This window comes from Panicum hallii, chromosome 3, assembly GCF_002211085.1.
Source record: "Panicum hallii strain FIL2 chromosome 3, PHallii_v3.1, whole genome shotgun sequence".
Classification (NCBI taxonomy): domain Eukaryota; kingdom Viridiplantae; phylum Streptophyta; class Magnoliopsida; order Poales; family Poaceae; genus Panicum; species Panicum hallii.
In genome coordinates this window covers 55,769,896-55,841,984 of record NC_038044.1, presented here as the reverse complement: position 1 = coordinate 55,841,984, position 72,089 = coordinate 55,769,896, and the positions used below count along the sequence as shown (strand labels likewise).

The window sequence follows — 72,089 nt, the reverse complement described above, 5'->3', positions numbered from 1 at the left end:
GAGGGGTGAAGTCTTGGCTAAGCGAATAGTTTCAATTCCGCATAAGTTTCGGTTAGCCGGCGCAATTAGTTTTAGAAAGGACTATTCATCCCCCATCTAGTCCGCCATCTCGATCCTACAATGGTGCTCCTTGACTCTGAGGCCACCAACAACATGGTGGAATACGAGGCCCTGATCTTCGGACTGACTGCGGCGCTATCCCTGGGGGTCCCGCAACTCCTGGTCAAGGGAGACTCCTAGCTCGTCATCAAGCAGGTCCGGGGGGAGTGCAGTTGCAACAAACCCCAGCTCGCAGGATACCTCGTCCATGTGAGGAAGCTGGAGAAGGACTTCGAGATACTGGAACTGCAACACGTTCCACGTGAAGACAACTCGGCAGCAGATGCACTCTCCACGAGGGCATCAACTTAGGCATCCGTGCCGGAGGGTGTCCTTCAAAGACGGCTGCTGAAGCCATCCGCCCAGCCTGCCGAACTGGGCGAAGGGGGTCAGCCTAGCACCTCGAAACTAGCGGTCCCGGTGGCGCTCCATCCGTGGGGCCCACCAAGGATTGTGTGCACCTTTGAAGGTCCCGAAGACCTCGAGGAGCAGCATCCAAACTCTTAGCGGGGTCCCGATGCATGGATCTCCGAGATCCAGGTCTACCTGAAAGACAACTTCCTTCCTGAAGACCAAGCATCCGCTGAGCGTATAGTGCGATTGGCTAAGCGGTACGCAGTGGTAGAGGGGGATCTCTATCGCCGTGGCGCCAATGGCATCCTCATGCGGTGCATCACCCAGGAAGAGAGCTGCGACTTGTTCGCAGAGATCCATGGAGGCGAGTGTGGAAGTCATTCTTCATCCCGCACACTGGTCGGTAAGGCCTTCCGGTATGGCTTTTACTGGCCGACAGTGCTCTAGGATGCAGCTGAGCTGGTAAAGTCCTGTAAAGCATGCCAGTTCCATGCAAAGCAGATACACACTCCAGCTCAGGCTCTGCAAATGATTCCGCCCTCTTGGCCTTTCGTTGTTTGGGGGTTGGATATCTTGGGACCTTTCCCCAGGGCCATCGGCGGGTACCGGTACCTCTATGTCGCTATCGACAAGTTCACCAAGTGGCCGGAAACTACCACTGTGGTCAACATGACCAAGGCATCTGCTGTTGCGTTCCTCAAGTCAATTGTGTGCAGGTTCGAGGTCCCGAATCGAATCATCACCGACAACGGGACCCAGTTCAAGAGCCAGCACTTTCAAGAATACTACAAGGATATCGGCATCCATCTCTATTTCGCCTCTGTGGCACATCCTAGAAGCAATGGCCAAGTGGAGCGGGCTAATGCTGAGATACTCAGGGGGCTCAAGATTCGCACCTACAATGATCTTGAGAGGCATGGTGCGAAATGGGTTGGCCAGCTTCCGAGCGTACTATGGGGGAACTGGACCACACCCAGCCGAGCGACCGGGGAGACCCCCTTCTTCCTGGTCTACGGGGCCGAAGCATACCTTCCCTCGGAGATCACTATGGGCTCACTACGAGTCCAAGCTTTCGATGAGGAATTATAGGAGCAGCAGCGCCGTCAAGATGTAGACCTCGTTAACGAGCGAAGATGGTGAGCAGCGATCCGAGCATAGTAGGGAGCTCCGGGTCGGGGATCTAGTCCTGCAGCGAATCCTAAACCGAGAGGGCTCCACAAGCTCTCCCCCAGCTGGGAGGGCCCCTTCAAGGTGTCAAAGGTGTGCTGACCCGGTTCTGTTCGCTTAGCTACGGAGGAGGGCGTGCAACTACCCAACCGTGGAACATTGAGCACCTCCGTAAGTTTTATCCTTAGGGGCTTAGCCGAGAATGAATTTTTTCCTTTTTAATATGGTGGCACCTCCGTGCAGACCAGGGCGATGGAGTTCCGCCCCCGTAAACCCAACCCCTGGCGTTCATCGCACATTCTATCTGTACCAATTTATTAAGGAAAAATTTATTCTCAGTCTGTCTTTGAGGTTAATGCAATTCAGTTCTTTTTTGTCTCCCGCTCACCCTAACCCCCATGTGGTCCCTTATTCCTGTGCTGTGCTTGATGCCCGAATTGAGTTGTTGGGTCGTGTTTCTGCCCGGGATCCCTCCTTCACAGGGAGGAGGGGTCCGGTCTTCTAGGGACCAGCTTCGGGGAAGCGTACTTATCCTCGAGGGAGGTCTGGAGTCGTGTAGCCGCTTAGCCTCGTTTCGTACCCTAAGCTTGCACGCTCTACCTCTCTAGGATAAGTACCGTAGTACCTAGAACTGCGGATCCGGAAGCCCGGACCCCCTCAATCCTAAAGGTTGGGTTCTGGCGCTCTGACCTAGTCTTACATCTCAAATGACTCTTGCTACAGCGAGATCGGGACCCCGTGGTAAAGTTGCTAAGCACCGATCCTAAGTCATGTGCAGGACTAAGCCTCGTTTACATGGTAGCTAGCCCCAATCACTTGTGACTACCTCTCGAGGGGCCAAGGGACCTCGGTAGTCCAGAAAGCACACGACAAAAGGAGAACAAGCAAATGGAAAAACAGCTAAGTTTTTTACAAAACAGCCAAGTTTTTATTGCTTGCCATCCACAGAATATTACATTACTTATCATGTGTACAAAAACAATTTGTATTACATATCCTTGTATTACATATCGTATACAAAACTTTATATAACTTACAATATGTACAAAAAATAACAAAAAACTACTCCTATTTTTCAGCAGTCTGGGGAGGCCTTTTCCTTCTATAGGTCCGGCTCCACATTGCGCTTGAAGCGGGCGGCCACGATCTCCACCGCCTCTTGACTTCCTCCTGGTCGGCGGCCTCTTCTTCTGGTATGGGGCCCTCTAGGACTGGAGCTAAGGAGATGGCGGGGTCGTGGCTCCGGAAGTAGGTCAGGACGTGGTCTACCACCATCCGAGCAAGCACCCGCCCTTCGGCCTCGAGGCACGCAACAAGAGTGGACTCCAGGCGCTGCAGACGCTCGGCAGTGGAGTCCAGAGCTGGAAGAATGGCGCCGATTGAAGAAGGGGCCTCTGCAACCTGGATCGGGCATAGCCCAAGGGGTTCCAAGGTGGCACTTGCTTCACCGACCCACTTCGCGATCCGCTGGGTCCTGGCCCGCTGCTCTGCTAGGAGCCCCTCCACCTCGGCCTCCTGGTGCTTGAGGACCTCGAGCCGATGGGCGAGGGATCGGTTTCGCTCTTCCAGGTATGCCCGGAGGGTGGAGAGGCGGTCCTCCTCCTCCTTGACGGCCGTCTCCCGGTGGGATAGGTCCTGCTCTTGATGGTTGAGGGTAGCCTGCTTGTCATCAATCGCCTTTGCCATTGCCTTGGCAGTGTCGATTGTGTGACGAGCTGACCGCTCCTTCAGCTCCACCTCCATCTCCTTCCGGATCGCCGCCTGCTCTCGGGAGATGACTGCAATCTCCCGGTCGATGACCCTGCGCATCTTCTCGCGTTGGACTTCGCGCTCCCGCTCGAGCTGGGCCCATTCCTTGACGGCGCGGGAGGCCACCACCTGGATGCGGTCCCCCAGACAGCGCTCCCAGTCGGAGAGCCGAAGACGCTCCGCCTCCAGCTTCTCGCACTCCCGCCGGAAGCCCACTTCCGCCTCCTCCATCACCCGCTGGGCCTTGACCAGGAGGCGGGGAAGAGGGACCTCCACCGGGCTTGGGAGGAGGTGCCTCCCGTGCACCACCTTTGGCTCTTCCTACTGCGCAGGCTGGGGGCAGGAGCTGGAGGCCCTTGCGACTTCTACTGCCACTGTCCCCGCAGTTGCCGCCTCCGCTGGTGTCTCCGCCGCATCCTCCTCCGCTGCCGGCTCTGCAGAGGGTGACCCCGTTGTGGCACCCGCTGCGGCCGCCGGAGCAGCCTCTCTGCCCGCGGCTGGGGGGGGGGGAGTCGACTCCATCCGGGGTGCGGCTTCGGCCACCGGAGCCCCGTCCTGAACCTCCGCGGCCGTGGGCGGGGCAGGCGGTGCTGTCGGTGATGCTGCCGGTCCCCCTGCAGTGGTGGAAGAAGCCTGCTGGGGGTCAGACCTCCCGGCTGAGGAGTCGCCGGAGGGAGCGGAAGTTGTGGCAGGGTGAACAGTCCTGGCGACCATAAACAAGATAAGGATACAAAAATAAATAAATAAGGAGGACAAGGGGAGTTAACCACTCACGTGGAGCTCCGCATCCCCCATCCTGCCTGGAAGACCAGGGATTGCCTCCTCCCTGAGGCTGGTGCTCCGGGCGACCGGCGGGGCTGCTCTGCCGTTGGCGTCTCCGGCGGCGATGGCGGGGCCTGCTGCTGCTGTGGTGGTGGTGGCGGTGGGACCTGCTGCTGCCGCTGGGGCGGTGGCGGCGGGGGCGCCTGGCGCTGCTATGAAAGTGGAGGCGGCGGCGGCAGTCACTGCTGTGGCGGAGACCGCCGCGGCTCCTCTATCCTCCCCTACGGCTGTTGCTGGCGACGGGGCGGCGGCGGCGGAGCCCGGGAGCTACTCTGCCCCTTGACTCTGACGTGCTCTAGCGCTTGGGGGCCGGCTCCCCCACGAAGGATCCGTCGCCGCGGCGGAGCCTCCGCGACCTGTCCTCCTCACGGTCCCAGTTGCTCCGCGAGCTTGCCGTCTTCGGCTCCTTCTCCTTGCCGGAGGGTGCCGGGCCTCCGTGGCTGGATCCGCCGGGGATTGGTTCGGTGCGCCGGTGGCTGTCGTGCGAGGTGCCAGGGATTCGGATCCCGCGATTGGGGTTGCCCCTCACCTGCCGGACCGCCAGGCCACCACCGTCGAGGGTTGATAGCGACGCCAGGACCGCCGTCCGTATTGCCTGATCCTCACACAGGGCCTTGATTCCCCTCGGGAACACCAGCAGCTTCGGGGCGAACGCCTCGCCGGTCATCCCCCGGATCAGGACCTCCAGCTCCGCGTCGGTCAGGTCCGTGCCGGCCCCGCGCACGATCCTGCTGTAGTCGTTCACTCCGGTGAACATGCAGGCCATCCTGGATCGCTGTTGCAGGGGAACGATGCGATGCCTCAGGAAGTCGCCCAGCACCATCATGGATGTCAGGCCTTCCAGCTACTGCAGTCGAGGAGGGGCCCTTTGGTCAGCAGCTCGAGGCGGTCATTGGCGTCGGTCTCGGTGATGACCCAGTCTATGCGCCAGTCCTCCCACTTGGCACTGGAGAAGGTGCTGATGTAGGAACTGGACATCCCGTGCCGCAGCTGGAAGTAGTAAGTGCCGACAGCGCATTTGCTCCTCCTAGAGCCAACCAGGGCGTAGAAGTGCCTGAAGATGGAGACGCAGGGCCGCACCCCCACGAACATCTCCATGAAGTGGACGAAGACGGACACAAGGAGGATGGAGTGGGGGGTGAGATGCTGGAGCTGAAAACTGAACTCCTCTAGGAGCAAATGGAAGAAGGAGGAGATCGGAGGGGCTAGCCCGCAGGAGATGTACGTATTGAAGAGGACGAACTCCCCCACGATCAGGTCGTTGAGGGAGCTCGAACCTGCCCGGATCTTCCTAGCGAGCTCCGGCGTGGTCCATCCCAAGAGGCGGCGCACCGAGTCGAGCTGATCCTGACGCTGGAAGTGGCGGGGATGGCTAAGAGGAGACATGGTGGAGATTGCCGCATATGCGAGGGGAAAGACCATGCGGAAGCAGAAAGAAGAAAGGCGTCGGGCGCAGAGAGCAAATCGCAAAAGTGCGAAAGGAAGACGAAAGGGCGCTGCAGCGTCTGGAGAAGGCAAGTGCGGAAAGGTAGCTAATCCCTGCGGCACATGCCTTTAAATAAGGCTGTTCCCCCTTTAGCCTCCACGGCGACCGAGGGGAATCCGAAGAGTCGTTCGCACCAAGCGCCCGCCTCTCACCCTCTATGACCGGTGGGCCCTGGCCCGCCAGTCAAAGGCGTGGTCGCTGGAGGCGGGGGGAAAAGGTGGAATCTGAACCACCAGTACTACGGGTCGTGCGCGAATAAGATGGAAACTGAACCGTCAGACGCGCAGAACGCGAGCAGAGGACGACGCCTTGGAGACCTCGCCGGAGGGGAATGTCCTTCTTACCCCTTTGCAATGGGAGCAAGCTGTCTACCCAGCGCAACACTAGATTATGGCCCCACCTGCGGGTTCGTACCTCACCCGAGGTGGGCCCGGGGGCCTCTGTCGGTACATACAAACAGGGGTACCTCCTACTGGAGTGTCCAGCCCGAGGAATGCGAGGTTATCCGTAACCAAGCGCTAAGCTTGTGGGCCTTATTTACTGGGCAAAGTGATAAATTTACAGGGGTACCTCCTACAGACAAAGTGATAAATTTTTTTACCCCTGTGATAGGCCAAGCTGCCGTGCTTTATTTACTGGGCCTTAATTCATTAGCATGAGGTCTAAGCGTCTTTCATTTCCGTTTTCCTTTTCCCTACTGATCTCCTATCCTCTCCCAGAATACTTTGGTTCATCCTTTGCAATTTACGACTAAAATAAAGGCTAGCTAAATATTTTGGTATGGTACTACTTGTGTAAAAGAATATCATTTTTAATATTTGCCTTTGTGTAATCATATTATCATTTTCTATATTACCGAGAGCAGTGCATGTACAAGTAGCGAATATGGTTAAATATATATTCAATTAATAAATTTGTTGACAACCTGATTATAACTATAGGCCTACTTGGATGGCTACGAAGACGATGACATGCTAAAATGTGGGCATGCCGGTCCTTTTTATCAAAATTTTGGTAATTCTAAAAGGTATGCTACTTTTTGGATTCCAACCAAACAAGTGCCAAAATTTATAGTCTTGCCCACATTTTGGCATGACAAATTTTGGTAGCGACTAAACTGAACCTATATGTCGAGTCATGCCCCCCCCCCCCCCCCCCCCCCCACCTAACCAAAATTTCTGGCTCCGCCCCTGCTTGTGGAACAATTCACGGAAAAACATTACATTTGCGGAGTGTAAGCTCCGATCAGCTATGAATGGCTTAAAAAGAAATCCGCGTTGCAGCCTAGCCCAAGAGTAATGCACACCAAGTTGTAACCTCATGTGGTCATATCAACATGGAGCTACTCTTGTTCACCCATGGAAATTTCTGTTGCTCTACTGTAAAATATGAAGACCGCGTTGATGCCATATTATGAGCTACTCCTAGACAATAGATGTTCTTAAATATCAAAGAGAGAAAATAGACACATTGCAAATCAACGTGAGAGATACGAAGAGGCAAAGGGTAATAAGCAGGCCTCTGCAAGGATACGTGTTAATCATCACCGAGCAGAGCACAGAGCACTCCAGCCGTCGATCGCCTGATCTTAACTTCTGTGTCTGCATCATGCTTGAACCACCCACGCTGCTGCGCATTCTATTTGTCGCGTGCGCGGCTGCGCGTTGCGCCGTCGCAGAAGCGGCTCGCCTGCTACACCGTTTCGTCTTCATGGTTTCAGTTTCGGAGGCCCATTAAGGAAAGGTGGCCCACGTTAGCGCCATCTTCGTTTTTTTTCCGGTTCGTCCCACTCCCATCGCTGGTTCACGTCTCCACACCAACGACAATCGACGACTCGACAAGGCGCTAGCTTCTTTGCTGATGAGGCCATTGGACGATTAGGATTTCTGCGTTAGAGTTAGAGGCAATTTGGCAAGTCAGTGGATATTGGACGATTAGGATTTCTGCGTTAGAGTTAGCTTCTCATCACACTCTCATTTTGATGATGATCCTGCTCTAATCGGTAGGTATTGTTCATCAATCCTTTTTCATTCCCCCTCTTAGTTTTGTTGATTCATTCCCCCAATCCTTAGCGTCGAGACATTTAAATCACAGATCGAACTAGGTTATACAGATTTGATTGGTGATTCCTTTTGATTTCATGGTCTCTTTGGTTGTTTTTGTCATAGCAATATCTCTAGAGCATCTAGCTAAAACAATTATGATTTTTTAAAATAACGATAAATCCCGAGCGTACAATATTACATTATCTTGATATCCTAAACAATATATATCTTGAGAACAATATACAATATTCTAAATATTTATAAGTGTTCTAAAAAAATATCCATAGAAGATTATAAAAGAGGCTGAATTATATTAGACCAATTATAATATTCTAAACATTTTGCAATGTTCACCGCAAGAAATATTGTAATCTATGACAGTCAAATTTCATAATAGATCACTGCAAAACCGTCACAAGATGATATCTATGACTTTTTCAATAACATCATGTATTGAGCGTCATAGATTACACCTCGTGATGTTTCCAACGAAAACGTCACAGATTGAAACAATCCATGATATTTTTTAACCGTGAAGCCCACTCAGCCCAACCCAAGCCTAGTTTTAGTAATAAAAACAAATATCATAGAAATCATCATAGATTGTATAACCATGTGACGTGGCTGTTGACATGGCTGCTGATGTGGCTACAAACGCTGATATGGCCGCTGACATAGATGATGATATGGCTGCTGACGTGGATGATGACATCACCATCGCAGCCCATTTTATTAATGACCCAATATCAAAAGGGGGCCATAAATTTGGGCCAAATAATTTCCAGCCACTGGCCCACTAAATTCAGCCATTTTTATGGAGATCAAAAAAATCTAGCCCACCAAAATTTACACATGTCAGCCTATATAAACAGAATGATCATTTCAGCCCAACCCAAGATATATCAACAGCAAATTAACATCTCATCACATAAATAAAGTTTGAGCCAGCATCTCATCACATACAACATCAAATCACATAAAAATTTTCATGCAGCATTGCAATGAGCATATTTGAAAGCTAACTTGCAATGGCAACCTGTAAATAAGAGGTGTATCATTTCTTTTTCTTTCTGTAGAGGCACTGAAACAAATTAGGTGCACTTGGTTCTTGATCTTTATACTTCTCTCCCTGAAAATTACAAGTATGCAGCAAACTTAATCTTTCTGAAAAGGAAAAACAGAGAAACCATTTGCAAAGTTAGACTAACTGAGATAGAAGAAATTAGATTCGGCAGGAAGCAAAATTGTCTGCATATGTTAAACCATGTTTTACAGGCAAGAAAGGTGTATTATTAATTTAATCAGCTGAACTCATTGTGTCAAAAAAAATAGAAACATTTGTTAACAATTACTTAATATATGAGCAATATCTCTAGCCGTAACAATTAAAAATGGTCTAAATAATTTATCCTGGAACAATTTCTAATGTTCTAAACATTTGTCATTGTTCTATAATTTTTTATAAATAGTTCTTGAAACAATTACAAAAGTTCTAAAAATGGTGTATATTTTAAATATTTTCTTGTTTTACTTTCAATTTGCTAGATTATAAATGGTTTGTTCGAACAGTCTGCAACTCATCACCCTCTCATAAATTAAACTGGCAATAAAGCATTTCAAATATCTGTTCCGGTTTGTAAAATGAAAAGTTTTATTAAGTGATTCTAAGTTTCTAAGAATGTTTCATGAATAGTCAAGGAAAATTTGGGCAAGAAAAACAGGTTTTACCTTGCTCCTTGAAGTTTCTATACAAATTGCAATTACCATGATCTAGAAAGTCGTTTATGCAACATGTGGAACATGAAATCACTCGGACTATGAAGAAACCTCCCCGTCCCTCGCCTCCCCCACCCTCCAAACCAGGTGGGGGGGATGGAGTGGGTTATTCCCTATATATCTTCCGTGCGATTTGGAGCTGTTGTCTCACAGCCCAGTACGTGGCCCAACAAAGCCTATAGCAGCTAGCAATGCAAAGCAAAGCCTAGCAACACAACAGTTAGTATAAGTCCAAAACCAAACAATATGCTTAGCAAAAAGCAGCATTAACACATCGTCGTAAGCCGAGCAAACTTGTTCTTTTTGCAAAAAAACATGAGCAAATGTTGGATTAGGATATTCATCATTCTAAAATAATTGATTCAAATTTTTTACATCTAATTTAACCATTATAGATAAGCTAGCTCAACATGTTATATAGTAATGTTTGGATAATATAACTAATATCTTGAAATAATATATCCAAAGTGTTGAACTCAAATCATCAAAATGTTGATTAAAAAAACAAAAAACTAGTTCTCAATGATTTTGGAAAACAAGCCCAACATTTCTTTGTGAATTGTTGAAACAATATGTTAGGAATGTTGAAATGGTACGTACGCTTTGTTGATTTTTATAAAACAATAAAAAAAAATCAAAAAATATATTCAAAATGGATCTTATTTTGTTGCATTAATTATGAACAACAGCCAGGTTGAAACGGAATTCAAAATGAGCACACTACAACACAAAACCCCCTTTAGCAACGCATATATATGTTGCCAAAAGTTCAAATATACGTTGCTAAGATCTATATGAACACATTTTGTATCCGTTGCTATAGGTGGCGTTGCTAGGATCTATTGCAATATATACATATGTGTTGGTAACATGCATTAAAATGTGTTGCAAGGGAGCAACCAATTCCTAGCAACGCTTATATACGTTGCTATCTTGAATAAGCTATATGCTTTCGTATTCATTATTAAATTTTTTAATGTAAAAACTTTTTTAGATTAAATGCTATTCCGTAGCTAATGGGCAGGCCCGCCGACAGATGTAAGCTCCGTTGCAAGATATGCGTGGCTAAATGGGTGTTTGTCTTGTGGCGGCATATGTTACTAGTAAAGTGCATTTGAATGTCCGGTCATACAAATATTTCAAATCTTCCAATAGTACAGTTTAATCATTAAGATATTATGTTCTAATAGATCATATAGTAACTTCGATGAGGATACATCTCCTTTAGATACACAAAACACTCTCACAGCAATATACAAGGATCCATTGCTAGAGTTCGAACACGACAATCTCGTTTCTATGTACTTTTGATAATTATGATAATAACATGCTATCTAATAATATTATTATACTTAGGATAATAGAGAAGATCAGGAAGTGTTTGGAGAGAGGCATGAAGGAGGAGAAGACCCACAAGAGCATCACGACCAAGTTGGACGCGCGTATCATACCAAATTTAAGAACACCTCGGAGTCCAGAAGCAATCAACGCTAAAAAGTCGCTTAGCATACGGACTCCGTGTCCGACGTTTTACATATGTATAGAAAGCTAAGCCATTGCCATGAGTCTCACATCATTATCATGACTGATTAAATAGGAATCGTCGAAACATGTGGAAATATGTGAACGTCTAGAAGCTGTCAGGTTGCTGCGCCACTCCTTTTGTTCATTGGCCTGTGTATTCTGTTGAAGTCCATTAAAGACTCATGTAGGGTTGTTGGATGACCCTAGAACCTTCATATTCAGTAGCCGTTGCCTAAATTAGCCTTAGATTTTGTTTATTTTAATATATCAATAACAGTTTCATCATCAACAATTCGTAGGATTCCAATTCATGAGTTTAATCAGTCATTTGCAATCTTGTTACATTCTTGATTATGTCCTTCGATTTGAAGGCAAGAATTAACATTCTTGGCAAGGTCAATCGGACAGACATGGTTGATAACTGGAGGCGACGTGTTGCTTCTTTTGATGGCAGGGGTCTTGTTGATCAGTAGCCACATCGCTTGTATCTGGTTGCTGCCAAGTCAATAATTATCCCCTCCTGATCATCGGAGACTCCCGTTCCCATCAAACGGTATTCAGAGACTCAAGTATACCGTCAGTTTTTATATCTTACATCCTTGTTTAGATTTTTTTCATCTCCATATTATAGTCCATTAAAAATTAATAATCACATTTATTTTTCCTGTCCTATGACTATCAATTTAGCTTTTGTATAACTAGGTTCATGCCCATATGTTGCTACGGGCGGCAAAAGATTTTAGGGAAATATATAAAGTTTGGGCAACATGATATTCATCTTAGCAACATGATATCTTAACGCAAACTGATATTCCAAAAAAATAATTTTTTACATAATAGTGTCAAAACAAGCATTAGTTTATTTAGATAATAGTATCAAAACGAGATTCAACTGTCAATGCATAGAAGAACCATTAAAAACTATGGTGTTTTGAGATCTCGGATCGCTATGGCCACTTTCGGTAATACAAATGAAACAACAAAAGCGGCGGTTATTTTTTATAATCAAGCAAAGATGAGATGAGATAGCTGAATTATAGAAAAGAACATTTCAGCACAAGTGTCTATGATGATGAATCAAAAAGAAAAAAAAGAAAAAGGGTCAAGAAATTGGTCTTATCTACATCATCGAAAGTATCAATGATTCACATAGTACTGTTTATGACACTTTGGATGGCATCAAACCATCATCAACAGTTTTAAACACTCCCTCACTTTTGCTAACGTATTACACCACAACACTTTACAATGTGATGTCCTTTGGCTCCAACTTCTCTGTTTGCTGAGCATAGAATTTGCCAAATCTGCAGCATACAACCCGGACCAGTCTGTCATTTGTTCTTGGATAAGATATAACCATATGATATCCAAAAGAAAACAAAATTTAAGTGAGAAGGATGCATAAATTTTAGCACTTGTAATAATATTCGCTTAGCGGCACCACCATTTGAAACCTACGGCTCTTTTAGGAAAGTTTCTTATGCCTGATACAGTGTAGCCAGATAGGTAGATGAAAATGTACAAGTCAGATCAATACCATGCCAAACAGATTTACAAAACTAACAATGTTTAATTCAATATTTTTAATTGGACCCGTACCCATTTTGTTGATGACCCAAACTATTCAGTGTAGAATTTGTACGGTCAGAAATAATTAAACCAACAGGTTGACTAACAAAGGTTAACTCAATATTTTTTAATTGGAGCTAGGTGCCCTGAGAACCGGTGAGGGTGAGCGGTCATGGCGGCTAAGGCGGCGGGTGGAGCAGCGGCTGCGTGAGCGGCAGGATGAGAGAGTGCGGACGGCCAGAATTACTTTCGGTAGGATGAAGCCGTATGCGGGCATGCAGGGACCTGATCAGTACACTAGACGGTTTAGGTTCGGAGGACGATGGATGATGGCGTGATGGATAGCGCTGGTTTGCGGATGACATGAGGATCGTGCAACTAGCGCTATCATCACACGTCTGGTCGCCACCTAGTAATTTTTAGTAGTGGGAGATTTAATTTGAGAATCCGCATTGTTGAGTTCGTATCCTAGGTTAGGTCGAGTCTGGTTGCTAGCCTCGCGTGTTTTATACATCAGTTCGCCGGTCGATTACATAATGCAAAAAATAATTATGAATATATGAGTATTACATTTAAGAAAAAACATCTACAAAATGGTTACAACAGAAAAATAAAAAATGAATGGAAAAACGAAAATAAACAAAGGAGGAGAAGTAAAGAAAGCAAAATATAAAAAGGATGCGGGCGGGCTATGCACAGACATGTGGACCCCACGCCTGTCTATCAAATGTGTTGAAAGTATTATTGGGCTAGATTTCTTTATCACCATACGAGCTAGAAATGTTATTAGGCTGGATTCCTTCACGCGTGACAGGAGGTGAACCACGATTTGGTGTTCAGTGCATATTATCCCCTGCTATTAGTATAAGTGGAGCTCCCCATACAGCAGGTGGGGCCGCAGCTGCCCCAGCTACTAAGGGAGCAGAAACATCTGCCCCCTAGCATTTCGAAGGCGGTGTTTGATTTGGAAAAGTTTATTATAAGTTCTACCTTTTTTATCCAAATATAAAGACTTGTAGGTGAGACTTACGCTTATAAACCCCATAAGCCCATAAGCCCCTCCAAAGAATGTTTACGAGACTTATTTTCTTTGGACCTCATCAAAATATCCTCTCTTTCCTCTCACTACCCTTATCTCCCTTACCTATAAGGGTATTAACGAAGAGTAGAAAGATTATTACCAACTACAACTACAAGTGTTTTTTATAAACCGAACAACCAAACACCATTTTAAACTCCTAATAAACCTCTCTATGTGAGAAATTTATAGGCTTATAATAATTGTCTCCAAACCAAGCACCCTCTCAACAGCTGTACAGCTGTAAGAAGTACGTCTTCGGCCGGAGAATTTTTTTAAAAAAAGGGATAAAAAAATTCGGAAAAGGGGGGCCGGTTGGGAAAAATTCAAAAAATGGGTACCTCCCGCCCGTTGATCGGGCGGGAAACGTGGGGCCGGGGACCTCCCGCCCATCCAGCGGGCGGGAGGTTCCCCAAGGGCCTGGTCGCAAATAAGAAAGTTATCTTATTCGCGAAGAGGTCCCTGTGGGGGCATCCCGCCCATCCAACGGGCGGGAGGTGGTGCTGAGGGGCATCCCGCCCGTTGGTCGGGCGGGAGGTCCCCCCCCCCCCCCCCGCGGCTATATAAGCCCCCAGCTGCCTCTAAATTTTCATTTTATTCAGCAAAAATCAGAAAAAAAGAAAGGGAGGAGAGGAAGAGAGAAGAGGAAGCGGCATAGCCCTGTCCACACGTCGATTTGGAGGTATATTCTCATTCTAGCCGTATAATTACTTGAAAATAACTATAATCTAGAAAATATTTCTTAGAATAGTTGTGTTTTGAATAGTTTTTAGTATTTTTAATTATTTTTAGTATAATTTATATTCTGAATAGTTTAGAATCTGGAAAATATAATCTGAGAATCGCTGAAACTTAGGGTCGTTTTGTATTAATATGTAGTATAACTAGTTTATTAATGCTTGACAGATATATCTTCCGAGAAGGGTATTTTCAGTATATATTACAGAGAAGGAAATGTGATTTATGGGCCGAATGGGGTAGATTTAAGTGAATTCAACTGTGCGGTCAGAGGAATTACCAGACCGCACGAGAGGACATTTGAATCCCTATGCAACTGGTTAATGAGGGGATTAAGGATTAATCAGGAGATACACACTGTGAGTGTTCAGTGCGTCATAAATCGTACCACTCACGCTTTGATCTGGGAGCTGATGCCATTTGCAAGCAACGAGCACTGGTTAACTTATCTGCAAAATGCAAGTCATTGGTAATGGCCACTGGTACTCCTTGTCAGTATGCACCAGAAACCTTTGATAAATATTGAAGCTGTTTCGGGGGATGAAAATATTGATGAAGAATTTGATGAGGCAAACATTGAGGCAGGTGGCACCGCAGCACCTCAATGCGTAGCTGATGAGGGCGAGAACATACCCTCTATTGTTGAACAGCTGCAAGACGAAGAACGTGAATTGGATGAAGCAATGAATGTCGATTCGTCTGATGATGATGATGTGCCTGAAGAATGGATAAGCAGCGACTTCAGTCATCTTGTCGTACATGACGGATCTAGCGTGCCTTCGGATTGCAGGGAGAATGAAATTGTCCAGGGTGCGAGGTACCACTCAATTGAAGAGGTGAAGGAAGCTATTAAGTGTTGGTCTCTCTCTCTTATGCGATAGTTTAAAACAGTCGAGTGCAAATCTCGTAAGTACGATGTGGTATGTGTGAAGGAGGGCTGTCCGTGGTGGGTGCATGCCTATAAGGGTAAATGGAAATATTATTGGGAATACTCAATTGTCACTCAGCACACTTATCATTTGCCGGGGTTGCAGAAGACCCATCGCAAGCTTATATCGCAATACATCGCAAATGAGATGTACGGGATGATAGTAGAGAACATGTCATTTGAACCAAAGTCTATTATCAGGCATATTCAGGGAAAGTACAAGTATACCATCTCATACAGCAAGGCGTGGAGTGCAAAACAGAAGGTGTTGGAGATGAGGTTTGGTACGTTTGAGGCTGCATATGATAATATTTCTCGATTGCTGGCCGTCCTATGTCAGAGAAATCCTGAAAGCTATTATGACTTGAAAAGGCTAGATAGAGGAGAAGGTCCGCCCTACATATTGCAGCGGGTTTTTTTTAGCTTGGGTCCATGCATTAACGCATTCCAACACTGCCGACCTCTCTTGTGCATCGATGGGACCTTTCTCACACGAAAGTATAGATTGCAAATGCTGACAGCTATTGGAGTGGATGGAAACAATCAATTGCTTCCTGTTGCTTTTGCTTTTGTTGAGAGTGAGAACACGGACAGTTGGTACTGATTCTTAGAACGGGTTAAGCTTGCAGTCGTTCGGGATAGGGAAGATGTCTACCTGATTCATGATCGTCACGCCGGCATACTGAGGGCAATACTAGATTTGCAGGAGGGGTGTGTGGACACCGGAGAGCCGCCCAAGTGGCGTGATGTTCGCAGTAGGTGGTGCATGAGACACATCGGTGCAAACTTTTTCAGGCAATTCAAGAACAAGCACCTTATGGATATGTTCAAGAGGCTATACAAGGAAACAAATCAGCAAAAATTTAACAAGCAGTAGTAGAAACTTGATGAACTGACCGGGGAGAAAAGAAGCGAGGACACAGCAAAAACCAGAACTGCACAGGATGAAGCAGAGGCTTTGTGTCCTTTGCCAACAGATACTGCACGTACTCGCAGAAGGTCTGGGTCAGCGGTGAATACCTTTTCTGAATGGATTCAGAATGAACCGAAGGAGAAGTGGGCGTTACTTTACGATACCGATGGTGCAAGGTACGGCATAATGACCACGAACTTCGCTGAGGTTTACAATTGGGTGCTGCAAGGTGTTCGTGGGCTTCCACTGGTTGCAATTGTGGAATTCATCGTCCGCGGGTGTACCGATTACTTTAGGGATCGGTTCACTAAAAATCAGGCATTCATGCAAGATCCTGACAGATATTTTGGGAAAATGATGATAGAATATATGACTAAGAAGGCAGCTAGCGCCCAGCTACACCATGTACGGCAATGTGGTACACAAGAGCTCAAGTTTGAGGTAGCTCCCAAAGACAGAGCACGACGTGGCATGAGACGTCAAATTCCTATAAAGGAGTGCATTCTCAAATTTGATGGAACTTGTTGTTACTCATGCATGAGGCCAAAGTTGCTGCACATACCTTGTTCTCATGTAATGGCTGTTTGTGCAGATATTCGACATCCTGTCGATATATATGTTTTCCATTACTTCAGAAAGGAGACAAATGCCAGCACCTGGCAGTATGGGATCTACGGATTCCGTATGGTTGGATCATTCACTGAGACAGCGAATCCTCTGATATATATTCCAGACCCAAGATCAGCTTGCGTTAAGAGAGGGCGCCGTTAGACACGGCGTATTCGTAATGATATGGATGAGTCAGAGCTCCGTCCGAGGATACAGCGCTGCAGTGCATGTAATCAGAGTGGACACACGTATAAACGTTGTCCAAACAATGATGCTGGGCCCAGTTCTGCTGAAGCTGGCCCTACAGGTGATGCTACAGAAGGAAGACCTCCGGTTGCATCAAGGAGTGGGAGACGTCGCCGATCGAGTGCTACTACGTCATCAGGCATCGTTTAGTTGTAATTTTATTTGAACGTTGTTTGCTCATGTGTAATATTTGCTGCGTTGAGTTTGTATCAGATCTGGATGTGTATTTGTAATTTTAGTAGACCATTTGTAATATTTGTCGTATTGCAAAACGTTATCGCTTAGCGATCTTCATACGAGTTTTAGATACCGTAATCTTCTTCGTAAAATTGAACTAAATTTTTTAATGTATATAAAAGAGTATGGCGAATAAATCTTATATTTGAAAAAATTGAATTTTAAATAGTTTGTAAAATATAAATTCCAACAAAAAATAATAAAAAAAATAAGCAGGGCCACCTCCCGCCCACTGGCCGGCCGGGAAGCCTCCCGCCCACTGGCCGGGCGGATGCCTGCCTCAGGGGCCTCGGGAGGGGTCTGGAAAATAGTTTTCGAACCTCCCGCCTGCTGGATGGGCGAGAGGTCCCCGACCCCACGCCTCCCGCCCGATTAGGAGGTACCCATTTTTCAAAATGTTTCCAACCGGCACCCCTTTTCCGAATTTTATTTTTTTAAACCCTTTTAAAAAAAAGCTTTTCGGCCGGATGCCGGGTCAAAGTTGACGGCCCACTTGTGTTTTGGCCCAGCGCAGGCGAGCGGTTGGCATCGGCGTTGGCCACGCGATGACATGCTGCTGCCTGCTGCAACCAGTGCGATGCAAGGTGGCGAGTGGCGACTGTGGCTCTGCCGTGCGCTGGATCAGGCTAGGCAGCACAAAGGTGCATGTACGTGGAGGTTGTCTCCGGCCACATACTGGGTGGAGCGCGACGGCTGGCGCATCGAGGGTATATGTTTGGCCGAGCTTCAATTTTTTCTAAAACAGCTCCAGCTGAAGCAGCTTCTTGATGTTAAAATTATTTTAAAAAATATTTAGCAAAACATTTTCTTCTGTTCTTTTAAGATGGATAAAAGAGGTGAAATATCTTATATGCCCATGATTGTGTGGCTTGTTTGAATGGTGATCTGATTGCTTTACTGTAGTTTACAATTTGAGTTCACGTGAGATTAAAAAATAGATAAAAAGGAAATAATTTCCCGCAATAATTTTTTAGAGTAAATTGACTTGCTAAATTAACCAATATTTTTCTCCCCTATTTTTTCTTTTTTCTCCTCCATTTCTTTTTCCTTTCTCTCTCTCCTCTTTCTCCTTTTCTTTTTATTTTTTTCTCCCTTCCTTTTTCTTTCTTATCTATTCTTCCTTCTTGTCGTAGTTTCCTACGCCACCGTCCAAGCGTCCAATCCCACCATGCAAGAGCGATGCTCCGCCTCCAGCAACCACCGCGTCGCTCCCTCACGGGCTCAGGCTTCCCTGCCGCTGCCTTGCCCGGTCGCTGCAGCTGCTTCTGCTCCTACCCGACCGCCGCCGCTGCGTCATCGCTAGATGGCCGTGCGCTCCACTGCCACCGCTCGCCCACCTCAGCCTCCGTCGCTCCTACCAATGCCTAGGCACCCCCCGCAACGGCAGCCGCTGACCTCCTTCGTGCACGTGGCTGGCCGCCTCGCGGAGCTGTGCGACCCCATCACGCGGACACGGGTGACAATCGATCGGAGGAGCCGCAAGGAGCTAGTTTTTTTTTCGCATCGCCGAACAGCTCCTCTCAGCGGGATTCGTGGGGACTTGGGCGATGAAGCTGTTTGCATATGTTAAAGGATACATCATATCAGACTTGTACTCTTTCTATTGTATATATGTTGGACTTGTGTATCGGCCATGTAGAGATAATTTAGCTTGTAATCTCCGAGTTGTAAAGTTGTTAGCTTGTAGATATGGCCGGTCGTAGTTACAATAGACTGTAAAATATCCTTTCGCCTGGATCAATCGGCGTTATATAAATAGGCAGCTGTCGTACCCTGAGGTTCAAGGCACGATGTTCCAATCACACTATACGCTCCTCTGATAGTTTACATGGTAATCAGAGCCCTTCTGCAGATTGCATCTCAGTAGAGAATCTGCCCAAGGCTACCTCCTCGTCGTCGGTCAATCCCCTCATCAGCTTCTCCATTGCGGAGAAGTTGAACCGGATGAACTACGCGTCATGGAATGCTCAGGTCAGGGCTGCCGTACACGGCGCTCGACTTCAAGGACATCTGACCGGAACAGCCAAGGCTCCGGAAGCAGAGGTCATCAACAAGGTTGATGGCAAAGATGTGAAGATGCCTAACCTAGCATACGAGGAGTGGGAAGCCTCCGACCAGCAGGTCCTTGGCTGCCTGCTCTCATCACTCTCCAAGGAGGTGCTGACTCACGTGTCCCCAAGTGACACGGCTGCTGAAGCTTGGACAGCGATCGAACAGATGTTTGGATCGCAAGTCCAGGCAAGAACCGTGAACACGCGCATCGCCCTATCCACAACGAAGAAAGGTAACATGACCATCACCAAATACTTCTCCAAGATGAAGGTACTTGGTGACGAGATGGCAGCGCCGCTGGATGATGAAGAGCTGGGAGAACACATCATCACCGGCCTCAGCCACGACTACGCGCCATTGGTTTCTGCCCTTATCGCCAGGGTAGAACCAGTGTTGATCGGTGAACTCTACTCCCAACTTCTTCAGTTTGAAACTCGTATGGATCTCACCCTTGGTGGATCATCTGCAAATTCTGCTAATCGTGGAAGAGGCAACTCGCGTGGTACTATGCACGGGCAGGGAGGCTCTTGCGGCCGTGGACGCAGCCAATCTCGTGGTCGTGGCAACCATGGTGCTGCAAAAGGAGGGTCTCGCAGCTCCTACTCCAACAACAACCGTGGACACACCTCCAATGCAAATCATGATGGAAGACCCTTGTGCCAAGTGTGCTTCAAGAAAGGACACACGGCTGCAGATTGTTGGCATCGCTTTGATGAGGACTATTAACCAGATCCAAAGCTTGTTGCAGCAGCCACCAACTCGTGCTCAGCTGACACAAATTGGTACACCGATACATGTGCCACTGATCATGTTACTGGTGACCTAGAGAAGCTACCAATCAGGGACAAGTATCACGGCGGCGATCAGATTCACACCGCCAATGGTGCAGGTATGGATATCAGTCACATTGGTCATACTACAATTTATTCCTCTAGTTGTGATATTCATTTGAAAAATATATTGTATGCACCTCAAGCCTCGAAGAATCTGGTCTTTGTACACCATCTTGCTACTGATAATTCTGTCTTCCTAGAATTTCACCCTGATTTCTTTTTTTATCAAGGATTAGGTCACGAAGAACACGCTTCTTAGAGGTCGCTGTCACAAGGGCCTTTATCCACTTCCTGCATCTCCAATAAAGCTAGCCTATGGAATCACCAAGCTTCCCTTATCCAGGTGGCACAGTCGCTTCGTTCATCCCGCGTCTACTATTGTTAAGCAAATTATCAATAGTAATAGTATTCCCTATTTAGATGATGGTACTAGTCAGTCGGTTTGTGATGCTTGTCAACAAGCAAAGAGTCATCAGCTACCCTATCCAAAGTCATCAAGTGTGTCTAAGTTTTTTTTAGAACTTGTGTTCTCTGATGTCTGGGGCCCTGCTTTGGAATCACTTGGAAGAAAGAAGTATTATGTGAGTTTTATTGATGACTTTAGCAAATTCACATGGATTTATCTTTTGAAATATAAATCAGAAGTTTTTCAAAAATTTCATGAGTTTCAAGCTCTTGTAGAACGGCTGTTTGATCACAAGATCCTTGTTGTCCAAACCGACTGGGGGGGGAGAATACCAAAGACTTAATACTTTCTCTCAAATTGGCATTGATCATCATGTTTCATGTCCCTATGCTCATCAACAAAACGGCTCTGCAGAAAGAAAACATCGACACATTGTCGAAGTTGGGCTCTCTCTTCTGTCCCATGCGTCCATGCCCCTAAAGTTTTGGGATGAAGCTTTCTTAGTGGCCACATACCTTATTAATCGAATGCCGAGCAAAGTCATACAAAACAACACGCCTCTAGAGCTTCTTTTCCATCAAAAACCTGACTACTCTTCTCTTAGAGTTTTTGGGTGTGCGTGTTGGCCGAATTTGCGCCCATATAACTCACATAGACTTCAGTTTCGTTCAAAACAGTGTGTGTTTATAGGGTTCAGTCACACGCACAAAGGCTTTAAGTGCCTTGATGTGGCCTCTGGACGTGTCTATGTCTCAAGAGACGTCATATTTGATGAAAATATATTCCCCTTCTCCAAGCTTCACTCAAATGCAGGTGCAAGGCTTAGAGCCGAAATCAATCTTCTTGATCCTACTTTGCTCAATCCCAACTATTCTTCGCATGGGGATAAATTAGTAGTAGACCAATCTGATGATAATCTGATTGTACTAATGGTGCATCTGAGTTTGTTTATGAAAATCAGGAACAAAATCTGGTCTCAGGAACATCAAATAATGGGAAGGAAGGAAACGACACACTACACGAGGATGATCCGGGCACAGATCAGCAGCAGCAGCCGATAGCATCAGCTCCGGGATCCGTTCTGCAGGACGGCGGTCAGGAGCCCGCACCCAGAAGCCCAACGAGATTCACCCAGTGCGAGCCCAAGCGTGCCACGCGTCCAGAAGCGGGCGACCGTCCTGGATCTTTTGCGCCTCCAACGGGTGATCGTGTGGATGGATCATCTGCGGCTGGCGTCTCTGAAGATACTGCACAGCCAAGGGGGAACAACAACAAGAGATAATCTCGGTTAGACCAAGGACTCGCCTGCAATCTGGAATTCGCCGTGAAAAAGTCTACACGGACGGTACCATTAAGTATGGTAAGCATGGTTTCTTGACCTCTACAGGAGAGCCTCTGAATATTGTCGATGCCCTCAATAATGCAAATTGGAAGTCTGCTATGGAAGCCGAGTATGATGCTCTAATTAGAAACAAAACTTGGCAACTTGTTCCACCGCAAAAAGTGAGAAATATTATTGGATGCAAATGGGTATTCATGATTAAAAGGAAGTTTGATGGAAGCGCGGATAGATATAACGCCTAGTAGCAAAAGGATTTAAGCAGAGATATGGGATAGATTATGAAGATACTTTTAGCCCTGCTGTTAAATTTGCCACTATCAAAATTATCTTGTCTCTTGTTGTGTCTAGAGGATGGAGCCTTCGTCAACTTGCTGTTCAAAATGTATTTTTGCATGGTGTACTAGAAGAGGAGGTATACATGCATCAGCCTCCTGGTTTTGAAGATAAATCCAAGCCAAATTTTATGTGCAAACTTGACAGGGCTCTATATGGATTAAATGCTCCAAGAGCATGGTACTCTCGGCTGAGCACAAAATTGCTTGATCTTGGTTTTCAGGCGTCTAAAGCTGACACATCCTTGTTCTTCTTCAATGATAAAGCTGTAACGGTGTTTGTGCTAGTATATGTTGATGACATCATTGTTGCAAGCTCTACAGAAAAGGCTACAGGGCCATTGCTTCAGGAACTCAACAAAGAATTTGCTCTAAGGACCTTGGTACACTTCACTATTTCTTGGGCATTGAAGTTCACAAGGTATGTGACGGCATTGCTTTAGCACAGGAAAAATATGCTAATGATCTGTTGAAAAGTGTGGGTATGTCTGATTGTAAACCAGTTACAACTCCTCTCTCTACAAGTGAAAAATTATCTCTGCATGAAGGAGAGCCATTGGGACCAGAAGATGCTACTCAGTGTAGAAGCAGTGCACTACAATATTTAACTCTAACAAGGCCTGACATTGCTTTCTCCGTGAATAAAGTTTGACAGTTTCTTTATGCTCCTACTACCATACATTGGGCAGCTGTAAAGAGAATTTTAAGATACATCAAGCAGTGTACAAAGCTGGGGCTAAAGATATGTTGGTCTCTGTCTACTTTGGTGAGCGTGTATTCAGATGCAGATTGGGCAGGCAGCTTGGATGATAGGAGATTGACCGGAGGTTTTGCTGTTTTCTTAGGCACAAATCTTGTGTCATGGAGTGCTCGGAAGTAGTCTACTGTATCAAGATCGAGCATAGAGTCAGAATATAAGGCAATTGCCAATGCTACTGCTGAGGTAATGTGGATACAAACATTGCTTCGTGAGATAGGGATCAAAATGCCTCAAGCAGCGAAATTGTGGTCCGATAATCTTGGTGCAAAATACTTGTCAGCCAATCATGTGTTTCATGCTAGGACAAAGCACATAGAAGTGGATTACCACTTTGTTCAGGAGAGGGTTTCACAGAAACTCTTAGACATTGATTTTGTATCTTCTGGAGATCAAATTGCAGATAGATTTACCAAGGCACTATCAGTAAGGCTGTTGGAGAATTTCAAACACAATCTTGACCTCACACAGTTGTGATTGAGGGGGAGTGTTAAAGGATACATCGTATCAGACTTGTACTCTTTCTATTATATATCTGTTGGACTTGTGTATCGGCCATGTAGAGATAAGTTAGCTTGTAATCTCCGATTCGTAAAGTTGTTAGCTTGTAGATATGGCCGGTCATAGTTACAATAGACTTTGTAAAATATCCTTTCGTCTGGATCAATCGGCGCTATATAAACAGGCAGCCATCATACCCTAAGGTTCAAGGGACAATGTTCCAATCACGCTATACGCTCCTCTGATAGTTTAGATTATAGTAGATACCCGTTTGGCAGGCCTCCTCGAGGAGCCAGTGAAGAAGCCGTTTATAAAGCCCTACCAGAGGGTCTAGGTAAATAAATTCTGCCCCCCGCCACCCCCCCCCCCCCTAGCTAAAAATTTGTGCGAGCTCCGTCACTTACAGTTAGTAGATCTAGACAAGGTAGGGTTAGTGTTTAGAGTGATGGCATCAGCTTCTCTGATGTCCATCATGTCTTCCTCCCTCTAGGCGATCTCCGGCGTTGTTAGCCTCAGCTCCTCCATCACTCCGGCAAATCTCCTGTGAGGTATGCTTTCCACTTATCCGAGAAATTGTATTTATTAGTGTTTTGTTGTCCGCCTTGGCAGTCTTTTCTCCTTCTAGGTTCTTTTGTCAACCGATGACTTGGGGTCACCTGCGTTGCATGAGGCGATAGATCCCATGTCTCTTAATTGGTGTTGTGACGGCCGGTGGCCGCCAATTATTCCCTCTGCGTTCAACGTTTCAAGTGCAGATCGAAGACCTTAATGTGCCAATCGTTGCAGCATCAAAAAACTTAAAGCTTCTTTGAAAGCTTCTTGGTCGGGATGGGGACCGGCTTCAAGCTGCAAGTTCAGTGTGTTCCCCTATGACCCTATCAGCAGTGGTAGCCTGCCAGGAGGACCTTACAAGGACTAAGATGTAATCCTTATTTTACTAAGTGATTTCTTTGTAAGGAATATTGTGTACCTTGTTCTATAAATAAATAAAATACAACATGGTTTCCCTACTAATTTGAATTTTAGTCCACGTGATTCCACTTTTATCTATTTAACGAAATCCAGTGGAGTTTCCCTTCCTTGCCCGAAGTGTGCCATTAACTGCACTAAATTATATTGAGACTGTGAAGGGAGCTGATATTGTCGGGTCCTAACTATGAAGACTAAATTTAAATTAAGAAGTGGACTATTTGTATTCCTATGAGCCTATTATATATGTGCCTTTGTGTGATGATTGTTGAAATCTGAATGTGTTTTGTTCCTGGTGACGATGGTTGAAATATGAGAGACTTGAATCTGCATTGATCGCACAATTAATTAGGGGATAAATATATCTCCCTTATGCCAAACGTACGCTTATGGAAATTGGTTAGCACATGTGGACACAAGCACCACTGGAGACAGGATTTGCAGAGGCGGATGCTTAAGAAAGCCGCATGTGAAGACATACTTTCATTCATAGGCGGTTGTCAGTTGTCACAAGCCACCCGCTGCGTACAGGCGTGGCTCCTTTGCCCTTGTTGTAATAATATTTTTGCGCAAGCTATCGGCAAGAGGTGCGTTGCGAGACTTCTCTCAAAATGGCTTACCACCCGTCTTTATAAATCATTTTTGTAGTAGTTGCAGCAGTGTCAGCTGCTGGTTGCCAGCGGAGCGAGTCAGCGGTCGGATGGCTGGTGGGACGACTAACAACTGAACTAATTTTGGGGAGCAGGGCAATCAGACTAACACAAGAAGTCAGAAGCAGACTTTCACATGGAAAAAGAAAATCACCTGTGGCTTGGCTCTACGCGCAGGCCATGCTGTCATTGTATATTTTTGTTTAGGAGACTTGAGCAGTCCCGTTTTAAAAGAAGTGGCTTAGCTCCATCATCTGTACAAACTACAAAGTGCACAGCCTGTCCTTCAGTTCTTTATAGTCTTGTTGTACCTAATCCGAGCAGTTGATTGTTCCTGCCGGTCAAACTCTCTCTATATTAATACCCCATTCGAGCAAGCTTGCCACCAAGCCATCGAATAGCAGACCACTGATAGCTCGATAGGAGGGTGAGGACTGAGGAAGCAAGAGCCTCGGAGGCAAGAAAAGTAAGGTTCGTGTCCAGTCCATGCTTGTTCAACTTTTTTGAAGCGTAGTATTCTTCATTATTATTCCTAGCTTCACTAGATTATACTCCTACGAAGAGATCGATTGAAGACCGGCGGGATGGATATTGGCACGCTCAGGCTGATCATCGATGTTGCGCTAGCAATCGAAAAGGCAGCGGAAAATGTTGAGCAGAATAAAAAGGATTGTGAGGAGATGAGAAGCAACGTCGCACTGGTCAGGACGAACCTCATGCGGCTCGAGAACAACGAGCCGCTGATGATGGACCCGGCCGTGAGCCCCACAGTTGCGGCGATTGGCGAGATCCTCCGTGAAGCCCAGGAGCTCGTCGAGGATTGTAAGGTCAAGAGGAACGTCGTAGAACTTTTGTTTACGGCCGGCAAGCTGTCCAAGAAGCTGAAGGAGACGAGAAATAGGATCTTGTTTAATACCATAATCCTTATGTGCGCCATTACCGTTCGCCAGGAGTGCCGGCGGCCAACTCAGGAGGTAAATCAATTGGGATTACATTGCTCCACCTACCAGTGTGATTTATATATATACCCACGTGCTATTCTATATCTTTGGTATAGCTACACCTAACTTTTTTAGTAATAACTATTGCGTGCGATTACTGAATACCATTTTACTGAACCTGATTCAGTAATTTAGCAACTTGGTTCAGTAATTTAGCAACTTGGTTCAATAATTTCTGATCATTTCGGTCAGTAATTTGACTGCTGGGTGTAGAACAAATGCTACACCTAAGATAACTATAAATATTTATTCTACACCCAACAATCAAATTATTTAAGTTTATTATTCAGTAATTTTACTACTACTCTACACCTACACCTAAAATGTTTATTCTTCAGTAATTTTACTGCTACTCAACACCTAAAATGTAGAATAGTATTTCCGTGTGTGTATAGAATAGTATTACCGATCACTGCCCTTTACTAATTAGTGATGATGAATTTCATTGCGTAGCAAGTTCATGTACCACCACCACCTGCCCCTAAAGGTGACATGAACAATCAGCAGCAATCCACCAGCATAGTTAACAAGATCGTCGACGTTGCGGACCGGATCAAGGCGACGGCGAAGATGGTTCGCCGGAACAAGGACGAGTGCCATGAGATCGACGAGCGAGCGGGCATAGTCAGCGCCTTCCTGCCGCAGCTTGAGAACACGGGCATGATCAAGGACCCGGCGTTGAGCGCCGAGCTAGAGAAGATCGTCAGGACCTTGCAGCACGCCTACGAGCTTGTGACGGCTTGCCAGGGAAGGAGCTTGTTCACGATCCGGCCAGCACGAGGGTGTCAAGGAGGACACGGCGGCGGAGAACTGTCCAAAGAGCTCCACCAGGTGCTGGACCAAATGGTGCTTGACCTCGATGGCATCACTGAGATCAGTATCCGTTACACAGAAGGTACTGGCACTGCTAGCCATGCATGTAAAAAGATTTTGACGATCTTCTAATATTTTTTATAAATAGATTACTAAAACAACTGATGGTGTTGCACTATTGCAGTAAGCCGTGAAGTTACTAGTGCAGCAGTACGGATTACCGCAACTCTAATGGTCGGCCACTTCGTTGTGAAATTACGGCTTGCCAGGCAGAGAAGTAAAACGATAACTATCCAGTTACGTAGCTGAATATTCCCTATTATATATCTCAAGCACTCACATATATTTCAAGTGTTCTTCAACGACTGATGCTGCTGCCAATTTCAGGTCAATAGGCGAAACATCCCAATTGCACTCAAGCTTCCAGGTTAAATGCTTCTATAATGTTAATGTGCTCCTTGCTATGGATTTCAAAAGAACATGTATCAAATGTTTTAGGACCTACTGGCTGTATATATCCACCAGATGGATACGTTTTATGACCGTGCAAGTCCCCGTCCAAAGGCACTGTTTCTAGAATGGATAATTCACTGCATGAAGTTCTAGACTTGAACATATTAATAATTTGACACTAACAAAACGGGCAAAATTAACTGAAATTTCATATAATGTCGGTATTTGTGCTATGTTCTACAGTGCTAGTGTCGAATTAATTTATGGATTTTGAAGCTTGTTCTTTCCAACAGTTAAATAAGACCCTTTTACATAACAGGCTGATCCTGAAGAGATTGAAGCAGTAGCAGCCAGTGAATCAGTCACTGTCGCCGGTTCGTCGAACCGGCTGCATGATGATCCGAGCCTGTTACAGGGTGATAGCACTTCCGAGGCACAGGGAGCTTCCTCTAAAGACTAAAGAATTATCCTTTTCGTGCTGCCTGTAGGTAAAGGTGCTTGTATTATACAGAACCTTATTACCTACGCCCAGCTTGGAAGGATGTGTATGGCATCCCCCCGCTAGGGTTTGCACCTGTGCTTGGTGGATACAATTTCCTTTTCCTTGTATCGGTTTTTCTGTTTATGAGCAATTGTTATGTCCTCAGTTGGGATGTATAATGTATCTGAAAAGATTTCCGGAATTCACATTTCAATAAAATAAATGGTCGGCGATTTGTTTTGTCTCAACTCCTAATATCTTAAAGATAGTTTAGAAGCACAATGAATCATTGGGTTTCTTTTCCTCTTGAGACGAATAATTGTATGAATATATCTATGCGGAGGGGGCTCTCCAAATTGCGATTAGCGAGACCCCCCTCCTCCCGCACATAAGGCCACTTCGTATCCGTCCTTATCCACAAATTATGGGTGCGGAAAAAAATAGATCGCTCGCCCACCCACCCGACGCCGCCCGCCACGCCGGCGAGCACCATCTTCCTCCAACCACCCCAGACGGCGGTGCCATCGCCGCCTCGCCTCGCCGCCCGCCTCCACCGCCAGGCTAGCCGCCTCCCCGGACCTCCCTCTAAGTCCGACAGCATAGTAACCCCCAACCCTAATCTCGAACCCTAACTCGTCGGAACGCCATCCATCGTCGGAATTCCTTTGTTACTTTCTTGCTATGGAGTTACCTTCTCTCCTATGTTTCCAAAAGTAACAAAAGGGATCTCGATTTACCCTTAAATCGAGAGACTTTTCTATGTAGCTTTTAGGTAATTGTATCTAGTGATCTAACATGATCGAGGAAAACAAGACAGGAAGGCTTGGACAAAAAGAAAGGGTGACCAAGCAGCTAGAGATGTTCCATTTGTTGGTTGTTGGTATACCGCATGGCGATGAGTTTTAGGAGTGCAGTTATATGTCACCAATGGTGACAATTCCACCAACCATTACCCGAAGATTTTTCCACCAACTATTATATTTAATGGACCGTCGGTCCAACAACCTATGCATGGGCTCTTTGCGCATGCAGTGCACTACGGGGTAAAAAAATCTATCCACCATACCATAATCATGACACCATGCAGCGCATGCACAATCCAATGAAAGCGACCTGTTAGCAAAGTAAAAGTATAAAATTGTGACTTCACGTGCAATAGTCGTTCAACTAAAAAAATCATAAATCCAAAATTCAATATCTAAATTAAATTTCGATTTCACCATAATGTTTCTTACGATGAGATCTTCAGATCATGACCACACTTGGCTATATTTAGAATAATTTTTTAAATATTATTTTTTAATACAAGATTGTAAATTTTGACTATTGCGAACAAATACTTTAATGACTAAAATAAATGATTGATATGAAGAAAATGATTAAATAAGATGAAGAAAAAGACTGCACATTGCGAACATTTGAAAACTGAATATCACGAACAAACGAGTTCACATCATGGAACAATTTAGTCTACAAATCAAACAAATTTAATATCGTGAACAAATTATTCTTATAGACGAACAAAATAAAAAATGATGAAAATTATCAAACAATATTATACAAAATAGTTCTGCAAACTAAATATGACATAAACAAATGAATATAAAAATTGAAAACCACAATAGATTAAAGCGAGTAGTATACACAAGAAAAGAAAAATGAAAATAAAGAAAAAAAGAAAGGAACGAAAACGCGAGAATAAATAAAAAAGTTACAAAAAAATTAAAATGGAAATCATAAAAAATAATAAAATGAGTATAAAGAGGAAAAGAAAATAAAATAGAAATAGAAGAAATTTAGTATTAACAAAAAATAAAAAATGCAGAAAATATAAGAAAAGACAAAAGTTACAAAATTGTTACAAGAAAGAAAGGAAAAATAAATGTAAAATAATCAAATGAATATAAAGAGAAAATATTAAAAATAGAAAACAAGTTGTATAAAAAGGAAAATAGAAAAATAAAATGAATAAAAGAAAATAAAAACTAAGAGAGAAAAGTAAATAAAAAATTAAAAAGTGATAAAAAACAGAATAATAAATTGAAAAAGAATGAAAAAATGATAGCATAAGGCAAAAGTAGAAAGAAAAAGAAAACAAAAATAAAAAAACTTACAAATGGGTCGCAACCAGGCCTCTGGAGGTCTCTATTACAATCCACAACCATATATAAAGATTCAAATTGGATGTAGGGGTGTTATACGCCAAATGAGAAGACTGAACTTGTATAAACTATCATGTGTATTGCATATTATTAACACCTATATTCACCTATATTGCACAGTCTAGTTGATTGCGACAGTGGACCAATCTGGGAGTACTTTGAACTTTGAACTTTGAATTTAGTTCTAATGCATTTTTATGGAAAATTTGCACTTGTGCGGTGACCAATTATTCAATGTTGTGAAAGTGAATTGCAACCAGTGAGCTTGTAGCTCTCTAGTGCGTCCACTAAATTAGTAAAGCAAGGTTTAGGCATCTATTAGTATGACGATTTGATCTGTCACATGTTGTTATGCCTCTGAAAGTCTGAATCCTTTTAGGCCTCTGAAAGTCTGAACTTAGTAATGCCTCTACATCTTTTGGTGTTCTGTTCATAGCTGTAATCACTGTTTAGTCCTCTTAGCATTTTGATGGACATCAACCACTATCCAGTATTTATAACTAAACCATATATAGTTAAGTTTTCCTGAGTATGCATTGTTGGTATAGCTAAGGCAAGTGGCCGTCGCTGGCAACAATAATTTCAGTGTCTTACCTCATTGTGTCACTTCTATTCTCTGATTGGTTAAAAGAACTAAAATAATTTATAAGCAATGCATTCAACTTATCGTACATTTAGTTTGATGTTGGCCTTACCTCTCAAAAGGTACTATTTTATCATTTGTTGTCTTCAGAGGAGCAGGTTACAGGGAATTCAGAGCATCTCAAATTTTCTGAATAAACTAAAGTAGATTTGCACTGTATATGGTATGCTCCTCTGTACTTGTTCCTTTGCCAGCCTAAGTTTTTATGTTCAGTAATATTCACTTTTGTAGTGTTCCAGTTAGCATGCATCAGCATATTTCGCTGCATACATGTTGCAGTGATTGCAACAAGGTTTAGGAGGGCCTGCAGAGGATGATGATTGACGTGCTGGGAACGTGAGGGGAACTCAACCTTCTTGACCATCTTAAGTGATAAGTTGGATTCTCGCTCGGGTCCAATGAGCATTTCGACCTTTAGTTTCTGGGTTACACAACTACCTCTCAACAGCTAATACCCTTTTGGTAAGCTGTATTAGTTTTGGTAAACAATCTGGGTCTAAACTGCCATGCTGCATTAGTGTTGTAGGAGATTCCCTTAGTTTGACTATTTGTCGTGTGAGCAGAACATCAAGCCTATATAAGTGATTTCTTCAGATCCTCTGACTGAAATCTGTTATATTATTCCTTTGTGTCGCCCTTGTGTAACTCTAGAAATTGATAAGATAATCCTAAATGTATTGTGACCAGTGAACAATGTTGTAAAAGGGAATTTTGAGAAAAGACAACTTTATTTCAGATAGGTTGTGGAAATATGTGCATTTGCGCACATATATAATCTTCAGACACTGCATAGTCTCAGTAAACAGCATCAGTGAAATTGCTTCACAAAACAGCATCAGTGAAATTGCTTGATATTACTGCCTTTTATTTGTGTAGTCAGTATATGTATGTAAGAAACATATTAACAGAAAATAGAAGTATAGAACTTCTTTCAGTTTAGTCAATCCAGTTTAACATGTAGCCCCTTTGATAGTATCCATTCTATCTGTAATTTAACACGCAGATTGACCATTGCTCATGCCTACTATGGATTGATGGAACAAAAGATTGAGATTGCTGATTTTATTTTATTCTTCTACTGTTCGGATACTAGGTGTTGCCTGAAAAAGATTTTCCATCCATATAATTTTTTTCTGCGAAGCATTTTTTTTTTGCTAATAACCTTCTCTCTGCAGGTGGTCAAAAGAATTATGGCTAGCTAGGTACAGACATAACAATTAAAGTAATATTGTGAAGAGCTGAGTGATATGAGGATTAAGCATTGCAGCCGCAGCCACGTGACCTCCCTTCGGAACTGCACAATTGACCATCAGTTCTAATGATTATTGTTTGAGGTGTGCATTGCTATTCGTGTTGGTTGGTTCAAAGTGCCTTGGGCACCACCTGCAAGAGAACATGTACTTGCCCACCAAATGCTAGCTATTCTGAGAGGAAGTGACATGCCAGATTACTCAATCATAATTGTTTTGAACTGTCACATGGACCTGCATTCAAGGTAGTTACCAAGTGTTCGATCAGGTTATGCGAGCTCAATTTGGTGGTGAAGGATATTATACAGTCACAATCCAGTTTTGGTCCATATGTGAATCTGCAGACATTGGGTCAGCCTTTTAATATTTTTTCCTTGATATCGCATTATCGCAATCTCACCTGAATTACGTTCCTCATGTTTTATCACTGGGGTGCTATCTCAATTTCTGTTCGGAAATCGTCAAATGTGATTTATATGCAAGCTGGTCTAATGGGGCTTGAATCAGTTCATATAGGTAATATTGGAAAGGCATTCTCTGATTCCTCCATTTGCTTTGCTGGGTGCAATATAGCTCATCTTGCATGGTTGAGGATGTTCAACAGAATCACCATTGGTTTAGTTTACTAAACTACATTGTGTTTTATTAAGGGGACACTTGAAAGGTATACAATGATCATTCTATACATCTTCAGAGTCCTTGAAGTCATGAACAACTTAGACCATGGATGGTTCTCTGTTAGACTTTGTCTTAGAGTTGGAAAGGATGCCTCGAAGTTTACCATTGGTTGGCAATGGTATAAAGCTTCCAGTTCATCACTACGTGGTTAATATTGCTGCTCTCTTCACAACTGACTAATCTTGATGTGTCATGGAATTTAATAAGAGTAGCAACATGCACACATTTGCTCCTGAGGTTCATCGCATCATATTGAAGTTCTTTTCCAGTTTGGCTTACATGTGTAAATCATAAAGTTCATTTCCAGTTTGAAGTAGTCTATTTATTCAAATGGGATATTGATAAATATGCTTAAGGCTCAACTATTATTACATGTCCACCTTCAAGTTTAGGTCTATAATTATTTTTTTGAGAGACATCACTCGATTTCGTGACATTGACATGAGCTGCTCCTGTCATTCCATTTGCAATATTTAAGAGTCTTTCATTTCCATGCTTTCATTCTTATACTGCTCTATTGCGCTTTTTTTTGCTGGCATCTAAATTGTAGTAATAGTTAAGTGACGTAAAACTATTTCTAACTGAAACTTTAATCTTATACCAAGTACAAAGCACATTCTTCTAAATATATTCATTTTCTTTATACATTGTCTCATCATGGGATTCGATATTTTTTTGCCCGTACCAACGCACGGGCACGTATCTAGTTGACTACTTGACTCCATACTCCCTCCATTTCAAAGTGGCAAAACTAACAGGTAATTTTTACTGCACACCTAGATAAACGCTATGTCTAGACACATAGAAAAATTATATATCTAGATTTGCGAAAACGACCTGCAATTTGAAACGGAGGTAGTGTATCATGTGGCCAATATATTTCCTAGATGTTGATAAACCATATTAACCACTAACTCCATAACCTGGTTATACTTGTAGTCTGATTTGGCCGCGTGGAGAATGCTTTGCTTGATGTGACCACATTGGCTGGTTTCTTGAGTATGGCTGATTAATTATTACTGTCGATAGTCCCATCCATGTAAAGATCCGAGCGCTGTGCTTTACCTCAAGCCACTCTCAAGCTCACGCCACCGCACTCGATTGAAGAAAGGAAAGTTCCAGGTAGGTTCTAAAATGATTTATTTTACTATCAGTTAACGAAAACGGTCCGGCCCATTCTAAGGAAACGGCATCTGAAAATCAGGCGAAACACCGTTTCAGTTTTTTTTTCTTTTCTTTTCCTGATAATGAACACCGTTTCGTTTGAAAGCCCTGGATACGGGCGAAAGCAAGCCTGCTTTGCCTCCCGCACACGCAGCTTCTTTAGAGTGAGAATCGTCGTAGCCGTGCACCCTAGCCACAGGCTTTGTGAAATAGCCAAATATGTTCCTAAACTTTGCTCCAGGGATCACTTTGGTCCCTGAACTACCAAATAGTCCACTTAAGTTCATAGTGTTTCTCTTTTGAATTAAATTGGCCCCTAAGCTTACTTAGCTTGCCATGTCAGCGGTGGACACCGTACCTTTGGATGATTCAGCATAGTAGAATGGTCTATTATACCCCTTTGATTCACCAATCATATTACAAAAGGTTGTATACTAGATTATTATTGAGCGATGAGACCACAAAATCATCTTATCATCTCTTGTCCTACAGGCATCTAGCTTTAGTTTTTTGCTAAACCTTAGGAATGATATCTAACATATGACAATTTTCTTACAACAGAAGCCTTTCATCCACCCCTTTAGTCCTGGCCGGGGTTGGATCCGGAACTAATGAAAGCATTACCTCCGGGTCCAACGGCTAACGGTTAGGGAGGCAGGAGGACCTTTAGTCCCGGTTGGAGCCACCAACAGGGACTAAAAATCCCTCTTTAGTCCCGGATGGCGACACCAACCGGGACTAAAAGTTAGTCCTCGTTGGTAACACCAACCGGGACTAAAGCGTTCTTCACGGGTCAGTTTAAAAGTAAAGAATCCCATCTAGAATCACATATGCTATGTAGGTGGGGTGGTAAGAAAACTATAGGAAGTCTTGAGTTCAATTCCTGCGGACCGCAAGGATTGGTTGTGCTTGCCAATTATTTTTTTAGGCGGACTACAGGGGGTTTCCCAACCGGAACTAATGGGCATTTCTGTACTAGTGCAATATGCCAAATCCATACGAGAAATTATTTATAATTAGATAAAATAAGGGGCAAATAAGACAATTATAACTTGCTAACTCATTCAAGTATAACCAAAACTCATATAGCATGACACATGGCATACCACATCATCCCAAGGACTATTTTGATCCTTGAAGAGCTTAGGTGGGCTATTTAATACTTTAGGGACCAAAGCGACGCTTGAACCAAAGCTGATGGATGTGCTTGGCTCTTTTGCCTAAATATTAGGAAGGCAAGCAGACCTAATTTCCATAGGTGTTGCGGTGACATTGGAAATGGCTTCACCTATAGTTTTGTACCCTGAATGTTTATTGGTCTTTTAGAGAATGTTTATTAAGCAAATCTGGTAGACTAAGATTGTTCTTGTTTCTAAGGAAGTTGGACAAAAGTTTTAGCCAAACCATGAGAAATTAGGAGGAAACTCATTTGATGTTTTATTTCTCTAAAGGTATTGAATTGATCATGGCGCATGGACTGCATGCATGGGAACTAGTGCCTGCTATGGAGTTGAAAGACCATGAAATTGCCCTAATTGCCATCTTGCTATACCAAATCATCATTGGTCATTTGTGTTTCACCAAAAAATAGTTCATTTTACATCTTTTGACCTACTTGCACAATGCTCATGCATTGCCACGGTAATAAATGGCTATTGGAATGTACACTTCTAACCCGTAGCCCTGTAGGTCGAAGGGCTGATACATGACAGAGTATTGTAATAGGGTTGTTTTGCGATTTGTTGAAACTCTAATGGTCTGATGCAAAACAATCTAAGGCCGTCAATGGTGGAATAAGCAAATCTGGACTAAAGCCTAGTCCGCACTACAACCCACCATGGGCCGCGGGCAAGTGTGCAATAGCACCAGGGGCCGAGTATATCTAGGCTAAGGCTTTTTGGGCCGTTAGGTCCAGACGAGGGCGGCGACGCGGCGTATAAAGGTGCCAATGAGGCTACTAGGGTTTTCAACCCCCATTCACCACCCGAGTTGTAGCAGCAGCGGCATTCCATATATTCCTTCTGCACAGTGCTGAGTGGCATGCGCTTGCAGATGCATATGGCGAGGGGCAAAAGGAAGCTCTCGACTGCTTGGGGGGCACGTAGATGCGCTCGAGACCTAGTAGAGTATAAGGTGGATGGTAGCAAGGTCTACAGGCAGAGCATGATGTTGGGCGGCGAGCGTGTGGTTTCTTGGGGCCACCACAAGGAAACCGAAGGCGTCTAGCGCTCGTCCCCGTGAATGGAGATGCTAGTGTGAAGAGATGTTGTTCGGTCATTCGGCACAGATGGAGGGATGTGGGTAGTAACATCAATATCGCCATGGAGTTTCACGGCGGAAGTGGTGAGGGCGTGAAGACCCATTGTCGCAGTGGGGATGTGGTGTGAAGGTAAGGACAACTTTTTCTCGTTAGCGATGTTGCTTATTTAGGCCTTTGAGCCTCGTGTTGTTGTCCTTCCTCCATCTTCTTCTCCCTCGGTTCTGGATGGTTTTGTTTTGTTAACGATCTTCATGGTTCGAGTGTGTTATCATTGATAATGTGTTTTGAATTTGATCTACCATACAAGTTACTTAAATTACATAGACCATAGACTGATTATACTCGTTGCCTCATTTAGCAGCGTGGAGAATTTTTGCTTGATTGATTTCTTGGACATAGATAGAAGCCACACATTTTCCTTTCCTTTAGCATATCTGATTAATTACTACCAAAAGTGTGCTTGCCTTCAAACCACTCCCAAGCCGCAAGCCACCGTACTCGATCGAAAGGAAAGTTCGAGGTAGGTTCCTCAAAGGAACTTTTAGCTATCAGTTTTTAAGGAAACGGTTCGGTCCGTTCTCCGTTGTCAGGAAACGGAAGCTGGAAACCAGGCGAAGCACCGTTTCGTTTGGAAAGCCCAGGATCCGGGCCCAAGCAAGCCCACTTTGCCTGACACACGCAGCTTCTTCTCTCTTTTTTTTCAAAAGATTCTCTGTTTTTTTTGTAAAATTACACACGCAGCTTTTTTTTTCCGAGTGGGAGAGTCATGGTAGCTAGCCTGCACCCTAGCCACAGGCTTTGCAGGCAGGCCTAGCCGTAGCCCTGCCCCCGTTGCATCGTCTCGCCTGCATCCGCAGCAGAGACGCAGAGCAGAGCAGAGCAGAGCCGGGCACGGCTACACAGGAAAGGCCTGTACGTACAGTCCGGTGGTGTACCTTCCCGGAAGGGGAAAAAAAAAGGGAGCGAGCAAGAAGAAAGCGTGCAAGCCACCAAAACCAACCGGTTGGAAGGGAGGGAGGGAGGCCCCGCCGGGGATCCCCATCATCCGTCCATCCGGTTGAGTCTCGCTCACGCCACTGACCCCCAATTCCACACTCCATACCACACTTGTCTCCTGCCCTATAAATCCAAGCCCGTCGTCTCCCTCATCCCTCCCCCTCTCCCTCCGGCCTTCTACTCCCGCACACCGCGCCAATGGAATCTCGCATCCTCGATTAGCACGCTCCAGTCCACCGACTCGACCCAAAGATCGCGCCTTTTGTGTGAGTGCGCGCGCGGCGGCGGCGGTAGTTGTCGCCGTCAGGGATCAGCGGGGGAAAAAAATTAGTTCTTGGGTTGACCCAGGGGGGGCAGGGGGGTTCGGATGGAGGCGGCGAAGGAGCCTGCTGTGACGAAGCCGCGGCTGCCGCCTGGGTTCCGGTTTCGGCCGACGGACGAGGAGCTGGTGGTGCACTACCTCCGGCGGCGCGCGCTGGCGTCCCCGCTCCCGGCCGCCGTGGACATCCCCGACGTCCGCATCCTGGCGCACGACCCCTCCGACCTGCTGCCCCCAGGTGAGTGCGCCCCGCGAGGAGCTGAATTCCCGGATCTCGGACCCGGAGCTGATTTTGTTGGTTGCGGTGGGTGTCAGGGTGGAGCGAGCAGGAGCGCTACTTCTTCACGTGCAAGGAGGCCAAGTACGTGAAGGGGCGTCGCGCGAACCGCGCCACGGGGGCCGGGTACTGGAAGGCCACGGGCAAGGAGAAGCCCGTGGTGGTGGCGGTCCCGGCGAGGGCCGGGGGCCAGGGCAAGGCGCAGGCCGTGCTGGTGGGCATGAAGCGGTCGCTGGTGTTCTACCGCGGGAAGCCCCCGACTGGGAGCAAGACGGACTGGGTGATGCACGAGTACCGCCTGGCGGGCGCCGGGCTCGCCCCGTGCCGCCGCGCCGCGGGGTCCCAGGCGGCGGAGGCGTCGCGGCCGGCCGAGGGCTGGGTGCTCTGCCGCGTGTTCCGGAAGAAGGGGTCCGCGTCCGCCAACGCCGCCGCCGCGGCGGCCGCCGACGCCGAAGCGAGCCCGGCCGACGGGGGGAGCGACGGCGAGGCCGAGGATGCCGGCGAGGAGGAGGGCGGGCGGACGTTCATCGACTTCTTCGCGCGCGCGGACGCGGACGCGGCGGGGCGGCGCCTGCAGCAGCAGGAGCGTCGCGCGTCGTCGCCGGTGGTGTCGTCGAGCTGCCTGACGGACGCGTCGCACGAGCAGCACGGGCGGGAGCAGGAGACCACCAGCCGGGGCGCGTGAGGGAGGCTGCCGTGCGTGAAGCGAGCGAGCGAGCGGCCGAGCGAGGCCGCGGCCAAGCTAGCGGGGGGAGAGGAGGGAACCAACCTTTGTACTGTACCGTCGCAGAGCCTAATGGTGTCCAGTCCAGTGAGTAGGAGTTAGTAGTAAGCAAGTAAGGTTAGGAGAGCAAAATGGCAGGCTCCTTGGAGCCGGTCCGTCGGTCCAGTCCGGTGATCCGGTCGAGTCTTGAGTGTAGATGCTGCTGGAACTAATGTACCACCGCCACCACCTGATCAATACAACTCCTCCTGTCTTTCTCAGTTCTCCGAATCTCAACCCGACCTTCAGCTCCGGCAATGCCGTCTGGTGTGCCCGGTAACCTGTTGCGGTTGGACCTGCAGATCGCGCGCGCACCTGGAGTGCCGCCCCCGACCGGGGTTGGGATGTCGGGCACGGAACCGCGACCCAACTAACCAGCCGGCGGATGGTGCGTGCGCGCGGGGTTACCCTGCTTGGTTGCTTGGGCGACCCGGAGACTCCACTCCACGGCGAGGTTGGTTGGGTACTTGGGTTGGGGTCTCGTGCGGGGAGGGAGGGATGGAGGGGGGAGGTTCAAGTCAGCCAGCCGGCGGATGGCCGGATGGGGTCAAACGTCATGGGGCCGGGCCCCTGGGTGGCGTGTGGCGACGGGACGGGGGGAGGGGGCTCCGCTCGTCCCGGTCAAGAATATTTTGGGCGGATCTCGTGTTGACCGAGGGTGAAAGCAACCTGGGGCGGGGTGTGCCGTGTGTCGGGGCGCCGAGGGATGGGCCTTAGCTGGTGCGCGCGCGCGCTCATTGGCCGGCCGGATCGCTCCCCGACTAGGGAGCGCGGTTGCGTGCGCGCTTGGTGCACGCACGGCACGAGGACGAATTGCGCGCCTGGGGCCCCCTGCTTCGTCCGTAGCCTCGTCTCTCATCAGGCATATCGGTATAGTATGTTTGTGGCTGGTTCCGTGGGTTATAGACAGTCGGCCCCTGGTTCTGTTCGGCAAAATTCTAATTTTTCAATATCTGCTCCAGTGTCTCCGCAAGTTTGGATCCGATCAAGGTAGCTCTGTATCCCAGGCACCCTACCTGAGAGTGCAACGGGAATTTGATAACCGAGCTAGGTAAGTGTAATGGGAATGAAACTTCAAATTCTCTCTCCTCATTAATAATCCTGGCATAAAGTTTAATATTTTTGAAATTCTTATGAAACGTCTGCTGAGACTGGCTTGCCTTTAGTGTATTTTATGTAACGTAAGACAGTCACGGTTCACCCTTATTTCAGCTAGTCCAAAGAAACCGACTCTTGATAGCCCCGCTCTTTCCTCCCATGCGGGAATCGTATGCATTGCCTTCTATGTCTGTCTTCCCGTCGCCCTCACCTCGTCCCACCCACCGGCGATCAACCATCCAAAAAAATGTAAACGATAGGCTCGATGTAACTGCCAAATTCGGCATACGACTATCCTTCCTATGCAGTTACAGGCCAACTGCATGCTCTACCTTAGCTCTCTCATTTTTGAAACTAGGGGAGGTCAAATCTACTCATGGTCTCCATACTTTTGCTACTGTTGAACCTTGCCCTCTGTCCTGCTAGTTACTGCATTGCTCATATATGATTCTCAAGTCGTGATTGGGCTCATCTAAGGCCCTACATATTTCTCACCGCGTTTAGTGATCAAGTTGAGTACAAGAACACGCACAAGTCATAACTTGGCATAGATGGTGTAAAGGATGCAAGAGCATAGTTTTAGCATAAGCTAGTTCAACCTAAAAGACTAAGTCGATTAAAAAGGTGGACAATTTGTTTATGCTTCGACACTCCCTTGACGTACATGTTCCCTTAGATCTCAAATGTGTCCCCTACAATTATTTTATTTAATATAGCATCCCCAGAATCTGCTAATACCATACTGGCATTTATGCACCACCCAGTTTTTTAAACTTAAAAGTGCTAATGGAGATATAGATCGAATTCACTCATATGCAGAAAAGTGATTAGTCTTGTGAGGTTAATGGTAGCTAACTCATGGGGCACTGACGCCACGACACATCGGATACGATTCAATGGCACAAAGACAACATTTGTTGGCACGAGTTGGAATATTCAATGGCATGCGACATGCCCTTTATTATTTTCTGTTTTACATGCCATCAAAAAAACCATGTATGATGACTACCAAAATTTTTTCTGTCCACGTAGGCAGATAGCCAAATTAAGACATAACGATAACCACAGCAAAATCGATCATTGTAGCATTTCCACGTATCAATTTGCACTAGTGCAGAAATAGTCTTTAATCTTTGACATTAGTCCCGGCTGTTGTTAGATCCGGGACTAATGAAGACTTTAGTCCTGGATCCAACAGCTAAGGGGCGGTGGGGGAGGTTCCAACTGGAACTAAAAGTTACTCTTTAGTCCCGATCGGTGGCTCCAACCACGACTAAAAGTTCTAAACATTTAATCCTGGGTTGTAACACTATCCGGGACTAAAGGATGGCCCTTAACTTTCGGTTGGTGGCTCCAACCCGGACTAAAAAGGTCTTTAATTCCGGTTGGTGGCCCAGACTAAAAAAGGTTCTTCACGGGTTAGTTTAAAAGGAAGATATCCCATTCAAAATTACATATGTTGTGTAGGTGGGATGGTAAAGAAGCTGTACGCGAGGTAAGGGGGGTTCGAGTTCCAGGCGCAGAGTAAATTTTTAACCTTGCCACAGACCTTTAATTCCAGGTGTGGGAATCCATACTAATACTTCGGATCTTTAGTTTCGGATTCGTGATCCTGGTTCCATAATCAAGACTAAATAGGATTGGGAATCGGAACTGCTAGCCGATTTCTGATTTTTTTTTTCCATCGCCGGCGAGCCCGAATTTCGTTACTTAGAGAAAAAAATTAGAAAATAAATATTTTTTCCCAAATGAAGAAAACAACTAATGATATAATGCGTCGGTAGCAAAGCATGCATTGATGCGGGCGTGCCATTGAGAGGGTCGGCCGGCCGGTTTTCAGTTAATCTGCCGTGCGACGCAAGTAATTAATCATCAGTTGCCATGACGTGTCGTCCCTGTCCAGTCGTCAGCGCGACCATTGGCCGGGCGACCACCGTAAGCACCCCGGTTGCGTTGCGTGCGTGTAGAAATCGTCGTACGTCGCCTGGAATCGGCAGGGATGACCCTGCCCAGAAAACAAGTACACCGCTGATGGTCGTAGCTCGCCATTATGTTCGCTACCCAGTGGTCAAAGCAGAAAGCGACACAAAGCAAGCAAATTAATAAACATTTTTTCTTTCAATAATAATACTGCTAGTAGCTGCAGCGTGAGGCGCACGCAAGGACCTCGCACACGTCGCCGTCTGCATCTCGACGGCTGAGAAACGTACAAGGCAAAAAAGAAAAGGTGATTTTTGCCGCAGGACACTCTACAATGTCGTTGTTTGCCACAGGACATCACTCAATCTTGCCTTTGCTGCTGGACATCTTTTAAGCGTGGAATTTTGCTAGTGGACACTGCAGCGAGTATAATATTCATTTCCTGGTTGGAAGGATAGAGAAAATGAGTGAGGTGACCAAAATACCCTTGCAATGGTAGGCTGCTCACAAGCAAAGGTAATTTTGCTTCTAGACACTCTACAATATTGGTTTTTTCCACAGGTCACCCTTTCAAGTATGCATCTTTCCTACAAGACATAATAAAGTGAGCATCTTTCCTACCCATATATATATATATTGATTAAACATGGTTAAAATGCTCACATTCATATTTCACAAAAGATACAAATCTTAGACGTTGATAGGCATTCATAGTTTTATAATTCATACATGTTCAGAGCCATTAAAGGGCGCGTCTGCCTGCTGGCCGCCGCGCGGGGGGTGGGGGGGAGGCGCGGCTGCTGGCCGCCGCGCGGTGGGGGGGGGGCGTCGGGGGCGCGGGCGGCGGGGGGGGGGGGGGGGGGCTCTGCCTGGCCGCGCGCCGGGGGGGGGGTCCTCTGCTGGCCGCGGGGGGGGGGGGTGGTGGGGGCTGCCTGGCCGCCGCCGCGGGGGGCGGCTGCTGGGGCGCGCGGGGGGGGGGCTGGGGGGGTGCGTGCCGGGGGTGGGGCTGCTGCTGGCCGCGCGCCGGGGTGGGGGGCGGCGCCGGGGGGGGGTGGAGGGGTCTGGTGCTGGCCGCGTGGGGGTGTGGGGGAGGGCGGCTGCTGACCGCACGCGGGGGATGGGGTGGCGCACGGGTTTCGTTAGGGCATGAATAAGGGGTAGTTTGGGTAAAACTTTTCTCCCTCCATTTTTTTTAAAATGAATATTATACTCGCTGCAGTGTTCATTTGCAAAGTTGCACGCTTAAAAGGTGTCCAGCAGCAAAGACAAGATTGAGTGATATTCTATGGTAAAAAACGACATTGTAGAGTGTACCGTGGCAAAAAACCACAAAAGAAAAGGAAAAACAGATGGAGACCGATCGAACAGGGCATTCAGCATGCATGCCGTGTGCTCGGACATGTCAGAGCACCCTGCAGGCCGGTGACCATTCCCATCTAGTCACCTAGCACGGTGCACGGTGCATTCCCACCGCCGCCAGCCGGCCGTCAGCGCAACAGTGAAGCGGAGTGGACCCGACCCGCCGGCCTGGTCTCCTCGCTCCGGCCGGGCGCATCGACGTGTACGTCATGCAAAGCTTCATCTTCATGCGGAGACAAGGTAGCGGCCGGGCAATTTGTCAAAGCGCCCGCGGCACACGCAACGTCGGGGACGGACCGGAAAGAGGCCGGCCCGCCCGGGCGACGGCGACGGCGACCCGGACCGCCGCTCTCTGGCGTAATAGCTAGCGTTTTGACAAAACGGATGCACATTGACAGGGCCAGGTGACGAGTGATGAACAGGCAGGGCGCGAACGAATGAAGGGACTTTCTGCTGTCTATGATTTTACTGACCAACACGTTTCGTTGCTAGAGTGGTATCTTGAGATGCCGGTGGGTATTCAAAGGTATTTTCTGAATCAGCTGATTAGTACAATGCTTTACCACTGGACTTAATTTCTCCTCCCAAATTTATAGAATGCGATTCGAATTCATTTTTTATTAATTTGTCCGAGTTGATCCAATAATTCAAAATATTTACGATCTGTATTTTTACGCGTGCTTCTGGATATGCGTTCGGAGTTCTTTAGACTTTTTACGAGTGGTAATGGCCACGATTCGAGTCTCACTAACTATCCACGAGCGATGCCACAATCCGTGAAGGCCGTCGTCGAGCCCTTAGAATATCAAACAACCTTTTCTTTTGAAGCGGATGGCATTACTGCCAAGGCAAATATTGATAGAGGAGGGGATATAAAACGTAAACGCCACCTTAGTTAAGAAAAAGGGCCTATAATTATGCGGCTATTTCTACTCGTGTTTCTCATTTCCCAATGACGGGAACCAAGTTGCATGTATTTCTTAGCTTGTACGGCCGTGTTTTGCCCGCTCTCCTTTTAGCTTAATCGGTCGAGCTCCTACGTTTCCATTCTCCTGTCTAGCTAGCTACGAGTCAGCCTCATCATTTGCAGCGAGCGGGCAAGTTGGCCCTCATGCACGGACGAGACAATCCGAACCCTCCTGGCAGCGCCCTCGTGGATCACACATTCCAAATAGGGCCCGGGCTGAGCTGCCCATGTGTGTACGGCAGCCGGATCCGGATGGGACGAGCCGGCAGAAGAGCACTAGCCAGATCCCTCCTGACAGCTACCACCACCACCATCGCTCGATCGAGCTAAACTACCAGCACGAGCAGCGTAGCGCAAAAAGCGATGCCGCGCGGCATGGCCCCACGCCGACGCGGCATCATGCGCGAGCGAAAGCTACGGGCGGCCGGGGTTACTTGCCGCGCATGGCAAGCGGCCGCGGCCACACACACCAACGGGCAACGGCGGAGACCAGGTCGGCCAGGGCGCCGGCGCCCGCCGGGTGCTTGCGGCCCTGGGCTCGCCGCCCAGCCGCGTGCGCGCTGTCGCCGTCGATCGGCCGACGGCGAGCGAGCGAGCGAATAGGACCTGGCCGGCGGGGCCAGGCATGGCGTGGCCGCCGTTTTGTGGGTTGTTGCTTGGAGGGCCTGCGCAGCGCACGGCACGGCACGGCAGGGCGGGCGCGGCACGCAAGGTCCCTCTCCTGGTGGACGTGGACCAAGCTAAGGTTTTTCAACGAAAGCGAACCTGTCTGCGCCCCGCCCCGATTTGACTGGCCGGCTGATCTGCTTCCGATTCTCTCGCTCGGCTCGGGTGGGTGTGTGTGGACGTACTCGGCTCGGGCATGGGGCTGTCCTTTTCCGTTTCGGACCCGGAGGGAGCAGGGGGAAGTCTGCCGGGAACAGCGCGCGGGAGGAAACAAACCTGAGAGTCCGATCGAGGCGAGGCCCTGAACGCGCGTCGGCAGGCACGCGAACGAAACGAGGAAGAACTCGCACGCCAATCCCACCCCCATCATTCAGAGGCGACCGGCACGAACCAACCAATCGGACTTGAGGCTGGCTAGCCCGATTCCCCTCGCGCGTACGCAACCCGCGACGCCAACGACGACGGCACGGCACGAGCAGGGCTAGGCTCGGCCTGGCCGCCGTGCGCCGGACGCAACGGGAAGCCTCCAGGCGGCCGCCGTGGACGGACGGGCTCGAGCTCGAGGCGGTTGCGTGCTGGGCTGGGCGCGCGGCCAGATGCCAGGGCTCCTCCCGGGCTCCTGGCTGATTGAGGCCTTCCTTGTCCGCTTCCCCTTGGCCCCTTCGACCGTACTAGAATCCCGGGGTCGCGCGGCCGCCGCAGGGGCAACATGGCCGGGGCCGCCGCCGGCGCGGGGAGCCGCGTGCACGCCGCGGCCACCGCCCGCCGCCGCGCCCCATGTATCATCGGTGGTTCAGTGGTGACGGGCACGTGCCGAAATGCTCCCTGTTTCTCATCAAGCCACCAGCACGCTGAATACGATGGCCGCTTGTCGTTCAGGCTGCCGGATCTCCCGGCGCATCTTTATCAATGGAAACGTCAGTTCGCATCTTCATCATCTACCTGAATCGTGGACGCCTTCTGCGTGTCCTGAAATAGATACCCGGGTCAAGGGCCAATTTCAGTTTCCTCCACGGGCGTCAGATGCAAACGCAACAGGCGGTACGGGATTAGGCGGAAGCGAGCAGATGAATGAAACACTTAACAATTCCAAACTTTATTTAAAAACTTTATTCCAAACATATCAATATTTGTTACTACATAAAACATATCAATATGTTTTCATTTCAGGGATGTAGAAGCACATGCTGGCAACAACATAACTTCGGACAATATTTTCCAGCATTTTTTCGAAGTGCTTCTGCGACCCAGCGAGAGCATCGGACAGCTTAGGTTCACAAGAACTCGGTTCGATTCCCAACTGTTCCCTATTCAACCTAAAAACAGCCTAGAGTATGAACACTATTCACTGAACTATAAAGATATACTAGCTAGCGTGTACAGAATAAACTACAAGGCCGTATGTTTTTGAACCTGTCCATCATCTTTGATCCAATCGTGCGTGCATCCTTGGCTTAATCCATCACCGCCGCTCGACAGCCGAGCCGGTTAAAAGGCACACGCAGCCTGATATTTCGTTGCGTGCGTCCTTGCACCATCACCAAATTGTTAACGCACAACATCAAGACAGGCGATAGCATGTACACATACACGCACACCACATGGGACAACGTCTGTCCTCTTTGGTGGCACCAGATTCTTTCAACAATGCCTTAACCAGACTTGCAAGTCTAGAAAATCGCGACAAGCTGATGTCAACGACAGGAACTGGTGCACTGCATTACATTACCGCATATAAAAGCATATCGGAACAGTAGTTAAAGGGTGACCTAAACATGATGCAGAATGGAGGAAAGCAACCATATTCATAAGTACTGGTTCTCGGAGAAGTAACATGGAAACGGCGAGGCCACGGAAGATGGAATTCCGGAGGGGACAAAGATGCTAGGAACTGATGTTAGCAGGAGGGGGCAGGGTGGCACATGGTAGCAAGCAATGATGTCCTCTTGGATTACGGAAGTTGATTTATACATGAACATTGTTTTCAGTTTGTGGACAGCAAACTCAAAATATTGGGGCGAAATAATTCTTGCCTCAGCATGTCATTGACCTTTTCTGGTTGCGTATGAGCTCTTCCTTGAGTCACTAATTGATTTTTCAAGCTACTGTTGATTGGCAGCTGCGGAAGCGGTGTTTGATGCTGACGACGATTCTGATTGACCACAGGCCCTTATAACCGCCTCATTCTGAAAGGAAAAGTTGCAAAGTGTGAGGAGATGAAGTGAGACACACACACAAACTACAGGAGGCTAGTGAATGCCAAAATGTGCAAAGAGGAAATACTGCTGCTTATTACTTGCTAGTATAGTAGTACATCAACTAAGTAACAGTATTCACAAACATAACATTTGAATAGGAAGGTATCAACATGAGATCCATCCGTTGAGCACTGTTTGACATCAATCAATTGGATAAATGGGCCGAACATTACTTGCTAGTATAGTAGTACATCAACTATATTCACAAACATAACTTTTGAATAGGAAGGTATCAACATGAGTCCCATCCGTTGAGCATTGTTTGACATCAATCAATTGGATAAAAGGACCAGTTGGGTCCAAAATGAGTAATCACTGCCTCAGGAATTCCATCTGTACCCAAATAACAGTATCACTAGTGCTAATATAGACTTTACTGACATTTTGAATCATGAACACACCTCTGGTTTCAAAGATGAGCTATGTTCCAGTTAACAAGGATCTTGGGATCAACTTGAGAATGGCAGAATAATGCCCTTTTAATATGTTTTGAAACCGGCTTTTGCCACATAAAATATATGAAACATCTAATGGACATGATTTAGACCATGGTACATTTGTGCAATAAAACTGCAAAAGATGAGAGGTAGTGCATTCTCAGAAAAGAAATGTATCATCCTAAACTGAAATAAAACAAAAGGATGGGGATTTGGAGAAAAAAAATACAAGAGTAAATAATAAAACAAAGAGGCTTGGGCAACTGGTGATTCTTTCTAAGACCAATGCAAAATGGGCCAAAGTCCAGGTCTTCAAAACAAAGAATCTCCTGTTATGCGTATACCAGAACCAAGTGAACAACTATTAACAATTCTTGAACACACAGGAGAGCCGCACATCATTTCATTAAGAATGGTACCAATACAACACCACACACGCAACACACCCAAAACACACCACAACCTCTACAAACTATCTATAACAGGCGTGTCGTACTCAAAATAGTTGATGACGATCAGCACAAGAACAAGAGGCCCTAGAAAAGGCTCTGGCGGCTGAGCCCCAGCTGCATAGCAGTAATAATGGTCCAAACAAAGAATTATACAGTACTGGTAGTGGCTGTATCATGTGTCCAGCAACAACTAACCAGGCCAATATATTGACAAGTTACACGCGGCAATTTAAGCAACCTTATAAAGGTTTCTAGACAAAATAGATCGTAGCTAGCTAGACTCCAGGATCATATAAGTTTCGAATAAAGGTCCAAGACTCCAAGAGATTAATTAGGAAATTCTGGAATCTGGAGCAACTAGCCATGTTTGCTAAACCAAGTGTTAATGCACAAAACATAGAGCACAGCAGAGCAGTGTACTAAGGATGCTATCTGCAGCGAATGATTCTAACTGCTTGTTGGACCAAAGCTTCAGAGAAATGAAGTACACAGTGAAATAAAATGGACAAAATAATTGTTTTATTTACCATACAATTGAACAACTGGTAGCATAAAAATCCCCAGGCATCACAAGTAGCTAAAATATCTTTAGAGCATTTGGAGGGCATTCCTAGTTTGCAATTTTACTGGTGATGATAATCCCAACATAGGCGTAGTGGAGCAATTGACTAGGTCCTTCCCTAGTGTTTAGCAACCATGATGGTAGATTGCTGAGCAAAGATTGTTCTATGTTACTCTACGGAGACAGTGCTCAGTTGTAGATCAGCACTCTGCTCAAGGCAAAATTTTTCTTTGAGTTTAGCCATCAACATGTGCAGGTTACGAACCTCGTTACTTTCCTATCAGTATGTTCATATTTCATCAGATCAAAATTTAAAAGATTAGCTATGTTCAATGCTCCATGAATTCACATTTTACTAGTGAAATCAGAAACCTTTTTCCACCTACTCCACTGGCCTTAGTTATAGGTCTACCATCATGTCGTTCTTCTTGAATCTCATTAACCTTTACATTGCAAAAAATCTTTGCAGCCAGCACACAAATTGTTGGCTACCAACCTCATCTTTCATATTCAGCTTACCACTCAGATTTTATGGTTAAGCTGTATTTCTCTAGTTCACTCAATGATCTATAGTTAAAATCCTGTACCTTTCACTCAGTGATAAACACAGATTGTGCAAGTGTGATCTAGGTCACGGACAATGAGGGAAAGCAGGTGATTGTGGGACTCTGATGCCTCACCAAGGCACGCACCTTATTTGCATTCAATCAAAAGTAAACAATATATCTTGCTATCATGAATATCTTGTTAACCAAAGAAAATCATCCTAGTCATTTTTTATCAATGGATGGCAATATTTTTGGATATGAGCATCTAACCTTAACATGGAAAACCCCTTTAACTCATAACCGGTTGCATCTATTGTGTGAGTCATGGAAATGAAAATTTGGGTGATCAAAGCAGCGGTAATATATTTTTCTAGACTTGTTTCAGAACTCTAAAATTCATCTTAAATTCTGGTCTCTTGTTATGTGTTAAAATAAAACATTTACTGATATAGACTACTGGTCTTGCACATATGGTCAATAATAGGGTCAGAGTGCCAGCATTGAATTAAAGGACACTAGAATCAGAGTTGGCTTAAACACCAGAAGTGGGAGGTTTTCAGGAAGTCGTGTGAGAGAGCACATATGCACCTAATATTAGGGGTGCCAATTGCTGCCCAGCTGCCCCTAAGGATCTCATAGACCCTCTTTAGTTTACTCATTGAGAATGCTTAGACAGGTGAAGAAAATCATGCGAAGGTGGATCATATTCTGATATGAATCAAGCTAAAACCTTTCTGCTTTCTTTAACTCTTTTGAATCCCCCTTGTTTGTCATTATATGTTCTTAGATGTTTAAATTTTCTCAAGAGCTAAAAAAAGATGATAATTTTGACTTGAATCGATCTGGTAACCAATCCCATCCCCATCCTGGGACAAGAAATTTTGTCCTGGATGCACCTGCCGTACACCTGAATGATCTCTCCCACATTCAGATCAACAAACTCATTCTACTTTAGCATATTGTTATTTGCAAATCGGAAAATGCAAGGATAAGATGCATAAAAAATCCTTAACATCCCAAAATGACACCTGCAAATATTATTTAGTTGCAGTAATCCATTTCCTAAAAAAGAACTATAATAACCCAATCTGGAAGCACTTAACCGTTACCATGCTAGTGAATCTACATCAGGACATTTTGCGCAAGTTTATTTGTAGAAGTAACTGCATTTTTAGGTACCTGACTGATTTAAACACCTTCAAAAATTTTCCAACTGGAGATAGTTTGTTACCACTAAAGGGAAACAGCAATCAAACAAATAGCTCTTTGTGCAGAACCCAATTTCGATCACAGAAAAATAAAGCAACCCCTCACTGCCACTAGGGAAAATTCCCCCGATCAGACCATTTCCCAGAAGTTGCAATTGTAGGTATCTGATTTATGCTCACAGGCACTAGGCAAAGATCCCCAGAACGATTCGGTAAGGCTAAGAACAATATTTTCAGACTTCTGGCCAAACTGGCCATCCCCTCCCAGAACTACATTTTCTCTTAAATCACAGACCTGCACTCCAAAATCGAATTTTTGGTTGGTCTCAAAAAAAAAATCCATGGCGCTGCGCGTTGAAATAACTAATCACCCCAAGCCCACAGGCAAACTAGCACCGCGCGCAAGATTCAAGGAACACCAATCGAACCAACTTCTTCAACCTAACACACGAACCGCGCGTGGATGGTGGAGACGACGAATCCATCATTCCCGACCGGCATCGGAGAGCAAACGGAACGGAAGGGGAGGGGAGAGTAGGGGAGGAAGGGAGCGGACCTGCCAGAGCCTCTTGAGGCGCTTCTTGGCGTTGTTCTTGCGGGTGGTGGTAAGCTTGATGCGCTTCCACAGCAGGCCCGGCCCGTCGTTCCGCTTCACCACCTCCAGCGCCCGCGTCGCCCAGAACGCGCCCCCGAGCAGCCCGCCGCCCGCCATCTCTGCTAGTCGGTCCGCCGGTTCTTCTTCCTCCTGCTCCGCGCGTATTGGCGTTGGCGGCGGCGGCGGCTCTCGGGTAGTGAGGGTTCAGGAGAAGGTTTGGGTTTGGGCCTTGGTGGGCCCATGTGCTACGAGTATGGTGGCTGCCAGTGGGACCACTGCCGTGGCACCGATGTCAGTCAGGTAGAGCGCAATGTTATTCTTCTTTTCTTTTGGAATGCTTGTTATTCTTAGAAGCCGTTTGGATTCTGAGAATCCAGGATTTTGCATGGATTCTGAAAATCCAAACAGAATCCAGATTCTATGCAAAATCTAGATTTTGCTGTTTGGGTACCAATATTCTAGAAGCTGATTTTATGGATGTTTATGTATACATTCCTTTTATACCCTTGCTATTTTCTTTTATGTTAGCACCAAATGCAGCACTTATCACCAATGCGCACGTACGTTAACATAACCATATCACTGCTCAACGTCTACATTAGGAGACAGAAACATCCGAAAGTGCATCGGTACAGTCGCAGCCACGTTCACACAAAAGCAATATTTGTCCATGCAAACACCCTCTTAGAAACACTAGTCATCACTAGGAAACAAAGCATTTGCGATAGAATCTCGAAAGGTGTTCACGTCGACATCCTCATTGTCTAATTGAGGCTCCGTTTGGTTGAGCTTTCTCAACGTGCTTCTGCTTTCAAAAAGTAGAAGCCGAACCAAAGGGATTCAGCTTTTCTGCAGCCGCTTCGAAAAAGCTATTTTTCTGTAGTACAAATTTGAAAGCAGGTTGTATCATGCTTTTGCAGCTTTTCCGAATTTGCAAAAACTACACACCTATTATTGGTCACATATATACCCTTTCAATTCTTTTTTATATATAAGAAAATAAAGATTTTCATATATAGGAAAATAAAAATAAAAAATAAAAAAAAGTTAACTCCAAATATTTTCATATATATAAAAATAAAGATTTAAAGGAAAAGGAATTTGGTCACCACAAAGAAATATTGTATACTATCAATTTGCATAAAGACAATATATAACTTTTTCACAGTCGATAACTCACAGCAGTTTGAACCAAACGGCTTTCAGCTTTTTCACAGTAGCCATCTCACAGCAGTTTTTTCACAGCAGATATCCGACAGCAGCTTTTTCAAAGCTCACAGCTGAACCAAACGCACCCTGACTATTAGCACCACTATTGAGATGAAGAGGATGGCGGCATTGGCATATAGTACTCATCTTGGGCACACGTATCAAAGTCTTGATCCATCATTGCACTTTCTCGAATGAAATTATGTAGGGCTATGCAAGCAAGTATTTGCTTTGTTTGTTCATCGGATAGCTTGGTAAGTCCAACAAAATCCGCCACTTCATCTTCAGTACTCCAAATGATCGCTCTATAACATCGCGCGGGGAGGAATGTAGGTAATTAAATACATCCTTTTTCCCTTTTCCCTCTTGGTCTTGACCTCGTCGAAATTCCGGCAAATGGTACTTCATTCCCTTGTATGGTGCAAGATAACCAGGACGATTAGGGTATCCCGAATCCACCAGATAAAATTTTCCTAATACAAAAAATTGCACAATTAAAACTTTAGCACACATACCCAATAATTTTGCCACTTGTATGCAACATATCTACTTACCTTGCGGCGGATGAGAGAACTTATCACCGTATTTGTTTATGGCATCATTAAAGACCCGCATATCATGTACAGAACCAGGCCAACCCGCAACCGCAAAGGTGAACCTCGTGTCGAAGTTAGAAACAGCCAAAACGTTCTGAGTCGTGTAACCATATCGACCCACATGCTGAAGCAACTTCGAAGACGGAACAACAACCGGTATATGTGTCTCGTCCATAGCTCCAATGCAATTATCAAAGTGTGGAGAGAAACGTGGACTCTGCAGTCTAGGATGCACTGTTCAAAATTGAGAATCTCTTGGTTTCATAATATCACCAAAGGGTCTAAACATACTATCCAAGCATTGTTCAAATTTCCTACTGACTGTCTCGGTTGACCTCTCAAACCGATTTTCAGCCTGTCTAATTGATTGTGGTGCTCCAATGATCCACAAAAACATAGCTAACGACTCAATGGAACTCATCTTATTTGTTGACCTCAATCCATATGACGACACTAACACATTATGGAGACTATAAAAAAGTTCCCTGCTCATTCTAAACTTGTTATAGCATGATGTGGGATTATCAAGTGTTCTAATGACCCACTCATATCCAGAGAGTCCAGTTTTCACCTTCTTGGTTTTGTTCATGAAATTAGTTTCATAGTACATACCAATCATGCTTGTCACAACTCCAAATTGTTGCATGCGGTCCAACTGACTTAGTGCACCCCTATTTGTTTCGTCATCATCACTTGCAGAAGATATCTCCACTAGCTCGTCGTCCTCACCACTTGATGAAGAGTTCATCTGCATGGAGCAGATGTATGTCAACCATTGATGTCAAATTAAAAGTGATGAATAAACCACCAAAATAACACAAGAGATATCCTAAAGATTGTACTAAAAGTTACCATATCATAGGTTCACAACTAAAATAACACAAGACAGCTATACACGTCACAACCATGTATTACTAAAAGTTACCGGATCATAGATTCACAAGCACATATGAACATGACACCAGAACTGTACATGACACTTGTCAGGGCACATCACAAAAGAGATCCTAAGGATTCTACTTGCCCTTCTCGTGTGCAAAAGAGATCCTAAGGATTCTACTTGCCCTTCTCGTGCGCAAAAGAGATCCTAAGGATTCTACTTGCTCTTCTCCTGCACAAAAGAGATCCTAAGGATTCTACTTGCCCTTCTTCACAAAAGAGATCCTAAGGATTCTACTTGCCCTTCGTCTGCACAAAAGAGATCCTAAAGATTGTACTAGCCCTTCTTCTGCACAAAAGAGATCATGCTGATTCTACTTCCCCTTCTCCTGGCACCACCTCTTCAGAAAATCCAGCCTTGCCTCTTTGTTGGTCAGATTGAGGAACACAGCACGGTGAGCTGGCTTAACAAACAATTTGCATGCCATGAAGTGCTCATCAGTTCCTTCAACTGCCCCATTTTCCACCGCCAAACACATACAGTATTGTGCAGATTCAACAAGAAATTTGTTAGAAAAAAGAAACAGAAAGTTGAATAGTTGATGATAGCTGGTATTTATTTGTAGTTATGTGTTAATATATTCGAATGCTCATCACTAGCAATATGATTTTGTTTCATTCTTAGTCTTGGCAGTGCCTCTTTTAGCATGAGGAAATGCTACCTGACCACTTTTCTTCATCATTATCTGGAATCTGTCAATCAAGGCATCCTCGGCTTCTTTGAGTCAAAGCTATAGATGCTTCTCTAAGGGGAAGTAAGTACCAATACAAGGACATGTTCATATACTTTTCACTGGTCTTAACATATTTTTTGTTCCAAACTTGAGCTGTAATTCATCATTTGAAGTGGTTTAGAGTGGAGGGGGACTACAATGTTCTTATTCATCTGGAGGTTCAAGTCTGGAGGACTTATTCATGTTTTGCAAAAGAAGATTATCTCTTAAACCATACTTATGCTAGCTGATCAGATGATAAGTTTCTCTTATTATGGTGCCATCAATTTTGTTGTTAATCTTTTGTTATTTGTGTGGCAGCATTCCAATAAAAAAGATGTCAATAAATCTTGAGTCTTTATTTTCTGGATTTTCACCACCAAGTTAATCTCTTCCCATTGTTTTCATATAGATAGCCAAGGTAGAGTACATGCACATGAGAGGGTTTCTTCACCGTGAAATCAAGCCATACAACTTCCTTGTGGGCTTAGGCTTGGGTGCTACTCATGAGTATTTACTGATAAAACTGGTGGTGACCCAATCAGCTCACAAGAGAGGCTCAAATTGTAATACAACACCAGAAACTGTATGTCTGTATCTCTGCATAGTTGCTTCATACTCATTGACCATTTTTGCTTCAGCTCATTATTTTTTTTTGAAAAGGAGCTTCAGCTCATTATCACCGAATAAACCCAAATTCCTTTCTCTTTTAATACAAGATGTGTTACGACGGACAAACTGTTTTAGTCGATGTAAGCATTCGAATGGCTGTAGCTTGAATGTTTACCACAGATGTTCATCCTTTATAAAACAAATGTTTGGACGATTCTCTTGTGAGGAATGATCCTGTGTCTAGAAGTTGAAAAATGTGATAATACCAGCCTACCACTGTAGCATGAGAAAACTCTGCATGCAAATACTTATGATTTGTTCAAACCTTGTAGTTTTTATTTTTTAACTTGGTATAAGTTTTTGTACATATATTTGAACAAAATTTCAGGAGTATTTGGCTCCTGAAATAATAAATATTTAAAAAAGCTAAAATATGCTCTTCAAATGATATTTAAAAAACTAACATACACTCTTCAAATGTCATTTATAGTATTACGGCCATGATAGGTTGCGCAAAGCTAACTACGGGTTTGTTTGCGCCTTTCTTGCATCCTAATTACTTAGGATATTGGTGAGGAATAATGTGAGAAGGGGTCACATTATAAGGGTAAGTTCAGTTTGCCTGATTGGTATGGTCTTCTGCTTTTGCTATGGTTGTAACTTGTAATTGATATGGTATTCATGGGATGGAAGGTCTGTTCCTGCAATTCGACATGATATGGTATTCATGGGATGGAAGGTCTGTTCCTGCAATTCGACATGATGTAAAATGCACAACCTGCATCTGAGTAAACAGTGGATAAAGGCAAGCTACAGCCAGCCTGACCACTTATTTACAAACTAAAACTGATCACTACCCAACCAGCCTGTCATTTTTATATAACATTTATCATCAGTACAAACAGCAAATTGTGTAGAATTTCTTTTCCATGCATCTCCAGTCACTGGTTTGAGCATCATTAACCGGAGGAGAAGCTAATTTAATCAAGTGCTACTAACCTTGTCTTGAGAACATACTAGAAATGCTGCATAAGCTACTTTGAGCAAGCCAATGTTCAAATCAGAGCCTCCAATATAATCAGGTGTGTAATAACCCAGTCTATATTTACCTTCACCTTTTGAGCTAAACTTGCGCAACAGCTTGATTCTTTATGATGCTTGCTTACACCATGATCTTTGCTGTTATTTACTTCAGGGAGTTGTGTCAAGAATGTCTCCGGAATTAGTGGCCACTATATATCACTTTCTCAAGATGTTCGATTGCTGAACCATTGTTTTGTTTCTTATGCACCTCACCTTGCCTGCTTTATGGTGAGATGAACTTACAGTCACCTTGCCTGCTTTATGGTGAGATGAACTTGCAGGTAGCTGCAGCATTTGACAAATAAGAGACAATGCAACATGTTGCTACACTATCTGTATCTTCACTCAAGCGAGTCTCTCCTTTTGTTGTGCATCTTTTTTATAAATGAATGAAATGTTGAGAAGGTACATTTTACTATTTTGTGAATCTGGACATGGAAGTTGTTTCTTAAAAGCATATAGGTCTTAGCAAAATAGCTCTAAAAGAGTCCATATACTAAATATATTTCCTATTGACAATTCTACACCTTTTGTTTGCCTGATAGGTTCACTGTAAAGTGGGAGCTTTCTTTACGAACTCAAGTGGTTTTCTTCCCTTAAATAGTATGAACCTTGCATTTCCAGCAAGGGTCTTGGGGGTACCTAATCGTATATTAATTGCCTCCTATTGTAAAAATGTTGAATCCGCAAATGGCTTCACTTTGTATCAGCTGCAACATTGGTCTTTTTGTAACAATGCTTCTCAAAGATAACGCCTGATCGAAGATTATTTTTATTGTGAAACTTTAGCCCTAAACTAAGTTGTGTGAATGAAACATTGGCATGGCAAGCTTACTAAAGAACCTGACTAATTTTCCATCAATAAGGTGAGTGCACTTTGGTATGTTTAAGATGGAGATATATAAAGGCTTGAATTATCTGCACCTGTTAGTTATTGGATTTGAAGAAGAACCTAGATCAATGTAGCTATCCACCATAATGTAAAAATGTTACTGTTGTGAACATGTTCTAGTATGCTGAATGCGCCATTGCTTCTGAATGACAGACAGGGTTGCCCTGACATGCTACGTGACCTCGGCCCGGCGGATCCCTGGTTGCCGATGTGATCCAACGAATTTTCAACGGAGCAACAGAAAAATCCGCTGCCTATCCGAAACTTGGGGACCTGCCCAACCAATCTGCTAAAGATATCGCACCAGGTGTGTTCATAGTGTTGTTGTATCTTACTGCTCCGTAGATCCGTCTTGGTTTTTGTATCGGAGATCCATGATTATTTTTTCTGTATGTTTACAAGTTGGGCCACAGTACTTTGACGTCTCCAGTGTTGTGTTGGATCTTAGTCTAAGGAGATATGATTGGCATATTTTAAACTTGGGACTGACCATGTATCTGATTGGCATGATTTTCTAATCTTGGACTTACCATGTATCTAATTGGCATGTTTTAATCACTTTTCGTGCATCAATCCGAATGCCAGTAGGCCAGTACTCTACCGTGTCTACTGAGTGCAGACTACAGAGCACAATGCAGAAGGCAAACTGAGCATTTCGTCCATTTAGATAGATCTAGATGGTTATTATCACGAATTACCTCCTAGGAGGTAATAGGAAAAAAATATTTATATAATTTTTATTTTCGAAAATAAAAAAATAGGCTCCAATTAGATCTATGCAACGTGACACAGTAACAAGATTAGTTGTGCACCATAACGTGCATATAAATGGTAACGTGATTAATGCTTGATAATCAAAACAAGTTGATCTTTATTCGATCTTATGTGATGCACCATAGCGTACATTATGACACTGCAACGCATATGTGTTAATGTAACGATTCTTTTGCACGTGTATTGTGACGTTCCCATGTATGCCGAACTTTGGTCCATCACGATTTGCCTAATATTCCTATTCGTCTTGAAAGTGGAGAGCTTTTGTGCAAATCTTGGAATACACAGGCTCAAAGCAAGCAACGAACTGTCCGCAAAAAAAAAAGCAAGCAACGAACAGCTAAAAGGAAGGGAAATGTCTAGCCTATTTTGTTGCCTTAGGTAGAGACCATCCGATCTGCGTCCGGTGCAAACGTTCAAGGAACGTGGACGTGCATATCCTGTGTCACATATGGTAAATCTGACCTGTTGTCGTTCGGTCGTTCCATTCACAAGAGGCAACCGCTAACTAGGTCCAGCTCAGAAAAAAAGAAACAAAAGAAAAAAGTGCGGCGATCAACGAGGAGGAAAAAACAATAGAAGAAGCCATCGAAAGATAGGACTGGTAGTTAGCGTGATTTGGGGAGATAGAGCTAGATTTTTTTCTTTTGATTATATTTTCTCCTATATAAATCAAGGGTTGAGATTTATTTTAGCTCTTACCTCCTAGGAGGTAAGAGCAGGTAACATGGAGTACCGTAGCATGACCCTTCAGTGTTTCATCCAGATAGGAAAGATAAGCTGCTGGAGGGAAAGTAACTATATATGCACGGGAATGGCAACTCTCTAGCATACTTGGCATGATTTTCTCCTGAAAGATTGCATTGGATCATTGATTATTCAAAGAAGATGTGAGAACAACGTATCATTGATGATTGATTATTCAGGTTGCGTTGGATCTGTAGTGCAAGTGGATTGTAGATGTGTGGAGAAAAGTGGATTGTTTTTTTTTGTTTGTGTATTGTTTTGGTTCCAAATCTTTGTTTCATTTCCTATCAGCAGAAGAAAAAGGTTGAATTGTGGCATTCAAGCTTCCTGCCCCAATGCAATGACAATAAATGAAGGAAGATTGGTAGCCACCGGGAGTAGTACTTTGAAGGTTGACATGATCATACACCAGCCACTGCTTCCTGACAGAAGAGAACTTCAAAGAGTTCATTAGTTTGTTGTAGAATAATTATGCCAACCTTAGCCACAAAGAAAAACTGAAGGCGGGAATAATAGTAATTTTTGAAATATATTAGTATTTATGTGCAGTTGATTTTTGAAAGAGTTCTTCAACTCTGAAACAATGTCCCCCGGTCTTGGCTAACCCTGAAACAACTTCTCTTCGCCACGAGCCACCACAATTCTCCATCACGCTGCTTCAGTTTCAGTCGGATCCATTTAAAGGTGTGCAACTTTGCTTGGTACACTAGAAATTTCATAAAGATGCAGAATATGACATGAGACCTGGTTTTGTTTGTTCTATTTTTCGCCCGACCTCGCCCTCACAGCCTCCACCCATCACCTCAAAGGTCAGTGAGCTCTCCCTCCAACTATTGGTCTGTCGCGGAATTTCAATTAATTTTAGCTGATGATTTGGTGATTACACATTGGTCTGTCAAGGAATTGTACTTTAGACAATTTTAGCTGATGGTTAAGAAATGATCAAGTCAATCTTAAAAGTTTTGTATTGTTTTGTCTTCTCTCTTTGTTTTGGATGCTTTAGATGGCAGGCCCGGCCTGTTAGACCTTGGGGATCGGCTACTGCCCGATTAGGTTGAAAGAATTCGAGTGGCACTAAAACAATCCAAGCAACAGAGAGATGGAGAGGAGAGGGGCACGGGGTTATACCTTCGTGCCCTTGCGTCGCACGCGATGCAGAGTTGCCTGCCATGGTCGGACGGCGCTGGTGCTGGCGGTGGCCGAGGGTGCGGTGCAGGTGCTCGCGGTGGTCGAGGCGAAGACGCGAACATTGGCCGGCAATGGAGCTTCCCACCGCTACTGCGCTCAATCTAGATCGGCTAGGGTTACAGTGTCGGTGGGGTGGCGGCGGTGGCGATCCTCGTGTCACGTGCCGCTGGCCCCCATCTATCCTTTTATAGCGCAGCGCGACGGGGGCCCACCAGCTAGGAACGAGCTGGGGCGCCCCCGATCAGGGCGCGGGGTGAGGAGGCCCACCGGGCCCGGGAGATCAAACTAACACGGCCATCACTTCTGTAGGATAATGATAGAGCATCAACCTGTTATGGCCTCCAATTTATTTACTGTATCAAGCATGCATATTGATAGGGCTTCAACATATTAGTATGTGACAATGCTTAAGACACTTGCTAACCTGTAAAGCAACCTCATAGTGTTTTACTGTTTTAACGTGAAGATAGATTTCGATTTAAAAAGTGAAACAACATGGAAACAAAAGTAACCCAACTAAAGATTATCTTCAATTCATGCTGCTGAAATTCATCAGGAACCCTTCTTCAGTTGCCATAAAGTAGTGTAGCTTTTGTTACCCATCTCATGTCTGGATTTCGATGCCTTCTAAAGCATATTATGTCTACGCAGTTTAAAGATATAATCCGTCAATAAACAACTCTTGATTACATCCTAAAGTGTACTCTTGCTTTGTGATACAAGGCATATATTGATTACCTCCATCTTGTCTGAATTAATGCATTGAGATACATCTTTCAGTAAATATTTGTAGGCTAACTCTGATCAAAACATGCATATGATGGACACTTTTAATATTGAATTGTCCGAACCGCAGCAAGTCAAGGCAATTTCCTTTCTATGATACTTTCGTTAGTTTTAAGATGAGTTTTTCAAAACAACTAATGTTTGTGGATAAAAAAAGTTGTCTCAGTTGTTAAAGCCCTCTGAAAATATTTTCAGTGGCATGCTCAACAAAGTATTTTATTTTTTCTTACATCGGTGCTCTTATTTTCCTATACAGTATGTTCCTCCTTTTAAATATACCTGTTAGCCATAATGTGTATTGACACTGATTGCAACATGCCATGAGATAAGGTCTAACCCTTTCCATTTGTTGTTTGTAATAGTTGTTCAGGTGACCTTTGTAAGGGCATGATATAGGCCCCTAATTGTATCATCCGGACTCTTTACCCCTTTCTTTCTTCTTAATATATTAATGCGCAGCTCTCTTGCGCGTTCGAGAAAACATGCCATGAGATTAAATATTTGTTGCATATGCATTACCCCCTCTGGATACTGCTATTCTTGATCGAATGCGTTCCGGCAAGAACTGCTCAGTTTCAAGCTACTCACCTGTGTTACTTTACGTAACAAGTGTTCTTTGTATGTAAATTTGCAGATAGATAATTTTTGCTGGGTGCATCATGTTGAAATATTGATCCTGCAGACATTTCAGATCTTTTGTGTCCTTACTCTACCATGGAAAAATTTGTATTGGACTATATGTTTTGGCACTGATACAGATTGACTGTTTGTGATTGTCTCCAGGACAAAGTCAAGATTTCAATGTGAAATAGTACTGTATGCGGTTGCACGTTTTGTTTGGAATGGCGCTGGCTTCTGGTTTAGTCTTGGCCCGAAATGGTATACTAGCCTGATAGACAAACAACCTTGAATCCATGATAGAATTTACGGTATTTTAACTGAACAATATTGGGAAATCTTGCATAGCTTTCAACTGGCAGCAGCTTTCCATATCTGAAATCTTCGACTTTTTTTTTTTGTGTATTCAAAGGGCTTTTATTATTTAGGAAATGCCTAATTCACACGTGAGATTCCTGGCTGATACTTTCAATCTATGTTTCTGAATTCTGATGGAAAGATTCTTTGGTATTCATCTGTTACATTGGTTACCATGGTAGGCATACATCTATCAAGCATTTTTTTTTTCTCTCGTTCTTATTTATTTCACTCACAAGGTTATACCAGTTCTCTTTATAACCAAAGGAAAAATCGTTCCTGTTTTGCAAATACATGCACATATCCTGTCTTTGTTGAACCAATTGTTCCTTCCGTGTAAAATGCAACCATCCTGTAAGAAATGGAATAAATTCTGTTGGGCTACTATTTTTAAAAAGCCTAAAATATGTGATAGAGAGTATGTTTACTTATACAATATGTCTGCCTATTAAGTTTGATATAGATCCTGCTTGCTGCTTGCTCCATTTATGTAATCTTTTTCCATCTTGAATAGAATCTGCGATGCTTTTTTCCTCCTTTTTTTCTTCCTTTTAGCATTGTCATCCAATGATTAGTATGACTAAGGTGTGGACTATTCGAAAATCCTAACAGGTCTTTGCATTATTTTGTGGATGCTGGATTATATTTTATCAAATGGTTTATGAAAGCTTGGAACAATTATCTCCATATGTTTGACAATATTAGGGTATGAGATTATAATTTTCATCATCCGTAGCAACACACAGGTACATACCTAGTCTAATAAAAAGTTCATTCCAAGTATTTTCCATTTTCAACAATTTGGCTTATTGAATGAAGCGTCCCCCATCAGGGAAGACTTAAAAGTGTTACTTTATCAGTCCCAGGAGGCTGATAACACTTTTATTACATCAGATGGTACATCACCGTACAACTCTTCGTGGTAATGGGCAGTGAAGCGCCACTATCGCGAGGATTACAACTAAAATCCATACTACTACACTAACTACGAAAGGGGGATCATCAGAGTCTTGCGCCATGCGGAGCTCCAACGGTGACCTCACCCACAGGCAAGACTGGGTGCAGGACGGAACCCTACTCGACGTCTTCGGGGATGTAGTCGGGATCTTCCACTGTAAAAGTAAGAATGGAGTGAGTACGAACGTACTCAGCAAGTCCAATCACACCCACGGAGGAGGGGTATAACAGAAATTAATGCAAAGGACAATCCAAGGGTACGATTAGGGTTTGTTTGCGGAAAACTCGGTTATATGCAAAGGTTCGTTTATAAGTATTTTCAAAACTAGTTTTCAAACACCAAGAAACATGTAATGTTGATCCACACAGGATCCAAGTTTTCAACTGCTACCGGACTCCCCGTCCGCCGTAGCACACGGCACAACTGCCGGATACTTTCCAAGCAACTCACACTAGCCCAACCATTCCCGGAGAGAAACACTAGTTATGTGACCACACCGTAACTTGCCCAGTACCGTGGGCACGGCTATTCGAATAGATTTTCAACTCTGCAGAGGTGTGCAACTTTACCCACAGGTGGGGTACCACAACACGAACACCTTAGTGCCGGTGCAGATCCCATCAAAGCCCTTACCCACCTTAGCTAGACCTGACTAGCCACCACGGGACCTATCAAGGGGTCATTCGACCTATCACCGAGGTTTAACCGGGGCATAAGTCACACAGAGCTTATCCCGTCTCCTTGATCAACCGTTGCTCCCAGCTCTCCTGATGGCTATCAGTCTAACTAGTGGGGTTAGGCTAAGCCGTTGCCCATACAACGGTCAAGCGGTTTGCACGACAGGAAGCTAGGTGAGACGACACATCAACTCGGTCCTTAGGGGTGACAAGATGGATATCTCCCTTCCACGCTCGACCACACAGGTACGAGCACACCAACGGCAATTCACACAGAAATGCCATCCATCCCGTCTAACTCACTTTTCAAAACCACATTTTATCCCCTCCCACACGCACACACACTTTCTTTGCAAAACCAGGTGGTCAAGGTATGGTTATCACAAGTAGGGGTGGCTATCCTACCATGTTTTCAGCACACAAAACCATGCAATTTTATAAAACAGGCCTCTGGGTTGTGTTTATAAAAACTAGGACAGAAACATGCATCAAAGGGTGGAATCGAACTTGCCATCGTCAAGTCCTTGCGGGAGGTCCTGATCGAAGCACTGTCCCTCGAGTTCGGGGTCGCAGAACTGGTCCTCGGTTGCTTGGTCGCAGTCGGGAACTCCTTCGTTCACTCCGTGTCCTACGACGCAAACAAACAGGCATGAAATCAGGCGAGAGAACTAAAAGCTTTTATCGTTGAGTTTGGATCGGAAATAATTTAGTTACGGAGATGGGGGTCATATTTTTGGGTGGTTTCTTAATGGCATGGCTAAAACTATACTAGAAAGGGCGTGGTAAAGTTTCGGGTCGATCGGAGGTCGTTTCGCACATAAAATGACGAGTTAAAGACGGTTTCAGGGATTAAACGGGGTCCAGGGGCTTGTTTGTAAATATCCGGAAAGAGTAAGGACCTATTTACGAATCCTAGAAATACCCTGAGCATGTTAAAATGTGTCGAGTATAACTAGGTTTATGTATCGAGGGGTTTGGTTTGAAATAACAAAAAGCGCGAGGTTTCTTTTACAAAAAGGAAGTGGATAGGGGTGCTTCTAGAGAGGGGGGGGGGGTTTCTTGTGAAAACAGGGGAAAGGAGGGGGCTAATGAGCAAAATGTCCTTCTCCTTCCTCTCCCCCGTGCAAAACAGAGGAGGGGGAGAGTAGGGCGCCGGCGGCGGCCCAATCCGGCCGGCCAGGGCACGGCGGCGGTCCGGGGGTGGGGGAAAAGAGAGAGGGGGACACGGGGATTCCATCCCCGGCCTCACCTTGGGCCGGGGCGGCGCGTGGAGGCGTGCCCACGGGAGCAGGGGCGGCGGCGTTGGGCGGCTCGGCGGGGCGGCGCTGGAGCGAGGGAGGCGGGGGTCTGGGCGAGCGGCGGTGATGGTGGGGTGCCGGGGATGCCCCTCGGCCCTATTTATAGGCGGCCAAGGCGGTGGAGGCCGGGGTGCGGCAGTGGAGGCCGGCGAGCGGTGCGGGGCGCCTTAATGGCGTTCGTCCGTTTGCCCGCGTCGTGACGCGGCGTGCGGTGCGAGTACAGGACGGCGGCGGTGTGTGGCAGCAGCGGGCGGCGCGGCGTCGCGGGGCGCAGCAGCGGCGGGCGGCGCGGCGTCGCGGGGTCGGGCGCGAGCGCGTGCGCGCGCGGCGCGTCGAGGCGCGGGCCAGAGCGGGGCGCGGGCACGGCGCGGCGCACGGCCACGCGCTGCGCGTGCGCGCGTCGTGGCGTGGCCGGGGTGAGGCGGCGTCCGGGCACGCGGCAGGGGAAAGAAGGGAAAAGAGAAGGAAGGAGGAAAAGGGAAGGGAAGAAGGAAGGAAAAAGAAAAAGGGAGGAAAGGAAAAGAAGGAAAAAGAGAGAAAGAGAGAAAGAGAGAAAAATGGGAGAGAAAAAAAGAAAAAGGGAGAGAGGGGGGGGGGGGGGGCGTGTCGGCGCCGATTGCGGCGGCGACCGCGGTCGGTCGGCCACGCGCACGAGGATTTCGCGCGCTGCACGCGGAGCGCCGGCGCTAATCGCGGCGGGCGGTCGTGCGCGAGCGACAAGCCAACGAGCGATGCGGAACGGGACGGCGATCTGGTTAGGGTTAGGGTTTTGACGTCGGACCGTTTTTACGAATTACTCTAGCGCGTGGTTTAGTGAATTTTCAGGGCGTCACATTGAACTTGCTAACTATACATTCTTTTATTCTACATACTACAATTTTTGTTTATTAAATATTTTATTATTTATTTGCAGTTCAGCTAACAATCTATTTATTTGCCCCCGGTTTGATTGACTCTACCAATAATGAGAGAAATGAAATAACTACAACTTCTTTTGCCATACATACGAAATAAAATGTTCATAAAAAATAAAATACAAATATATTATAAGTCTATTGTCTCCAACCAAACATTCCACTAATTATAATATAAATATATGATAGATCCAGTGTCCACATCCAATATCCAACGAAATTCATACTAATTCAATCGAATTCAACTAATTTTAATTCCTAGTGTCTAGATAACAAATACAACACATTTTGCTATAGAGAAAAGGAAGAGAGAGAGAGCAAGGTTCCTTGTCTATCTCAATGGGTGAGGCGGGTCTTGTTTTGTGGAGGTGGCGGTGACTGTCAGGTCCTGTTTCGTGGAGGCGGCGGTGGCTTCCTGCAGCAGGGGAAGGAAGGGGTGGCGCACGGCAGCAACAGAGGGGAGGAGGGGCGACGCACGGCAACGGCAGCAGGGGAGGGAGGGGGCCGGCGCACGGCCGTAGCAGAGGGGAGGAAGGGCCGACGCACAGCAGCAGCCGGGGGAGGAGGGGTGGCGCACGGCGGCAAGGAGGAGGGGCGGTGCTCGGCAGGTGGCGGTGGCGGTGGCGGTGGGGCCTTGGGCGCGAGGATAGGGTACGGGAGGGAAGGGAGGGAGGCTCATGGAGAAAAAATAGAACGAAATATTTTTTTTAATGGGTGGAATTGGTGGATAATTAATCCAGAATTTTATGTCTAAATCTATATTTGATAGTTTTGAAATCGCAATGGAGGTGCTTCAAAACTCTAAACCCATTTGCACTACAACTTTAGAGTTGGGGAGCGCTCCATGAAGTTTTAGAGTTGGGATGTTTGGCTAAAAAATTGGTTGCAAACAAACCAAGTCGTTGTTACATTGATAGAAAAAGATGATTATGCCCCTAAAAATCAAAAGGAGTGAATTTTGTCCCCCATTCATCCACCAGGCTACGCTGGCTCCGACCACTCACCGCGCTGGCCGGACCGCGCCGGCAGCGTTAACCCCGCGCGCCCGCGGGCCGGTCGTGCCCAGGCTGCTCCCGCCTTCAGCACCTGCTGGCCGGCCACGCTGGCACTGCTCGCACCGCGCGCGTGCGGGCTGGCCACGCCCAGGCACCTGTCGCCTTGTGCGTGGACTGGTCGCGAGCAGCCCGCACACGTGCCGGCTGGCCACGCGGCGCTCGCCCGCCCGCGCTGGCAGCGCTCGTCGCGTGCGCGGGGCTGGCTGGCTACGCCTAGGCAGCGCTCGCCCGCCCGTGCTGGCGGCACTCGCCCCGAGCTCATCCTGGCCGGACGCGCCGAGGAGGCCTGCCCGTGCTGACTGTGCTCGCCCCGCGCGCGTGCTGGCCATTCGTGCCTAGGCGACGCTCGCGTGCTAGCCTGCCGCGCCCAGGTAGCACTCGGCCCTGCGCGCATGCCAGCGGCGCTCCGCTCCCCGCACCCAGCCTCGCTCCAATCCTCTGCGCCCGAGCTCGCCCAGGGATTCTGTCGGAAGAAACAGATACCCCACGAGTTGAATCGGCAAGGAGATAAGGCCGTCCGACAGTAAGGCATCTTGTCATTCAAAAAGGGCAGTTTAGCCATTGTAAACAGTGGGAAGTGGCTGTCAGATGGTGGGCGTTTCTCGGGAGCCTGGCTTGCACAGTGCGTTCGGGCGCACTTTAGCTGCACGTGATAGAGATGGGAGACGCAAGCATCCAGGCATCCAATCACTTGGTATGTGCAGCGTGTACGCGTGGATTCAATCAACCAAACAGAGAGCTCTTGCATGCCTTAGTCTGGCTACCGAGAGCCTGGTTGCTAGGAACGGGCCTGGCCAGGAGCTGCAGGCATCCAATCACCCCCTAGAACTCTGGCAACGTCATTTGATTGTTCGAAGCTTGGGCGATCCCGCCACTCTGCTAACTCCGTTCTTAAAAAAAAAAAAGATACAACTCTCGTTTTTCGAAAAGTCAAACAATTTTAAATTTAACCATATTTATACAAAATAGTATTAATATTAATATTAGAAATTAAGTATTATTAGATTAATTATATAATATATTTTTATACTAAATCTATTTGAAGATATAAATGTTAGTAAACTTTTTTATAAATTTAGTTAAATTTAAAATTATTTGACTTCTCGAAAGTGAGAGTTGTATTTTTTTTAAGAACGGAGTGAGTATCTGTTTTCAGTCTCCCAATCTATTTGCTCTGCCTGTCGACTGAACCGCCCCGATGCATCACCATACGGTCCATACCGTCAGCGGGCAGTGTGGCCGAGGCAGGCGGCAGCTCAAGGTGGCGTTTCGACTGATGCGGCCGAGGCCGTCGACTGCACCGTGGGTATGCCACCAACAGCCGTTGACAACAGAGAGGAAAACAGAGCACCAACCAATTACTTGCATACATAATATGTCCACATGTACTAGTGGTGCAAATGGTGCAGGAAAAAAATTTAGCTACTGCTTAATATTTCATTTTGACAAATAAATAAATATGGGAAATCCCGTATGGTCAGCAACTGTTTTCTATTTGTTTCCAACAGTTTTTATCGCTACACATGTATGTTTGTGGGTGTAAAGACCATGTTTTACCAACTATATTTTAAAAATATGTTGCTAACTATAGCAGGGCAAAAAAAAAGTGATATTGTCCACGAAATTTTTTTAAAAAAGGATTAAAAAATTAAAATTCGAAAAAGGGGTGGCGGCTTAGAACAATTCGAAAAAATGGGTGCCTCCCGCCCAATCAACGGGCGGGATGAGACATCCCGCCCATCCAACGGGCGGGGGGTCGAAAAAAATTTCGCAGGGGCCTCTTCGCGAAAGTTACGCGACACCCCGCCGTTCCAACGGGCGGGGGGTCTTCCGAGAGGCCTCCCGCCCGTTGGGAGCGCGGGAGGTTCCCCGAGGGGCATCCCGCCCCCTCCCCCCCCCCCAACTGGCGGGAGGTTCCCCCGAGGGGCATCCCGCCCTTCCAAAGGGCGGGATGTCACCCCCCCACTATTTAAGCCCCCCACCCACCCCTAATTCTCATAATATTCATCAAAAATCAATAAAAAAGAAAAGGAGGAGAGGAAGAGAGGAGAGGAGAGGAAGCAGCGAAGCCCTGTCTACACGTCGGTTTGGAGGTATTATAAACGTATAATTATTAATTATTTTTACGAATATTTGTTAGGGTAGTTATACGTAGAATAGTTTTCAGTATTTTCAATAGCTTTTAGAAATATTTGTTAGGGTAGTTCTATTTTAAATAGTTTTGAGTATTTTTAATAGTTTTTAGATATATTTTTTAGGGTAGTTATATTTTGAATAGTTTCTATAATTGCAATAGTTTTCAGATATATTTCTTAGGGTAGTTATATTTCGAATAGTTTTCAGTATTTTTAATAGCTTTTAGAAATATTTGTTAGGGTAGTTCTATTATAAATAGTTTTTAGTATTTTTAATTGTTTTTAGATATATTTCTTAGGGTAGTTATATTTTGAATAGTTTTTATAATTTTAATAGTTTTCAGATATATTTCTTAGGGTAGTAATTTTTTGAATAGTTCTCAGTATTTTTAATAGCTTTTAGAAATATTTATTAGTAGTATTTTCAATAGTTTTTAGATATATTTCTTAGGGTAGTTATATTTTGAATAGTTTTTATAATTTCAATAGTTTTCAGATATATTTTTAGGGTAGTTATATTTTGAATAGTTTTTAGTATTTTTAATAGATTTTAGAAATATTTGTTAGGGTAGTTCTATTATAATAGTTTTTAGTATTTTTAATTGTTTGTAGGAATATGTCTTACGGTACTTATATTTTTGATGTAGATATGGCGCAGACACCGGAGCTCCTTGACGCGAACATCGACGAACGGCACAGGTCGTACCTGGCAGCGGTGGAGGGGCAGGAGCTTCACGAGTTGCGCCCTCGTGTAGCAAAGGAGTTGTTGCACCTGGACGACTGCTGGCTTGACAGGTGATATTTTATATTTTTTTTACGAAACTAATGTATAGCTTGTACGATAATTGTAACCACAATGCAAAATATACAGGTTACGTGAGGCTGGTTTGCTGCCACTCGCACGTATGCTTCAGGCCGGCGACGGCCAAGACGGTGGCGCCAAGAAGCGGATGCAGCTGGACCGCTCTCTACTTGCAGCGTTGGCAGACAGGTGGCGTCCGGAGACGCACACGTTCCACTTGCCGTGCGGGGAGATGGCCCCCACGTTGCAGGACGTGTCGTACCTGCTCGGGCAGCCACACACGGAGGCGTCATACGGCGCATACCTCCGCTGGTACCTCCCTCGCACGCGTCCGTACGTCACTCTTTCACGTATTGATGACGCGGAGCATCAGCACCAGCCGACCATCTCGGACACGTATCCCTCGTACCGTGATCAGGCTCAGCGTGGCGCGGTACGTCTTTCGCAACTTGAATTATTAAATCTTTTTTTTATAAAAGATCGATAACTATATTACTCTGCATCCCATTACGTATGCAGATCGATCTGATCAACTTCACGGAGGTCGAAGCTACATTTCAGATCACGTTGCTTGAACGTGGAGTACGTACCGGAGGCACAGTATAAGGACAGCTTGCGTAAGATTCAAGACAACTTGACGCGAGCGTTACGTGCACTGACGTGTCGCGGCAAAGACGACGTGGGGGCCTCCAGTTCATCTCATGCGTTCGCCCACGTGTACACAGCTGGCCCGTCGACCTCTGCAGCACCGCACGCAGCGTCCAGCGGTACTGCCGCTAGTTCAAGCTGTAAGTCCTTTATAATTGCCATTTCGGTCACCTTTGATTTACACGACTAATTTCGTTTCTTTTTATAGTCATGCACTCGACGGCAATGGGACCTCCTCCTGCAAGAATGGAGCCTCAGACGTTTGGTGCCTATGATCCAGGAACGTCTCTCCCGTCGGGTTCGATGCCAGCTGCACCATACTCTCAGGGCTATGCTCGGCATGCATGATCGACGGGAGCTCGTGCATATGGTGGTCCATTCGGTGTGCCGGACTGGGACGACTGGGAGGGCGGCTCCGCCACTTGGTCGGAGCCGGTGGGCGGCGTCACCGAGCCTGACATCATTGGTCCATCCCAGACGTATGACGCTCCAGGTGCACAGTCCCAGGATGACCCGTTCATGTCTGCACCTCGTCTGCCTCGTCCTCACCGTGCTCCAGATGCATTTACGTACTCGGAGGACCACATACGCCGACGGGCTAGGACTACGGGGGGAGGACCAAGAGAGCGCAAGGTCCGGGACAGGCGGGGTAGATACTCCTGATTCGGTGGACTTTTTATATTTAAACTATTTTGTATGATACTATTTTCTTTTTAATTGGTTGATCTATCGTACTATCGTAATATTTGGATTCTACGTTGCAAAACGTTATCGTTTAACCATCTTCATACGAGTTTTAGATACAACAATCTTTTTCGTAAAATTGAATTAAAATTTTATATGTATACAAAAGAGTATGGCGAATCAATATTGTATTTGAAAATAGTCTGAATTTCAAATAGATTGTAAATTATAAATTCCAACAAAAAATAATAAAAAAAATAAGCAGTGAACATCCCGCCCTCTGGCCGGGCGGGAATCCTGCCTCAGGGATCTCTTCGCAAATAAGAAACTTTCTTATTCGCGAAGGGGCCCTCGGGAGCGGCCTGCAAAATTTTTTTGGAACATCCCGCCCTCTGGATGTGCGGGATGTCCCCGGCCCCATGCCTCCCGCCCGATCAACGGGCGGGAGGCACCTATTTTTCGATTTTTCGATTTGTTCCCAACTGGCACCCCTTTTTCGAATTTTAATTTTTTAAACCTTTTTTTAAAAAACTCTATTGTCCACGGGGTGTCGGATGGGCTCTAAGATGAGCTAGCCTCATAAGCGTCATAAACTAGTTGGGCTGCATAGGGTTTTCCAAAGCAGGCCACCAATTAGAGTTTGTGGGCTTGTGGCCCGAATGAATGTTGTTCGTAGAGAGATTACTTACATGACCTGAATGTGCCCTATGCTGATGATGGCTCTTTTTATTTGGATGATCATATTTCTCTGGAAACAATTCTAAATTACTTCTTCAAAATGAAAAAGTTTGGATAACCCCATAAATCATTTATTGTTCAATTTACTCTCACAAATATCGGTCCAATTTACTTATTGACATAGTTGTGGGAGTAAAGTAAACTAGAATATCCAGGCTTTAACCATGTTCGGGAGGAGTAATTTAAAGCTTTTATATATTTCCTGAAAAAATATAAAAAGAATACAGTTACGAGTTTTTTGGCTAATTATTATTTAGTAATAATTTGTAATGACCTTACTTAAATTCAATAAAGCTCCATACTTCGCAAAAGATTGCATCACAATACAAAACGTCGGCACTATTTCCTTTATCTAATTAGAGGTATTATTTAATCACATAAGTTTCCAACCAAATACGAGTCATGCATGCCAAAAGCATCGTAAAAGACTGGCTCCCATTCTGTATGGGACCTAGGTTTGTCGGTTGATTCCGGCCTCTCTTCAGACGGATGGCCGAGGTGGTCTCCTGATTCAAGTTTGATTGACGCACATCTTTTTTCTTCAGAAAAAGAAAACTAAAAGGCAGTCAAAACCACTAAACCAGCTACGCTCAATCTCTGTAGCCCACCATGCATTGAATCAGGATGATGAGCGGCCTTCGCTCGTCAGCGCCGACGAGAAGATACCATTATGCGATCGAAGTTCTTCATGGGATCCAGATTCGAGCCTCTAAGAACACGTCCACATGCAGCAACTTTCTCCCTGCTTCACCAATACTAAAGTTTTAATTCGATCTAAGTATCATGCTTTACATCGTCATGTGACAGCATATAGATGCTTCCAGGAAAGTTACTCCATCCACTTGATCGATCTCTTCCACTATTGCCCTTTCGTTTCAATATAGTTTGTATCGCATTGGAGTTAAAAAGCAAAGGAATGTTCTCTGCTAGCTCCTTCTATTTGGGGTAAAAGTTTCTAGTCATAAAGCTCCGAACCACTTGCATTTGTTTTAGTCAGCAGTGCTAAGCTAGGTTGATTAGCATTTCTTTGGTCAAAAGGTAGCATTACGATTCCATAAAAGGACGAAAAAGGAAGGACCATTGTAGCCACAGGGACTGCATGCGCCAAGTAGGCATAGTGCACGGTCTAAGTTTGTTAATAGAATACAAATTGT

General features: G+C 45.5%; 3 protein-coding genes across 3 annotated transcripts; 2 read left to right on the top strand and 1 right to left on the bottom strand.

Annotated features, from left to right (window-relative positions):
• The first annotated feature begins 25,619 nt into the window (after positions 1-25,619).
• On the top strand, positions 25,620-28,155 carry LOC112887625. The gene is made up of 6 exons (XM_025953849.1): positions 25,620-25,653; positions 25,745-26,156; positions 26,637-27,078; positions 27,181-27,292; positions 27,384-27,423; positions 27,769-28,155. Exons 2-6 carry the CDS (start codon positions 25,767-25,769, stop codon positions 27,907-27,909), a joined length of 1,125 nt encoding a protein of 374 aa, XP_025809634.1. The 5' UTR covers positions 25,620-25,653; positions 25,745-25,766; the 3' UTR covers positions 27,910-28,155.
• Positions 28,156-37,098: 8,943 nt separating this feature from the next.
• On the top strand, positions 37,099-38,667 carry LOC112887297 (NAC domain-containing protein 83). The gene is made up of 2 exons (XM_025953437.1): positions 37,099-37,640; positions 37,718-38,667. The coding sequence occupies exons 1-2, from the start codon at positions 37,451-37,453 to the stop codon at positions 38,362-38,364; spliced, it is 837 nt and encodes a 278-aa protein (XP_025809222.1). The 5' UTR covers positions 37,099-37,450; the 3' UTR covers positions 38,365-38,667.
• A 7,571-nt stretch (positions 38,668-46,238) lies between these two features.
• LOC112884079 lies at positions 46,239-50,740 on the bottom strand. Its single transcript, XM_025949398.1, has 2 exons — positions 50,474-50,740; positions 46,239-46,638 (listed from the first exon to the last, which is right to left on the bottom strand). The coding sequence occupies exons 1-2, from the start codon at positions 50,627-50,629 to the stop codon at positions 46,555-46,557; spliced, it is 240 nt and encodes a 79-aa protein (XP_025805183.1). The 5' UTR covers positions 50,630-50,740; the 3' UTR covers positions 46,239-46,554.
• Positions 50,741-72,089: the final 21,349 nt, after the last annotated feature.

Excerpts from the sequence above, each read along its gene's own strand:
- LOC112887625 (XM_025953849.1), top strand. The coding sequence starts at position 25,767 with ATGGATATTGGCACGCTCAGGCTGATCATCGATGTTGCGCTAGCAATC. Across the intron at positions 26,157-26,636 it reads GCCGGCGGCCAACTCAGGAG|CAAGTTCATGTACCACCACC; the intron begins GTAAATCAATTG and ends TTCATTGCGTAG. Across the intron at positions 27,079-27,180 it reads CAGTATCCGTTACACAGAAG|TAAGCCGTGAAGTTACTAGT; the intron begins GTACTGGCACTG and ends GCACTATTGCAG.
- LOC112887297 (XM_025953437.1), top strand. The coding sequence starts at position 37,451 with ATGGAGGCGGCGAAGGAGCCTGCTGTGACGAAGCCGCGGCTGCCGCCT. Across the intron at positions 37,641-37,717 it reads CTCCGACCTGCTGCCCCCAG|GGTGGAGCGAGCAGGAGCGC; the intron begins GTGAGTGCGCCC and ends GGTGGGTGTCAG.
- LOC112884079 (XM_025949398.1), bottom strand. The coding sequence starts at position 50,629 with ATGGCGGGCGGCGGGCTGCTCGGGGGCGCGTTCTGGGCGACGCGGGCG. Across the intron at positions 46,639-50,473 it reads GCCTCAAGAGGCTCTGGCAG|AATGAGGCGGTTATAAGGGC; the intron begins GTCCGCTCCCTT and ends TTTTCCTTTCAG.